This window comes from Tamandua tetradactyla, chromosome 20 (genome assembly GCF_023851605.1).
Source record: "Tamandua tetradactyla isolate mTamTet1 chromosome 20, mTamTet1.pri, whole genome shotgun sequence".
Classification (NCBI taxonomy): domain Eukaryota; kingdom Metazoa; phylum Chordata; class Mammalia; order Pilosa; family Myrmecophagidae; genus Tamandua; species Tamandua tetradactyla.
Genome location: NC_135346.1, coordinates 51340247 through 51411789, shown reverse-complemented (window position 1 = coordinate 51411789; position 71543 = coordinate 51340247). Strand labels below are relative to the sequence as shown.

Genomic DNA, 71543 nt, shown 5'->3' with positions numbered 1-71543 from the left:
CGTTTGCTTTTTTTCTAAGCGTAAGCATCATAATTTTGTAATGAAATAAAGTTTCTGAAATGGACACTGCACAAAGTCCTCAGCAAATGAAATGAGTGAATGAATGAAGTCTGGTGATCCTTCCCTTTGCAAGTCACTCTTTTGAGACAGGGGGTGTTTTCATGTTCCAGGTTCTCTACCAATATGCAAATACCTTTGAAGGGGGCCGATAAAGCCAGTGTGCTCACTGATCGCTAATCTGGAGCTTGCCAGCCTTAGGCCAGGATCAAAATAGGAGTGTGTGTGTGTGTGTGTGTGTGTGTGTGTGTGTGAGTGTGTGTGTTTACTTGGAAGGAGGAGGAAGGAAAAGTATCATTGGTCGGACAACTTTTCTCTGCCAGGCAACCTGTAGGGTGTCTTTGCCCACACTAGCTCATTGGCTGCTCAAACGAGCCTGCAGTGCAGTCCTCCGCTCATTCTACAGCCAAGGAAACTGAAGCTTCCAGGTTTTGTCAGCATCTTGCATAAGGTTGCAACACCCAAGACTGAGCCAGAGGCAAACGCAGGCAGTCTGACTCCAAGGCAAAGTGGAAAGATTCCAAAGAGGCCCTTTTTGCCAAAGTCCCCTGATATTCAGTCAAAAAGCCCTCCGCTTTCAAACAACACTTGCCATGACAGCAGAAATAAACAACAGCTAACATTCAGCAGGGCTCTGCTCCCTCCTCGCTGGGCCCTTTGCTAAGTATTTTACATGATTATCCCCATTATTTCCTCAAAAGGATCCAGTGATGGGAACTATTAGTATTCCCATTTTATTGATGAGGAAACTGAGCCTCAAAGAGGATATGTCCTTTGTGGAAGGACACAGACTCTGGTGGCAAAGAGGAGACATCTGCACCCCGGAGGTCTAACCCCTGCCTTTCGATCCCCAGGGAGGCTCACTGATCCATTGCAGCAGCCCTGGACCCGCAAGCCAGGGCTCTGACACCCAGTTCAGGATTCTTGACACTGCCCAGGCTGACATCAGTCCGCAGACATTGCTCAAAAGGAACAGATCCATGTAAAGGGAAGCTGCTCACCTTGACAGATCTTAGTGAGGCTTCCTGGAGAAACTTCGGCCTCCTCTGGGGAAGCTCACAGCATGTCTGCTTCAATGACCCCTCAGATTTCTGGCTGCCCCCTCCCCACAGGCCCAGCCCGTGCAGCCTGGGGCTTGCCGGGTATACCCCTAGGGGAGCTAGACAAGTTCCTCCAGGGGACAGTCCTGGAATTCTGCCCTTCCCTTCCCACCACAATGTGTTTATTTTTGTCATTTCTGCCAATTACCAAAACCATTACTTATTATTTTACTTTAAATTGTCTTACTCTTAAAACTGAAAGACATTTCTTTGTAAGAGCACATCTGTATCACTGCTTATAAAAGGAAAACCAGCACCACTTGCCATAAGTAGGTTACCGTAAAAAGAAGATAATAAAGGCAGAAACTTTATTGTACCTAGATTCTGCAGCTTGCAGAGGGGCTGAGCCTAAGCTGGCCTGCCTTCCACTTAAGATGAGAGATGAGCAGGAGTCAGAGCGGCAGTTAAGGCATAGGGGCAGCTGAGACTTTCTCCTTGTCACTCTCTGAAGGCCTGAGAGAGGGAGAGAGAACTGGCAACAAACTCTCTGGAAGCCTGGGAGCTGGCCATGAACGGTTCTAATTCAGCCACCAGCTGCTGTCGGGGAAGCACCGTCTTGGACACTTTCTTCCTCCCTGATGCCTGGGGGTTAAAAATGTGACTCTCACATCTGCTTTATGATCCTCTATGCCCATCCGTCTCTTGGGAAATGCTTTGGCCAAAGAGACATATCTTCAGACAGGCCAGGAGCCCTTGGGCTGCTCATGGGGCTGCTGAGAGCTTTCCAAGGAAGGACACACACTCAACTTTGAATGGTGGTGTGACCCCTGAGTGGGGAGTGGAATTAGGGAAGACAGACTATATGCTTTACATCATTTTTTTCTAATGAAAATATATTTACAGATTGCTTTGTAATAATAATGATAATAATAAATGATAAAAACCTTTCTGAGATAATCTGGCATTGCAGTGTGCACTCATGCCAAGGGCCAAGGTCTCCTGTTTGGGAATTTGGAAGACAATTGAGATAAGCAGGCAGGACCCTGACTGTATCCCCTCCATGTGGCTGGCGTGGCAATCCCTGCAGCAGCATGATTCCCGGGGCAGGAAGTGGTCTTGGGTTCCAGTCCTGCCGGAACTGGGAGATGGGGTTAGCTTGTCTTGAATTATGAATCAGGCTGGGAAGCTTGCGAACTGGATGATCTTCACCAAATTATTTGAGCCTTCTGAGCTTTCATGGGGAATCCTAACATATGCATGGTGCCTGGTTCCGCAGTAGTGATTTTTGGGTCTTGACAGTCAATTGGCCTGCAAGGTGGGCGCCAATCACTTTCCTTCCCTGGCCCCCAATTCCATCACTAGAAAATTGAGGTCATGGTTAGATCTGAAGTCCCCAACTGAAACCCACTGGTCAAACCCAACTTTCAGAGGCCCACACTGGGTTTTGTGATTAGTCGCCCACATTTAAAAATCAGGAGACCTCATGTAGAAATACAGTTTTTGTGTTTCTCCTGCAAAATCTACAGATCTGGCAACATTGGGCCCAAATGGCATTAATCACATAGAGACTGGCGGCATGTCATACGAAGGTGGATTAGAGAGCCGAGATTCAAACCCCTGCAGCCTGGCTCCAGAGCCTGTGTGTACGTGTATCCCCCATGCTGCCCTGACCAGGGAGCTAACTACGATGCTGGGGAGACAGAGATGGAGGCAAAGAGTGAAGCAGCTTCCTGCCTGCAGCTTCCCATAGCCGCTTCCTTCGCTGGGAAGGCGAGGGTTAACACTGCCCTGCTGGTGGCACCCTGGCCTGAGGCTGCCAGTATGCAGAGTGGGGGAGGTCCCTGGAAGTGGATGAAACAAATCCTCCCCCTCCAATGACAACTGATATTGACCCAGAGAGCATCCCCAGCCCGGGCTGAACTCCAGCTGGCCCTCAGTGGCTCCCCAAGGTGCAGGGGGAGCCCTGCATCTCACACTCATTTTCTGTTTTGACTTGGCAGAGGTGCACACCTGCCTCCCCAGCAGCTCCAGCTCTGCTGTTTACCCTGCAAACAGCCCAGTGCTCTGCTCCCTCATTTAGAGGCCAGGGGGCAGCTGCTATGGGGTCTGGGGCAGCCCAGGCCTGTTTGAACTGTCCTGAGACCTGCCGCCTGCACGCGCACCCGGAGTCCATTTACCTAGGAATTAATGGGCCCCCACGCCCTGCTGGGTGCAGACACGAGCCAGGGAGGCAGCCAGGGAAGGGGGTGGGGGTGCGGTGGGGGGGGGCTGCGGGGCTGTGACTGGCTCAGTTCCTCAACACTGTGCACTGACCTAGGACTTCACTGCAGTCTAACATGCATCCAGAAAAGTGTATAAATCGTAAGTGTTCAGCTCAATGAATTTTCACAAATGGAGCATACCTGAGTAATCAGCACCCAGATCAGGAAACAGAATGTCACAGCACCCAGGCCCTCTCTGACCACTAATTACCAACTGGATTTGCCTTATCTCTTCTAACCCTCACCCCACTCCAGTGAGACAGACGCCATAACCGTTCCCATTCCTCAATGAGGAAACGGGGCTCGGAGGGGCCGAGCCACACCACTTAGTGATGGGGCCAAGATCCGAACACAGGCCTTTGATCTCCAGCATCCCACACATTCATCACCATGCTGGGGAAAGGGGCAGGAATGGAGTGAGGGATGGATAAGGTCTTAAAACAAACACAGCTTAGCTTTCCAGGATCTTCCAGACCCAGGGAGGTAAGTAAAAATCTTCACACTGCCTCAGAAAGTGAAACTGTGTTATTTTTTGCCTGTCTTTCCCAGTCCATAAGGGTAGGGCTATGTCATCCTCATTTGCTGTGCACAACCCCACTGGGTCCTGGCACATGGACACTCAATAAATATCCATCAAGTGAAGGAAAGAAGAGAGGGAGGGAGGAGCGATGGGAGGGAGAGAAAGAAGGAAGAGGGGAGAAAGGAAGGGAAGGAGAAAGACAGAGTATTAACAAGCTTTCTCCTCAAATTCTGGGCTTTGCCTCCCTGGCCTGCCTCCTGCTCCGTGTACTGGGATCCTAGACCTGAACCCATGGTCAGACCAAAACCTCTGCACCAGATTCCCACTTCCAAAATGTTTTCTCTGATCAGCCCAGGCTTCCCTAGTGACATGGCAACTACTTAGCACTTGTGCCTGTAACTTTTATATCTGTGTTTGTACAAGTACAAATTTGTACTAGGCAGAAAGGAAGAATGCAGGAAAGATAAGAATTGTGGACCCCGGACTCAGTGTCAATTTCACTGAGGAAGTGTATGGGCCAGAGAGAACCAAATGCATCGAGGACCCCTCCAGAGGCCTTGCAGCCCAGCCCAGCTCACCTCCCACTGCTGCCCAGTACACACACACACATGCACACATGTGCACACACACATCTGTGCACACACACATAGTAAATAATCAGCAGGACCAGGATCAATATTCAAGACCAAGTCTGTTCCATTCCAGAGCATGTGACTTTAATGACAAGGGTAGAATCCAGTCTAGACCTTCTCCGGTGGCAGCACATTTCTACCTTCTGAAGGGCTCTTAAAACCAGAACTTCTAATTGATCCATAGTCCAAACCAATGAAGCAACGCTGATGAATTTTCATATTAGCTCCTCTTTCAGAGAAGGAAACTGAAGTACAGAAGAATTTAGTGACTTGCACAATATGGTGGCTCCAAATATTTTTTGTGTTCATGGACCACTTTGGAACACTGGAATTTAAGGGGCATCACCAGATGGATTCCAAAACGTACACCAAATTTTATAAAATTGAAATTGAGAGTTCATATCAAAGTTTTAGATGTATTTATTAAATACATGAATAGAGACATCTATTTTCAGCTCTGCATCCTCAGCATCTCCTCTAGGATTGCACACGCTGTGGCTCCTTGAGCCTACTTTGTTGAAGGAAGGAGTGAGCCCACTGAGTGACACCCAAGATCTCAGTGACTCACAAAATTCTGTCTAGAGGCCTGGGATGCAGGAATGTGGCATGGCCTCAGATCACAGCCTCCCCTGACTTCTCCAGGACTGCGATTTCCATGCAGGCCAGAGAAGGTGATTGGGAGACCCTGGGTAAACCTGGTCAAAATGCCTTTCTCAAGTTTAGAAAGGCTGGTGCTAGGATGCTTTTCACATCAAATAATTAAAAACGCTGACCAAAAGTGCCTTGAGCAGTGAGTTCGTTTATTACCCGACAATACAAGAACTTGGATATTCCAGGGTGGGTCTCCACAACCAGTATCCTCCTGTCTTTCTGAGCCTTTGAATATTGGTTTGGTCTGGGCTTGTCCCTTCCTGGTGGCAACACAGTAACCTCATCCTGCAGCATCATGGCACCCACATCAACGTCTGGCCAAAAAAGGATGTTTCCTTCCACTAATGTCTTTTCATCAGTGAGGAAAACCTTTCCTAGACTCTCTTTCCTGCAGAAATCTCTTCGGATCCTATTCTCCAGGAATGGATCACATGCCCTTGTGCAAGGGAGTTTGAGAAAGACAGGATCTAACGTTTTCAGCCTCTAGGATGGCAAAGTGGGCTCTGCCTGCAAGGAGGAAGGATGTGTGTAGTGGGGGGCAAATGACTGTTGATTGGATCATCAATGATACCTACCTACATACACCATTGGCAAAGAAGCATCTATTGCCCACATCTCCATTAAAGTTCTCCATCTGATTCCCATGTGGTTCATGGAATGATGTAGCCAAGAGAATCTCCTGCTGGGGTCAACCCCCCACTTTCCCATCATTCCGGCCTTCTCACTTCATCCAAGGCCACACCCCATGAGAGGAGGGGAGCTGTAAGCATGGAGATCCTTTTATTGCAAAGACTGGCTACCATGAGCACCCACCACATGCCACCTAATCTATGTTTTCAATCACCCTCATTTTACAGATGAGGAAATTGAGGCTCAAAGAGTGACTTGCCCAGTCACACAGATGGCGAGGGAAGAAACTGGGTTTCTTAACCCTGAGCTGCCTTCTTAGCAGCTGTGGTTAAATTGCCCTGTTGCAGGCACTGGGACTCCAATTCTAGGGCCTATTGCTGGAGCCCTGGTTTTTATTTTGCTGGCATCTCCCTGTCTGCAAGGCCAAGCAGGCAGTACCCTACTCTCCCCACCCCACCCCTGGCCTGGCCTCAGCTGACCCCTAATCTAGGCTCAGCTAGCTGGCTCCTTTGCTCCTCCCAATTACTTTCTTCATGTGTGTGTGTGCGTGTGTGTGTGTGTGTGTGTGTGTGTATCAGGGAAGGGACATGTACACTTGCCACATTCAGGAGTGCCTCTCTCCAGGCAGCTCCAACCCATAGCTGCTTCAAGTCTCCTGCTCTGCTCCCAGCAGGCCTCAGAGGGTGCATGGGCAATCAGACCTGATCTTGGAATCGCCGACGTGGAAAATCCAGGGGAACGAATCCTGCCAGCTCCAGGCAGGTGCAGCCGTCATTGTCCCCAGTCCTATGTTCTAGCCGGCTACCCCCCTTCCTCAGGCTTGGGCACAAGTGGGGGAGGGGAGGGTGCTGCAGGAGAGGGAGGCAGCAGGGTGCTGTGTGCATGCTCACACAGACATGCCTACACCAGCCCCAGCAACCACTCTGCAAGAACAAACTTGTTCTCCTTCCTGGAATGAAAATCTCATGGACAGAGGGAGGTTGCATCTGCCAATAAACACAGTTAAGCCACTAGGGCTGTTGGATTCCCACAGTTTCCAGGGTAAGCTCTTTGGGAAGTGGCTCTAATTAGCTTTCATAAGATAATACTGGCTTGGCGGGAAGCTGTCAAACAAATGGCAAGTACCCTACTGCATCTTGCCCACCTCACTCTCCACATTCCGTTTTCTGGATCTGAAATGTCCATAGAGGAACATTCGATAAGAATCCTACCCGAGAGCAGGAAGTTGTTCGCACAACAAACATTTTGGGAGCCCCTCCAGTGGGCTCAGGCTGTCCTCCCCAGCTTGGAGCATTGTGGCCATGGCACCTGTGTAAGCATCCAGCCATCTGTCCTTCCATCCACCTGTCCTACCAGCAAGCATTTTCTAAGGCTGCCATCTGTGTGCCATTCCCTGTACCAGACTCTGAGGATTGAGGACAAACAAAACAGGCACATGCCTGCCCGAGTAGAGCCTATGGGGGTAAAGAAGTCAGCCATTGTCACGACAGTGGGAGCTAAGTACCTTGTTAGTGGTCCTCAGCCACCGAAGACGATGAGCCACCCCAGAGTTTTGAGCTTGGCTGAGCTCAGCTGTCACCTCAACTCTTTCAGGCACAACACATGTTCATAGGAAACACCCCAGGCAGGGAGTGATCAGATTTGGGTTTTTAGGAAGATCACCTTGGACCTGAAAGGGTGAGATTGGAGTCAGAGACTAGCTAGGAGGTTGGTCCAGAGGTGAGAGGGTGGCAACCTAGGTCTGTTGAAGAGGGTATGGAAAAGAGGGAGAGAAGGAAATGGATACAGATGAATTTGGGCAATATTTAGGGGCTAGTGCTAATAGGTCTGGGTGAATGATGAGATGGTGGGCTTTAAGGAAGAAGAAGGCTCAAAGATGAAGCCTACATTTTAAAGTTAGGCAATTGGTTATGATCCTTCACTGAGTTAGAGAATATAGGTTTGGAGTTGGGTGGTTTGACTGGCATTATTCACTTTGAGATTGAGATGTCTGAGAGGCATTCAGCTAGGGCAAGCATTTAGAAATAAGGATCAGGAGAATGGTCTGAGATGACTATAAATGGGGGAACCATGACCCTCAAATCTAGTCTTATACTGTTCTCCACACTTGTCACTTCTCATCAGGTCACACAAGCCAGAAACTGGAGGTTGTCCATATCACTTCTCTCTTCTACCCCCACACCCATTCATCCCATCACCAGGACATGCCCATTCTACCTCTAAATATCTCTTGAGTCTCCCCATCCCATAATGCACAGGACAGCCCCCACTACAACAAAGAATGGCCAAACCCAAAATGTTTAAGTGTTGAGGTTGAGAATCCCACCTTAGAGAATCTGAATAGTGAAGTGGTGAATGTGGGGCCAGATGCTGGGATTCAAATCTCACCTCCAGTGGTAAGTGTTTAACTAAATCACCAAGTACTATATTTGTTTGAGCAGGTCACATAGCAGCTCTGTATCTCATTTCAAATGAGCAAATGCATATCAAGCATTTAGCATGGTGCCTTGCATAGAACATTTTGAAAAAGGTTAAGCAATCTCCAGACTTGTTCACCAGTGGGTTCAGATGGCCACATCCTGGGCATGTGAGGGAGCTGACGTTTCCCAGACACCTGCTCAGCCAGGCCTTTAGGTCAGTCGCTATGGTGGCAGGAGGGATAATGGGGCCCTGACTATATTCTAGGCATCAAAGTGTTTTCCATACATTAGCTCGTGTAACCTCACAAAACTCCTTCCAAGTAGGGATTTCACTCCCATTTTAGAGGCAGGAAAACAGGTTTGGGAAGGTTGAGTGAATGAGTTTGTGCTAGGCATACTCCACTGTGCTTTCCAAAGCTTCAGTCTAATTAGGGAGACAGGAAAATAAATCAACACTGTAAAATAACAACAGGAAGTGTGAACACCAAGTCTGCCTCATCTGATATGTGTACAACAAATAGTTGTTGAGTATCTACTATGGGCCAGGACCTGTCTTGGTCATCTGGATTCTTACCATTACATAGCTCACAGTCTAGTGGACAAGACAGATTACAGGGCAATGTAATCCTACAATGTGATGGTTAATTTCATGTGTCAACTTAGTTAGGTTACTGTATTGGTTTGTAAGCTGCCAGAATGCAATATACCAGAAATGGAATGACTTTTAAAAAGGGAATTTAATAAATTACAAGTTTACAGTTCTAAGGAAGTGAAAGTGTCCAAATTATGGCACTAATAAGAGATTAGCTTCACTAACGATTGGTCAGGAACACCTCTGTCACCTGGGAAGTCATGTGGCTGGCATCTGCTAGTCCCTTGCTCCTGTACACCATTACTTTTAGTCTCTGTTCCTGTGGGGATTCCTCACTTTGGTTCTTGAGGGCTGGCTTTCATCTCTTGGCTTCCCTTGGCTCTCTCCAGGTTCTGGCTAGCTTAACATCTCATGGCGACATCTGCTGGGCTCCAAACATCTCCAAACATTTGTTGTCTCTGTTCTCCAAGAGTTGGCATTGTGTGTCAGCTCTGCTCTCTCTAAAATGTTTCCTCTTTTAAAGGATTCCAATAAATTGATCAAGACCTACCTTAAATGGGCAGTCATATCTCCAACTAATTGAAAGTTCACAACCGCAATTCCGCAATTGGGTATATCACATCTCTGTGGAAATAAACTAATCAAAAGTTTCTGCCTTACAATATTGCATTAGGGTTAAAAGAAATGGCTGCCCCCATAAAATAGGATCAGGATTAAAACATGACTTTTCTGGGGTACATAATAGCTTCAAACCAGCACAGTCAATGTATCCAGTTGTTTGACCAAGCAAGCACTGGCCCAGTTGTTGCTGTGAGGGTATTTTGTAGCTAGATTTGCATCTATAGTCTGCTGATTGCATCTACAATGGATGGCATCTACAGTCAACAAAGGAGATTACCTTCAGCAATCAGGGGTTTCTCCTCATCCAATCTGTTAGAGACCTTAAAGCCAAAACTGAGGATTTCAGCAGTCAGAAGGAAGAACTTTTGTCTCTACTTTAGCTACTGGCTTCTCCTAGTATATTTAACTTCATCTTCATTGAGTTTTCTATTTCCTGGCTAACACAAACAGGTACCACCTGCTGAAGCCTGGCACCCAGTGGCTTTACACCTACTCTGTGTCTATTGGCCCCAGACATCCCTTTGAACTTTACTCCTCTGTGGGTGGTCAGCAATCATTCCTGGGTTTTTTCAACATTGGGGAGCAGAGACTTTGCATTGTGTTAAGATGGTGAAGTGTTGAGATTTGGCAGCCAGAAGCTCATTCCTATGAAGCACAGAGAAGAGTTGACAGAGCTGAGCAGTCCTAAGGCAGCACACTAGACCTCAGCTCCCTTAGAGCACTTCCAATCCATCCAGGGAGAATCTCCTTGCACTGACGGTATCTTCCACCAGGAAAATACAGGCACCACCTGTTCTCTGAGTGAGCCTGTACGCATACGTGTTTCAAAGAAAAAGGAATAGGGAACTTGAAAGAACAGTCTCACAAATGGTGCTCCCTGCAGGGCCCCAGGAAGGTTCATTCATCTTTCTTAGTTTCTTTTCCAAATATCTTTCAATGAAACCCAGGCAAATGGTTCCAGAAAACTCACATCTTGCAAAATATGGGCCAGTGGATCCCACTCTCCTGGTAATGAGTTATTGAAGGGTGCCAGTGTTTCAATGGATCCCCCCCAATTTTTACTATATTCTGCATGGTGAAAAACTAGCAAGTCTTGCACATTTATGTTCCACTGTTTTCCAGCTCCATTTATTTGAACAAATTTTCACTGAGCATCTATGAGACGCCAGGAACTGTACTGCATACTGAAGACGTACTGGGGAGCCAAGCAGATAGAGTTTCTCAAGAAGTACTCTAAATAGAAGCTATATTTAGAACTACTGTTATGGCTGAGAGTGGGGTCTCTCATCTCCAGCAGCAGATGATCTTTTTAGAGGAGCTACCAAATGGGTCACACAACCAAGATGTGGGAAGTGTTGAGATGAGAGAGAGTGCTATTAGGTAGGCCTCTACCTTCAGCTGTGGGTGTCCCAAAATGCCTTGCAGCCGTGGTGGCCTCTGATCAGACAAGATTTTCACAAGCACAGTTGGAGGAGAAGGTCCTTCAGGTGGAGGAAAATCTCTCCAGGCAGGGATCATGAAGATTAGTTAGAAAACATGCCATATTCCAGCCTCACAGTGAGTTCTACAAATCACAGATGAATAGGGTTTAAATAGGGCTGGAGCGGAGATCCTCCCAATCATTTCCTCATTCACTTGCTTGTTCATTCAGGAAATATTAAATGCGTATCTGGCACTGTACCTAGTGCTTTACATAGGCTATCTCATCTAAGCTGCAGTCAACTCCATGTGCAAGTACTGTTAGTGCCCACATTTTATAGAAATGGAAACTGAAGCCCAGAGAGTTGAAGGGCTTTGCTCAAGTTTGCACAGCCAATAAGTGTTACTGAGCAGACTTGCCTCCTTCTACTAAGTGACCTTGGAAGATAACTTCAGCGACCCTGGGATTGCTCATGTGCAGAATAACTGTGATGACCTCATCACATAGGGCTGCTGCAAGGCTTAAAGGAGATAATGTCCCCAAAGGTTCTGGTCCATAGCCACCTTTAGGACATTTCAATCCTCCTTCCTTTTCCTGGCTCCAAGGGGTCTGGGCCATGATTCCTTCCAGATGCAGGCAGGGCTTAGTGTCTTACCGTGAGTTAGCCACCTCATCCCTTTTGGGGACATCCAGGACAGTACAGGAACCTTGCTATCCAGGTCCCTGGCACGTGTCCTGGGGGTACCCACCCTGCACAACTGCAGGTGAGGAGAGTGGATTCTCTGCCAAGAATTTAAGGACTCAGAAGTCCTATTCCTCATATCTCTGTATCTGGACATTGCTGCCGGAAACTAGCAAGGCAATAATGTTTTAAATGTAAGGTAATAAAAATTTAGAGAAAAAAAAAATTGAACTCCTGCCTAAGTGTTAGCTCCTGAAAGGACCTGTTTGTCTTATGTGGAGCCAGATGGACTGGTTTAATGGAAATAGCTGGTACCAGTTAGAGACTTGACTCAGCCAGGGAGGGGTCCCCACTGCCCCCTAATTCCTGGGAGCTCAGTGTCCTAGTGTTGGGGTAGGGTACTCCCCAAAACACTCTCTGGGTCCCTATGGACTGGAAGCCTCGGAATTCCAACTTGCAGATCAGGACTCAGATGAAAGGGGTAAGAGAGGGGGTAGAGGTAAAATCACGATCTAGGTCCACATTTTTAGCATTGCCTCTTGCCAGGTATTGTGCTGGAAGCTTTCATAAATGCACTGCCTCAAATCTCTCTAATATCCCTATGAGGTAAGAGCAAGGACTGTCATGTCAGATAGGCCTAAGACTTACTGGCTTTGTGACAGGGCTAAGGCTAGGGTGCAGCAAGATAGGTTTCGAGGACATGGAATTTAAGGAAGAACTCGTTCTCAGGCTCCTCCCTGGCATATGCTGTCAAGGGGACACCTAAGAGCAAGGATCTCCTTAAATGTTGTGCCTGGGCACCTCACCCTAGTCTGATATTATTATCAGCCTATTTTAAAGATGAGAAAACTAAGGCTTAGAGAAATCAGAGGCTTAGAGTGAGGGCTTAGACTAAGTGAGGGTTGAGATGAGGCATTTGGATTTGAGGTCCAGTGATAAGATAAAGAGGTAGAAGTGTTGCAGGGTGAGGTGGTTTGGGCCAGGATTGGAGCTTTGTCCATCACTGCTGTCAGGTTCTGGATATGTCACAAAGATGAAGCCAACTTCTTTGAGGGATGTTAGAGACCATCTCTCCAAACTATGCTCCCCAGTATCCCCCCAAAAACACCCTGTTACACATACTGTCAAGGGTGACCTTTCTGAAGTCATCCTTGGTCTCTGTAGGAAAGAAGTGCATGATTTTAGGAATGTGATGCTTCTTGGAAGTAGCACCAATAGGAGCCCCAGACCATACTTTTGGGTGTGTGGATGGTAGGGGGTTGCATGGTGTGGGAATAGAATCCTGGTCTCCCACAAGGAAGGCGAGCATTCTACCACTGTACCACCTGTGCACCCTTATACTTTTTATAATTAGACTTGCTCAGAATGTATACCCATTGCTCCTTCTCCTTTCCATTCTCTTTGCACTTGCCTTATCTTCCTTATTAGGGCCTGCTTGAATGGCAGGACCATTGGGGTTCCCAAAGGTCTCCGCATTCTCCCTGCCTCCTGCTCAAGAGTCCAGGGCTGAACGTCCATGCCATAACCCACACCCTGGCAGCAGTCCTTCCTGCTGTGGGCATATCACACCATGGGACCAGCGCATGTTTCAGAAGCAGAAAAGAGGGGTTAGGGTCACATGCCAGGAGCCCCCCAAAAGGGTGCAGAATCTGTGTATGCTTTTGCCAGGGTCTTGATATATAGTTATTGGCATCTGGTCATTGTCTTCCCCATTAGCTTGTTAGATCTTTGAGGACAGAGGGTAGGGACTTGAATTATTCATCTCTGAATAATAGAAGAAAGGCAGGATGGAAGGCAGGGACAGAAGGTGAAGGAGTTATGGACATCACAGTTATTATTGGCCTGGCTAGGGCCACTTTCTCTATGGGTTAAATAGGCTGGGAGAATATGAAGGTGGAACTGCAGATTGTCAGGAGCAATCTGATAGGAGAGAATGATTGCAACACAGAGTGATGGAGCTGAAAGCCTGGACATTATCATTTGAGCTCCTGAATCCAGCCATGCCTGAAGGCCCTTCCCAGTTGTACAAATTGATAGCTTTTCTGTTTTTTTCCTTTCATTTATTTTTTCCTAATGTTAGTTTGTATGGAGCATCTGCCACATGTAACTAGGATTCCTGACTAATACAGCAGAGAAGAAGAAATGGAGAAGGGAGGAAAGGAGGAAGGGACGGAGAGGGAAAGAGGGAGGGAGGAAAGGCTCTTGTGTGCAGTGAGTAGCTCAGATACAATTCAGATCCTAAGCCCTCTGCAGCTTCTTTTGCTATGGATCTAGATTTAGAATCTAGCCTCCAGGTTCAGTGAGAGTCAAGGACCTTGGAGAGACTGGGCTGAAGATGGCCTGGGCCCACTGGGTGGGCAGAAGCCCTGGGGGAGGCAGAGAAAGAGGATGAATGGAAGCCTGAGTGGCAGCTCTGGATGTTTACAGTAAGCAGCAGAGGGGTGGCCAGCCTCCCCAGGCCCTCAGAGGGGAGGGGAGCAGTTGGTGGATAACTCCTCCCTGCCACCCCTCTGGGCTTGAGGGAGGGGTGCAGGTGGGAGGGAGTATCATAATCACACACACCCCCCCTCCCTTAACCTTGGCCACTTTGGACACTTGGGGTAGCCCCTTCTCTCCCAGCAGACCCTGTGTTTTGGAGATGTTGGTAGCATGGGAGCTGTGCTAAGCATTTTATATGTGTTCTTGTATGATATCCTCACCACAACCTTAACAGGTACACATGGCTACTGTTCCCATTTAGCAACTAAGCAAATTAAGACATGTTAAAGTGAAGTCACTGATTTTTGCATTTTATCCTGCCTTTCACTTTGGTTTTATGATCCTTTCCCTTCACTGCCAAGCCCTGGGTTTCCAGACTTGGGACGTCCAAAGGTGTTTGACTTCGGTGGTCAAGCTCATGCAGTGCCTACCCGATGCCTGCTGTCTGCTGCGATAAGAGCCCAATATGCTCCCTGGTCTGAGCCGCTCCCAGCCTGGTGCAACTATTTTGAACCTGACCTTGGCTGTCCTGGACCTTGAATGAGGTGACGTAGTCAGGAAGGTAACTTGGGCAAATCTGGGGACTTCTGAGTGTTGGGAGACCATTCTCCATGGGGTTCTCATCCTTCTACACATCTTGCAAGCCGGCTGCCTTGTTCCAGGTTATCTTCAAGGCTGTTTATAGAGCGAGTAGCCTTGGAAGACTGATGCAACGCCTTTCTTCAGAGCAAACAGCAACTTGGTTTACTAACCAGTATAATAAAGAGAATGTCTCCCTTTGGAACAAAGTTCAGATGGGCTTACTGTCCATTATCAAAGATTTAGTTCCCCTAAGTTGAGGCTTCTTTCTTATAAGCTACCCTACAAGAATCACCTGGCCTTCCTTGCTCACCTTTTGGGAACGGGGCAAGGGAAACTGACAAAAATAGGAAGCTCATTCTTCTTGTGAACTGTGAATAATAAAGTCCTTTCTCCAGGAATCTTGTATCTTCTGCTGGCACCCATGAAACTGGAGCAGAAAAACTTATTGACTTGGAAATTGGGCATAACCTTAGATCCTTCACAATTCTTAGCACTGGGGTCTTCCAGTTCATGGAATTGGACATGCAAGCCCCATTTCCTTAATGGTAGACCTGGTTCCTTCATTAAGAAAGCTGCAGAAGAGATCAGCATAGTGTAAAGTATAAATATTGAAATCAGGCAGTTTGAAGTCTGAATCCTGACCCAGGGCAGTTTTTTAACCTCACTGAGTCTCAGTCTCCTCATCCATAAAATGGGGCTAAAAATTACTCCTGCTTGGACTATTGTGAAGATTAAACGAGATGAAATAATATGATTAAATGAGTAAGGACTTTACAAATGCTAGTTTTTGTTATCGCTATTATTACGATCGGTTTTTATCTTCCAGTTTGTCATTCCTTGTAGGCGGGCCCTGGGGCTGGACAGAACTGGTGATGGTGGCTCTGGACAGTGTAGGGTTATCCAGACTAGCAGTGAAGCCTCCCCTGCTGGGGTCCCAGATGACAGTTCAAGAATATATTAAACCACCTCACCTGTCAGTTTTTCTTGAATTGACAACTTTATGTTGTTTTGTGTCCAAGAAAATGTCACAGAGCCAGATTGAATATTCCTAGTTGCCTGCTAGTTGTTTTCTGGGGTAAAAATGACATAGCATGAATGGAGGTTATAAATGTCACTCCCCCTACCCCCCAGGAGACCCAGTATTACAGAGCCCACATGGAGAGCTCACTTGGGGCTCTGGGCCATCTCAGTCTCAGGGCCCTGGATTCTGGCCCCACGAGAGGGCTGGGTGAGTTGTCAAATGCAAATAGCAGAAGATTCATCATAGAAGTTGAGGGCTGGGAAGCATGCTGTGGCTTAGGCATCTGTGAGGCATCAGATGAGGAGTCTAAGGCTAAAAGAGGTAGGGTGAGTTTTCCTAAGTCACATGGAAAGTTAGATGGCCAAGCCAAGAGCCCGCACTGCAGCAGGACCTGGTCAGGTGACATCCTGGTCAGGTGAGATTCTGTCAGCTGACATTCATGATGTAAACAGGCCTGGGGAACTTGGAGGGATAGAAGTCTACGTTTTTGCCTCCAGGGAGCAGCTGTTATCCAACCCCCCTGAAATGCAGATCTGATGTCTTGAGATCTTTCTGGTTTTTTTGGAGGAAACCAGAAATCTGTACAGTTACATGAAATCACTCAATATGTGAATGATGGCAGTTTGTTCAACATATTTAAGAGACTGTGTGTGCTGCCATGATCCCTTACTGTGCCTTTTTTTCTGAAAACTAGGAATGGTCTTTAAAATGAAAACTCTTGCACATTAAAACATGCCCAGTAAGTTTAGAGCCTCCAAACCAAAGCAGATTGTTGGCTTTTCTTCTCTCTCAAACTAATATTCAAAGACTTTGGTTGAAATAAATTGGGCAACCTTGGTTACACCCAAGCGACATTTTTTAATATTTAGGCTATAAACTAGGCTTTCATCTAGACATGGGATGCTTGGGGAAAAAAGAAAAAATCAAGTGAAAGCTAGCAGGCTTGTCCCTGCTCAGGGCTGGATTGAAGCTAGGCCAGAGAGGGTCACGTCCTGAGGACTTTCCACTGAAGGCAAAGCAAAAGGAGATAAATGGCAAGCAGTGGCAAGAACATTTCTGGAAAATGCTGGGTTAATTGAGTCTATAGGAACAAACTTACCATGGAAACTTGGAAGTTAAGAAGTAAAGCTGGGCATATGTCTTCCTCCCTCGTCCAGCCACAAATTCCAGGAAAACTGTAACCTCAATCCATCTTGGCTCTCAAGGGACCTGGGTTCAAATCCCAGCTCTACCGTTTGCTGGTTGTTGAGATCTATGATAGCATTTGAACCTCACTGAGCTTTGTGTCTGTCTTAAGTAAAACGGGAAATGTCACAGCTATGGCGAGGGCTATTGTGAGGAAAACATGAGAGTAACAGAATAGCTCTCAACTGCTGAGTGCTGACCGTGAATCAGGCATGAATAGTCTCCTTTGACCTCACTTCTTTAGCATTATCATCATCATCATCTTTGTCAGGGTGTATATGAGCCCCTGACTCATGGGAGGTGCTGAATCACGGATACCTGTGATAGGGTCACAGGTACTTTCTTACCTTCTTACCATTTTCACCTTCACTACAGGAAACATGCATTCTTCACAGTTCTAGGAGGAGACGGCTTCTCTGACTCCTATTATCAGGCCTTCCCTGAGCAAGCCTGTTCCAGAAGAATCTTCCTGTAAATATACCCAGTCTTGACCTTATGAGCTAACCCTTGGATGTATTAAGCAGTTTAAAATAAAAGTAGATTGCCTTCTTAACTAGATTTGAAGATTTTCCTTCTACATCTATGATCTCTCATACCATACTTGTCAAATAAACTTTGTAAAAAATTAGCTTATTGTGTTAATCTATTATAAAAGCAATTGAAGCCTGTTATACAAAGTTGGAAAATACAGGTAGGAGGAAAAGTGGTGAGCAATGCTATGTTGTACAAGTGCCATTGGGAACAAAACCCAAATCCACATCTGGAAACTGGAGGTTTGGAGGGGGCTGCTTTCCATGCCAAATTCCAGCAAGCTGTGACACATGTCTTTTTGGGCTTTCGACTGCATCCTGCTCGTCTCAGTATGCCCCGTGACTAGCACAGTGCCTGGCAGGTAAAGACTTGAGCGTGGTATTGCGAACATCCCCTGCCCAGCATATGTACAGAAATGTGTGCTTGGGGATGGGGGTAAGGGGTGGGGGTGGATTTCTGGTTGCCATCACGACCCACGTGTACCAATGACAGTTCATGGGGGAGAGCCAAGAGGGACAGAGTCCTGCACACCCCAAATGCTCAGAAACTCCCCATTGAGAAACACTGGGTTTAGTGAAGGGGGTGGAGGGAAGCAGGTTATAAAGCAATGCACTCACTAGCACACATGGATCCATGTGCATGTATCCTCGGGGCAAGCCTGGAAGAACATGGAACTCCAGCAGCTGATGGCAGCAACCTTCTGGGCAGTGGAATTAGGGGAGGTTTAGAATCATTTATTCTTTCCATTGTCCATTTGCATATCTGTATTTTAATTTTATCTGCAAAGAACTCATATGAAATCTAGGAGGTGAGATTTTTGTTTAAAAAAGGATTTCCTTTAAGGTGTTTTCCAGAGTAGATAATGTTTGTAAACACAGTTAAAAAGTTGACATATTGAAGGAAGAGAGGATCAAATGGAGTAATGGATCATCTACTAATGGAAATCCTTTATAGAGACAGCAAATTTGGAGTGGGTCACCTCACCTCCTCCTTGCACTGGACCTCAGAGGACCAGAAAGTCCATAAAGAGTTCTTTATTTTTCTCCCCTCCGGGACCCCACGGTGTCTCCAGCAGGTGGTTTGGTGGTGGGTGAAATGGAGAAGGCTGCTTATCACTCAGCCTGGAGCAGATAATCATCAAGGCTTTGACTAAACCACTCAAGGGCCTCAGCCCTACTTGTGTTTCCTGGTGTTTCTCCCCCGTTTCCCCAAGATTCCCTAGACAGCCATCTGATAAGAGGCCTTATAGCTGTTTAGTTTGCATGGTTCTGACAATTTTCATTCAAAACATATGCAAATTCCGAGGGCAGGTTTCTGGGGACAGAGGTTGCGGTGAAATACTTCTAAACTTTTAACCAAATGAATCTGTTAACCCCAAGAAGAAGAGCTTTAGATTTGGGACTCTATTTGCATCAAAAGGACAGGCAGGCAGACTCCTGTTCATTGCTAGCCCCAAATGGGGGCTTCGCTCCTCTTTGGAAAGGGGAAATTAGCAAATTTTCTCTGACGGTTCTTTCCCCAAAGAACTTCCCCAAAGTCACTCAGCCCCTTGGCTCCTAGGGAAGGGAAGGACCCCAGAGCCCTTCTCACTGGCCAGGTGGACTCCTGTGAGATGGAGCCTAGGGTGGAGCTCTGGGCATGGCTCAGGTTCCCAAGCCATGGGATAGTGGTCGGATCCAGCGCTTACCAGAAGCGGGCTTTTGGGTCCTCTCGGGCACCTGCCTGTTCTGTTTATACAGCGGCAGCCAGTTGTGGCATTAGTGCACAAAAGAAAAGGCTGCACAGATCCGGCTCGTGAGTTAATTAACACTCTGAGAGCTGGGCAGTGCATCTGAAGCGTAAACTGATACCCTTCCAAGGGAAGGGGCTAATCTCCAGGGAGGCAGGGGGCAATTTAGAGGAGGCTTTTCCTACTTCCTTGCCTGACCTGGTGGGCTCAGGCTAATGTCTCCCAAATCTGAGACAGAGCATCTTGGCCGTGCTACCTGTGTGGTCAGACAGCCCTACTTATGGCTAAATGCTCTGGTTTCACTGTCCTGAAATTCTTCATAATTTTTAAGCACGGGGTCCCTTGCACGACTTAGCTGATCCTACATCTGTGTTTCAGCAAGAGAATGAGAGCAGGAAGCTGTCGCCCTGGGGATGACCTGGGGTAGCTGCAGCTTCCCACTTTGCCATTCAAGGCCCTTTCCAATCTAGTTTCCTGATTATCTTTCCAATGATCCCCACATTGCACGTTCTTTCTTTCAGCCAAAGACACACCTCCCAGCCTTTGCACTTCTTGCTCCCCATGCCCGGTAAACCCTTTCTTCTCCTCTTTTCCCCGCGAACTCCTACTCATCCTTCAACACCTTAGAGGTGACTGTATTTCCTCTGACGCTTACTTTGAAATCCTGTGGCCAGAATTGGTATTTCCATCCTCAGTGCCCTTATCATTTTCTTGTGGCTCTTGATAAGTCAGGTGATAAATCACCATGTGAGGATGCATTCATTTCCTAGGAGTGTGCTTTAAAATATTTAGCATCTGGAATGGCAGAGGTCCCAATCTATCAGGAGCAGGTCCTTGGAGTCCCCTCTGCAGGACCTCTCACTTGCTGGATCATGGTATCAGGGACCTTGGAGACCCAGGGCAGCGTGTTTCTTCCTTTTAAAAGCAGGTCTGTGCATCCTGGTGCATCCTGGCTGGCCAGCATTCCTGAGAGTCCCCCACTTGCCCATGAGCTGACTTCCAGCAGCAGCTGGGTCTAATTTATCTCTGGGTCCTAGTGCTAAGGACAGGGCGTGGCCCAGAGTCAGAGCTCAGGAAAGGAGGATGGAAGGGTGTGGGGAGAAGCAGGGCGCTCTGTAGTGACCTGAGTTCTTGCAACTTTCTCAAGGGACAGGAGCTTACACAGCCTGTTCTGAAACCTGGAGACCTCATCACTCCAGCTTTCCCCAAAGGACCTTCCACCACTAATGAGTCCAGTGAACCGTATGTCCTGCAGTGCCTGTGAGAAAACAGAAGGAAGTGGAGGCAATCCCAGGCCACACACATCCACACAAGGCACAGAAAAACACTTATACACAAACATACGCACAGATATGCACAATGCATGTGCACATCTAAACACACATGCCACAGTTGCACCCAAACACACCCCATATTCCCAATACACCTCCCCCCTCCCTAACGCCCATGGTGACCCCGAGAAGCCAGAGTATGACCAAGGTGGCTCTATAGAATGGTCAGAGGGTGGGGACCCGGGTGCTGGGAAGGCACAAGCAGAGGGATGCCAGAGGGCACAAAGGAAAAGTGAAGTGGCTGCTCTGGCTAGGTGGGCCTGGGAGAAGGAGGGTTCAGAGGTTGGGCAAGGGAGTGAGGGGCTGGCTAAGAGGGAGGGGCCCACACGTGGGGACGACCTTCCAGGTACCAGGAACACACTAGGTCCTTAGTGTTACCATCTCTCCTAATTTTCAGACCTACCCTGTGAGTTGGGCTTTGATGATCTCATCACACAGATCTGATGATCTCATCGCACAGATCAGGCTCTGGTGATGCAGCCACTTGTCCGGGACACCCCCCACCCAGGAATTAGGCCTCACTTGGAGCTCTGTATGTGCTAGATTCCAAATCCCAAGTTCATTCCACCCAGCCACCTATTTGGGCAAGAAGGTGTGTAAGTTATCCTTTATTCCCTCTCTGCTCTGTGCTTATTCCTCTCCCCTTCCTCAAAGATGCACCTGGAGTGAAGACCTCCCTCCCATTGAACTCTAGTTGGGAAAAAATGGGTAAGATATGTGGGATTTAGGCTAGGTGGGGATTTCTCAACCTTGGCACTGTTGACAAGTTGGGCTGGGCCATCCTTTGTTGAGGGGGCTGCTCTGTGCCTCATAGGATGTTTAGCAGCATCCTTGGCCCCTCCTGGTTAGACGCCAGTAGCATCCCCCTCCCCTAGTTGTAACAGCCAAAAAATATCACCAAAAGTTGCCAAACATCCTCCGGAGGTGAAGTGGGGGTGGGTGCCAAATCACCCCTAGTTGAGAACCACTAGGTTTGGACAGATGGCCAGCTTTGAGGCTCTGGAGGGAATTTCATAGGTCTCTTGGCCCCTCTACAAAGATTTTAGCAGTCCGGTGGACAGCTGTCCCTCTGGTCCAGGTACTGACAGTCAGGCTGGAAGGCAGGGGGATGGACAACATGACCTCCAGAGGGCCTTCCGGGTCCCGTGGACCTGGCAGGGGGTCGGCCTCCCCCTCCCCCATGGCTAACTAGGCTCCCATAGGCACACTTTGTCCTGCCAGCTCCCTTCCGCCCACACCCCCAGGACGGCAGACCCAATAGCCAATTATGAAAATTGAAAAATCCAGGTCTTGGCCTCAAATGAGTGTTTTCCTTTGGTGCTTCCATTCTCCTGTAATAAGTGCCTGGCCACTAAGGAATCTCAGGAATGTGGCCTTGATAATGAAAATCAGCGTCCGGCTCGGAGGGGCCCACTCTATGAGAGGCCTGGGCAGCCCCTCCCCTGCTGGGGAGCACTTGCTGAAATTGGCTGTCCCCACTTGCCCCGGGCCTGCTTCCATATCCCCATTTCCAGCTGCCTGGCTGCAGCACCCACCTTCTGAAGGAAGCAAGACTTCATATGAATGTTTGGCTTCATATCAGGAGAAAGAGAATAAGACAAAACATACCTCCAACCCCACATTTCTGGAGTGTTTATGCTCTCATTAAATCGTCTCAACAATGATACTATTATTATCCCCATCTTACGGGGGAAGAAGGAGAGGCACAGAGAGGTTGTCACTTGCCCAAGTGCCTATGGCTGGCAGGTAGAGGAGCTGGGATTTGAACCCAGGAAACTGTGTCATCAAAACTGTGGCTTCACTGTTACAGGACCCAGTTGTCTGGAGCTCCTGGAATGAAACCTGTGTATAGAGTCCTGGACTTTGAGAGTGCCCTGGCGTGGCTGGGCTGGAGAGAAGCTCTGCAGGAGGTTGTGGGCTCCTGGCCCATCTCCCTCTCCCTGGCTGTGGGGATTTTACTGTACCCTGAAAACAAAGGTGGGGAAGGGGCTGATGGAGAAGGAGGCTTCATAGCTGGGTTGGCGAAGGATACCCACCTTTCTCTGGGTACCTCCTGAGAACCTGGTTCATTTATGTTTTACCCCAAAGATTGTGTGCCCCCAATTCAGGAAGCCAATCCCTGCTATTTCCCAGGAATCAGCGTAGTGAGACATTTTAAGGCACAGGCTCACCTCCTGTGGGACCAGGGCCATTCTGCTATACAATAATATGTGCTCCTGGGCAAGTTCCTAAATATCAGTTTTCCTCATCTGTGAAGTGGAAAGAAAAGAATCTCATACCGCATAGAGCTGTGAGATTGCATATGGCAGTGGACACCAGGGGCTCAGTCCACGGCTGGCACATGGGCTCTCTAAGATGCTTGGCTTCTACTGTGGTGGGGGGGTGGGGGTCATCTAAGTCCTTAGAAGTGAGGAGCCCTGGTGTCACCCAAGGAAAGTCACTCTCATGTCACCTGGGGAAGGTCACCCAACCACACTGGGACTCAGGTCACCCACCTGTAAACTAGAGCAAAGGGCCGTTCATGGAATGCATTGGTGAGTGCCAGGCAGCAGATGACATGTGCAAAGGCTCAGAGGTGGGAGATGGCATTGGCTTGTTCTGAATTCCACGTAGTCTGGGATGCTTAGACAGGGACCTGGGCCAGAGGAGAGTCAAGAGAGATGAGACTGCAAAGTGAACGGGCTTCAGCTTGAAAGCTTCTGAAGGCCAGGGGCTTTGGAGGGGAAAGATGTCCCAACCCCAACCAGAACGGCTGGTGATTGTGCCCTTTTTTCCCCAGCACCCCAGGAGCCCAAAGTTGCATCCTCAGAGGAGTGAAGGTCAGGGAGGGAAGGAAACAGCTTGGCTGGGCTGGGGAAGGAAGAAAATTCCAGGACAAGGCCCGCAGGGCAGGTACCTCCTCTCCCTCTCCTCCCGCCCTGTGCCTGGCACCCTCCCCGCACATACACACCATTATGTATTACTCACAGTGGGCTGATTGTGGACACCGAGGACCTGGGGCAGGGGCTGAGCTGGAGCAAAATACTACTAATAATAACCACTATTTATCAAGGGCATCTTGTGTGCCAGGTACCTGGCTAAGGGCTTCCCAGGCATTATCTCATTTAATCCTTACCAGGGCCCCATGAGGAAGGGATTATGCTCCTTGTTTCATGAGAAAATTAAAGTTCAGAGGGGCTGAGTGCTTTGCTCAAGGTCACACAGCTTTCAGGATTTTGCCACAGGCAATCAGTCCCAAGGGCTTTACAGGCACACTCGGCAGCAGTTCCAGAGGCCTGTTTCTCTTAAACGGGTGACAGAGGTAGGGTGGGGACCTCGTAACCCTCCTTGCCAAGCTGCCCTCAGAATTTATTCCATAGCATTTTAAGTCAAATGAAGTCAACATTTAGTGAATGACTTTAATAAGCTGTGCTTTTCCATATTAGTTATTTTAAGATGTACCATTGATTTAATAACTTGCAGAGTAGAAAAATGAAATAATGCATATCGATGGATGTGCCCTGAATTCTGTCACTCTGTATCATGGGAATATGAGAACTTCAGAATGGTGGAAGCACTGGGCCAGGTTCTAGGTTAAACATGGCAATGCCGATACGGACAGCACAACTCACAGGCATATTCATGCCTCTGTCTATTCTTTCAAGTGTCCAACACATTTTGCATGCATATTGTATTGAAGTACAATTTTACATGAAGCAACAGGCACATATACTCAGTGAATTTTCCCGTGTATACGTACCCATAACCATCATTCCTCCAAGGATAATTTGTTAAGGACTAATATTTTTTCAAATGTTGGGAACAAAATTGTGAACCTCATTGACAAGTCCTTCCTGACTGTGTTACCATCAGAAAACAAGGCTTTTAATAGCCAGGCCCGCCTGATCCCACATCGAACAGAGAAACAAGTCTGTCTTGGTGAGAAAGTGAGTTTTGTTACAGGCGCACATGTAAGGAATCGGAGGAAAAGTTTTCCAAGACCAATTCAGAGAGAGGAGGGTGATTTGGGCATTTATAAGCCCAGACAGACAAAGAAATGACCAGGATCCAGAAGAAAGCAAAAGAGAGAAAAAGAAAGAAAAAAAAAAAATAGAAGCGGAAAAGCTGTTTGGTCAGCATATCCTTTTATCTTGTAGACACTTCTTTTTGTGGACTATTTAGGTTTTTGAATTTTTCCTTCAAAAGGAGATGGGTGCTGATATTAACCCATGGTGTCTTATTCCTGCAAGCAGAGCAAGGGAGGGCTTTATTACAGTAACAGAAAAGGAACAGAGTAAATTTTTGAGATTAAATCAACAGCAAGCTATTTCCACAAGGGCTTTTAGGCTTAAAATAACTCAAGTTTGCTTGAGTGGAATGATCATAATAAACATTTTTATAGCTACTGAAGACTATACTAAGCATTTTCCAGCTAAAGGATTATATTGAGTATTTTTCCTAACTATCTAGCCGTCAAATGGAGAGGTAAGTCCAGTGGGCAGAAAGACAATCACTAAATAAACTGACAATGAAGTCCATTCAATTATTGCAATTACCTTGGTGTTCTGAGAAAAACCAAGCAGTGTGTGAAGATAAAAAAGAAAGAAGAGGCATATCCATTTAAAATAGGGTGCTTAGGGAGAATCTTTTTCATGCAGTTAGCTGGAACTTGAAGACATGAAGTTGTCCTCAGGGAAAAACATTACAAGCAAGGGAAACAGAAAGTGCAAAGTTCCTGAGGTGGCAAAGGACCTAGCTTTGTAGAAGACCACCGTGAGTATGGAGTAACAGCAAGACGTGACTGGAGAGGAGGGTGTTCTAGTTTGAAAGCTGCCAGAATGCAATATACAAGAAACAGAATGACTTTTAAAAAGGGGATTTATTGAGTTGCAAGTTTACAGTTCTAAGGCTGTGAGAATATCCAAATTAAGGCAAGGCTATGAAAATATCCAAATCAAGGCACCAACAAGAGGTTACCTTCACTCAAGAAAGGCCGATGAAGTATGGGGGTTCTGTCTCAGCTGGAAGGACACATGGCGTTGTCTGCTAACTTTCTCTCCTGGCTTCTTATTTCATGAAGCTCCCCTGGGGGCATTTTCTTTCTTCATCTCCAAAGGTCTCTGGCTGCATGGGCTCTAAAAACTTTTTCCAAAATGGTTCCCTGTTCAAGGGCTCAGTGTGCAGCCCCACCTTGAATGGGTGGAGACACATCTCTGTAGAAACAATAAAAAAGGTCCCACTCAGCAATATTGAATGAAGATTAAAGGACATGGCTTTTCTGGAGTACACAGTGGATTCAAACTAGCACAGTGGGCATTGGCCAAGTCATGCCAGGTCTCACCAAACAACTGAATGTGACAGGGAATTTGGATTTGCTTCTGATGCAGATACATACCATCTAGTGGCATTGGTATTGTGGCAGAGAGTCAGAGAAGGCTTTTTGAGGTGGTAGGTTCTTGCCCAAGCGAGCAAGGCAGGAAACGGCATTCTGGACAAAATCCTGTGTCCAAGGACACAAAGATATGAGGCCAGAGGCCCTGCTCAAGGGTTTGCAACAAGCCCTGGCTGGGGAAACAATGGGTGAAGGGAGTGCAGAGAGGAGTTGTGTGGATTATGAGCAATGGAGCAGGGGAGGCAACCAAGGACCATTCCTTGGTGGTTGCATTAGTTTCTGTAGCTCCTACAACAAATTACCATAAACTGGAAGGCTTAAAACTTCAGATGCTTATTCTCTCACAGTTCTGGAGGCTAGAAATCTGAAATCAATGTCAGTAGAGCCCTACTCCCCCTGGAAGCTCTAAAGGATAAGGCTTCCCTGGCTCTTCCAGTTTCCAATGGCTCCAGGTGCTCCTTGGCTTGAGGTAGCATCATTCCATTTGCTTCCTCTGTTTTCACTTGTTCTTCTCTCTTGGGTCTCTGTGTGGGTCCCTGCCTTTTCATAAATGGACAGCAGTCATTGGATTTGGAACCCACCCTAACCCAGTGTGATCTCATCTTAACTTATCTGCAAAGACCCCTTTTCCAAATAAACACATTCACAGCTTCCAAGTGGGCATGAATTCTGTTGAGACATTATTCAACCCACAGACGTGGTCACCAGGGGAGTTTGGATTTTTGTCCTGAAAACAATGCTTTAGAAAACTACTCTGGGGCAGCACATAAAGCAAATTGGAGATATCACAAATGTGGAATGGGATTTGACCCAGAGGTGCCAGGATGGGGGTGGGGGTCTCTCTGAAACCCACACGAGGTGAGTCTCCCATGAGCATCTGCAGTGCCATGTACAGAGGACCCAGAGCATTCAATAACCTGTCCGTCCCTGCTGTCTTAATCAAAGAAAGGGGCTGAATTTCCTACTCAAGTTCACAGTGCCTGACCATAGCAGGGGCTCAGGAGTAACTGATTTCTACCTTACATGGTCCTCTTAACCTCCTCCAACTATTGACTCCCTGATTCTGCAGCAGCCCCCCCGCCCCCCACTGGACCCACTCAGCACTCCATCTGCCCACCCCAGCCCCAGCTGTGCAGCATCACGTTCGCAGGCTGAAGGGCTTAGGTAGACTTGGGATCGAATCCTGGCTCTGATGCTTACTTGCTTGGTGACTTAGTCCAGGCTGTTAACCTCTCTGAAGCCCTGTTTCCCCATTCCTTAAATGGGGATGGTGCTGGTATCTAACTTCTGGGGTTGTGGAGAAGATTTGATAAGCTCCAGACCTGTAGCAAGTCCTTAATAGGAAAGAAAAATGTCAGGGGATGCTGCAGTTTTTCAGCCTCCCACTGGCCCAGTTTTCAGCCTCCCACTGCAGTCCAGAGCAGAACAGATCTGGCCAGAAAGGAAGAAGCGCAGGCTGTGGTCTAACCCTCCCACCTTCATCTGGTGTTGCAGTTTGGTATTTTTTCAAAGCTGGTATTAACCTGCAAATCAATCCAAGAAGAAAGTATAGGCTCCTTCGATAGTTCTGGTATAAGCTGAGGTCTTACCTCCAATGACTGCCCGTGCCTCACTAAAAGAAATATCCCCAACCCCCATGTCCCCTTACTCTCTCACATGCAGGGTGAAACTTAAAACTCGAAAACATCCAATACAGCTTCAGTGTGGAGAGGATTGCTTATCAAATTGAGTGAAGTGTTTAATTTGAAAATATAAAATTATATAATAAGGATGGAAAGATCTAGATAGCTCCAGAAACCAGGGCTCTATAGCATGTTATTTATTTATTTTTTTATTAATTAAAAAAAATTAACAAACAAAACATGTAGAAATCATTCCATTCTGCATATATAATCAGTAATTCTTAATATCATCACATAGTTGCATATTCATCATTTCTTAGTACATTCGCATCGATTTAGAAAAAGAAATAAAAAGACAATGGAAAAAGAAATAAAATGATAATAGAGAAAAAAAAAAACTGTACGTACCATACCCCTTACCCCTTGCTTTCATTTACCACTATTTCAAACTGACTTTATTTTAACATTTGTTCCCCCTATTATTTATTTTTATTCCATATGTTCTACTCTTCTGTTGATAGAGTAGCTAAAAGGAGCATCAGACATAAGGTTTTCACATTCACAGAGTCTCATTGTGAAAGCTATATCATTGTTCAATCATCATCAAGAAACATGGCTACTGGAACACAGCACTACACTTTCAGGCAATTCCCTCCAGCCTCTCCACTACATCTTGAACAACAAGGTGATATCTACTTAATGCATAAGAAAAACCTCCAGGATAACCTGTCGACTCTGTTTGGAATCTCTCAGCCATTGACACTTTGCCTCATTTTACTCTTCCCCATTTTGGTCGAGAAGGTTCTCTCATTCTCTTGATGTTAATTCTCAGCTCATTCTAGGGTTTTTCTCAGTCCTTTGATGCTGAGTCTCAGCTCATTCCAGGGTCTTTGTCCCACGTTGCCAGGAAGGTCCACACCCCTGGGAGTCATGTCCCACGCAGAGAAGGGGAGGGTGGTGAGACTGCTCATCATATTGGCTGGAGGGAGAGGCCACATCTGAGCAACAAAAGAGGCTCTCTTGGGGGTGACTCTTCGGCCTAAATTTTAAGTAGACTTGACCTCTCTTTTGTGGGGTTAAGTTTCATGTGAACACACCCCAAGACTGGGGGCTTAGCCTATAGCTTTGGTTGTCCACACTGCTTGTGAGAATATCAAGAATTCAACTTGGGGAAATTGAATTTCTCCCCACTCTCACCATTCCCCGAAGGGGGCTTGCAAGTACTTTTCCAGTCACTGATCAAATCATTCTGGGATTCATCGGGGGATCACTCTGGACAAACCAACAAAATCTCATATAGCATGTTATTTTTGAAAGAAGGCTTCTGAACTACTTTTTTTAGAAGAATAGTAAGATTGTAGGGGCTGGCCACTACTTCATGGCTATTCTACCTGCCAGACAAGGTCTTGCAGCTTCACTGGCCTGAGGGGTACAATCTAAGGTGCCAGGATTACTTTCAGGGTTGAGCTGCTACCATTAGGAAACCAGTAGTGGAGGAGAAGGTAGATCCCCCATGAACTTCTCTGGGAAAGCTGTTGAGTAAGTGTGGAATAATCGACTGGTGTTAAAAATCTTGAGGCTGCTGGACCAACAGTCAAACCAAAAATATGCACAGTTTTAGTTAAGGAGATGTTTGAGAGTTCCACTTAGTTTGGGAAGAGGCTGTCTTCAAACCCTAGTCTTGCCACTTATTTGGGGACTATCGGTTGGGATTAAATTCATGTGCAAGTTAATAAAGACCCCCAAATTGTGGTGATTCAAAGACAGATATGAAGTCTGAAGTTCAGCAGTCCATGAGTAATATGGCATTCCTTGGTGTCCTGGACCCAGAATCTGCCATGAAAGGGTACCGTTCCCAAGGTCACCTCATAGGCCAAGACAGCTGCTGAAGCTCCATCCACTATGCTCACATTCCAGCCAGCAAGAAAGAAAAAGGAAGAAGAAAGGGCAGACCTTCCTCCCCTCACCCCACACCCTGCATTCCTTTTAAGGGCACTTTATGGAGTTGCACATGCCATCACAGCCTAAATCCCCTTGGCCAAACTGAATCACACAGCCACATCTGGATGTAAGTGGGGCTGGAAAAGGGTGGCCTTATGTCTGGATAAAAATGAGAGATCATGAATTGAGGAGTATCCAGCAGCCTCTGCCACTATTGGGAAAAATCAGTCCCCTCTGAGCCTTGTTTTCTTCACCTGTAAAATGGGGTTAACAATAGCATTCATGGAGTTGTTATAAGAATTAACTGAGATTCTATGAAATACCAAATGCATTGCCCAGAATATGGCAAGTGCTCAATATCTTCCAAGACTTGTTCATGTTCTTGCAACCCATGACTCACCTTTGATTATCTGCAATAAACTGAGAAATTGCCCTTTCAAAATCCATCTCAGGCTGCATGAAGTCCACCCTTGGACTAATTTAATGTCATGTCCCCTTAATGGCAACACCTGTTTTGGAAATTGGACAGAAGGGAAACTCACAGGGGATTCAGCTGCAGGAATGATCTTTATCCCTGTTTTACAGCTCAGGAAACTCAGGCTGGCAAAGGTGAAAGGACATTGGCAAGTTCATCTAGTTAAAGAAAGAGCTCGGGTTTGAACCGGGTCTTCTTCCCGAGTCTGCATTCCTAACTCTGTGCTCTATCGCTACTCTTCTCTGATCACCATGGGCAAGCATGTGTGCTGGTGGGAGACTCCAAAGGAAAAGGCTTTTCTCGGGAGGCTTGCCTTATGTCACGGGGACATTTTATAGCCATCACTGTGCTCTGGCGGCTGTTTCCCGACACCCCTGCTTGTGGATGAGCTCGGGGGCTCCATCTGACATCCCCAGGAATGCCTGCAGCCTTGAGGCCAAGGCAGGAGGCAGGCTTCCCAGTGGGATGGGGATGCCTTCTGGAATCCAGCACAGTGCTGGAGGGCAGGTGTTGCACGGCCCCAGCCCGAGCTCTGTGTGTGGGTCAGGCTCACACTATTCCCAGCCAAGCTGCTCGGGGTGACATCACAGTGTTTTACTTTTTCACAATCGCTACCAGTAGGTGCCTGCCTAGTGCTGCGGCTGGGGTTCCGGGTTGGCTGAGACTCCCAGAAAGAACCACAATTGCTCGGGGGCCTTCCACCTACAGGAGCCAAGGAAGCCGAGCCAAGGGGTTCTGCCAAGACTGGCACCAGTTCTGCCCACTGGGGAGAGATCGGAGTAAACAGGGCGCCTTCAGCTCTGGGCACTCCTGCCCCATGAGAGCTCAGACTGAATCCAGAGGGCCCAGGCCGAGGCCCTCCTTGTGGTCCTGTCCTAGAAAGTTCTGGGGTGGACTGGGGGGATGGAGAAGGAGAGGTCTGTTTCTCACGTTCTTTGCTTGGTCTCTTGATCCCACAAAATCTGCTGAGTTCTCAGCCCAGCTGAAGAATAGGGTGCCAGGAGTGGAAAAGACAGGGGAGTCCCAGGAAATTGTGGAAACTGAGGCTGAAGTGTCAACCAGGACCCCATCTTTGAAGGTTCCCTTAGAGGGTTTGGATTTCTATCCAAGAATACCAGGAACTAAAGGTAGCTTTTAAACAGAAATGGGACACAGTCCAATTAGTGTTCTAGAAAAATCTCTGCAGCAGTGTGGAAGGTGGATTGGGCAGGAAAACCCAATTTGACATAATCTATATGACATATGAGCACCCAGAAGCCTCCGGGGGGTCTCAAGTGGCTCATGCCCCTGCGCGATGGGCCAGTTTCTGCCCAAAGCAGGCCTCAGTCTGGACTTGTCTTTTTCCTCTGGGTGCAGAGTCCCCCTTGCCCACCCCCACCCCGGCACTCATCAACATGTTTGTCTGGGTTGAGTTGCACACACCTTGAGGGCAGAGGTTCTGTCTTGTACCGGGGTCCACTGTCTTAACAGTGCCTGGTGGATAGGAGTTGCTTAATAAATGATGGAAGCTTTAATGAATTCCCAACTGGAACCCATTCCCGTGGCTCATGTACCACCCCCCCACTGCCCTCCTCCCAGCCTGGACCCCTGCAGGAGGCAGAATGCTTACAGGCCATGGGGTTTGGTAGGAGGTGGGTCTGGGATTGAATTTTGCCTCTCTGATATTTACTTGTCACTGCTTTACATACAGATTTTGACTGATTGCTTCATTCATTCTTTCTCCTTTTTCCTCTTTGCTGACCTCTTCATCAAATTTTCCTGGGGTGCCAACATAAGCCATTCTCAGGTGCTGGATTCACACAGCAAAGGGATCCCTGTTTAGGGCTTTTTTAGGGTGGGGGATTCACCTTGATAATGTCAAAACCATATGGTGAGGGTCATAATAAGAGAGTTATTTAAGCACGGTGTTTTCAAAGAGTGTAGGGAGGGACACACAACCTAGTTGGGTCGAGGGGCCTCTGGCTTCCTGCTGGAGGTGACAGCTGAGCTGAGCCTGAATGATGCTGGAGTCAAACAGGCAGAGAGTGAGGACTGGAGGGAGACAGCGGCCCGGGGAAGGGGTCTGTCTGGCACTGCCAGGGCAGCTCTCCAGCCCAGCATGCTGCAGGGGAGAGATTTCCCAATAGAGCAAATCTCTGGCACTCCTGCTGGGAATTAGGTATTTTTCTTTCATAGCTTCTCAGCATCCAGGCCACCTGCTCATCTGGTTCTTGTCATAAAAAATTCACCTTGTGCCAGGCTGAAATGAGGCCTCTCTCCCCTTCTCCTCTTGCCCCTCCCCTCACCCCAGCTTGGCACACACATCTCCTTCAGGGAACCTGAGCCAAGGAGGGTGGGGCTAGAGAATGGGGTTTGGTGGAGGGTGGGCAGGGAGGATGGACACTGCAGACAGCCATAGGACAAGGTCCTCAGTGACCTGGCCACTGGAGAATGGCAGCTCTCCTCATCCACAGAAATCCACTCCTGCTCATGCAGGCTTAGGTGTTCTGCTTTGCTATTCCCCTCTGTAAAATGGGGCTAGATAACCACATTTCAAGGAAATGCAATTTAACACCTATTTATTGAGCCCCCTCTGCATGCCTGGTTTCTGGGGCATACGGAGGTAAACAACGCACACATAGCCTCAGGTCCCCACTGAGTTTTCAGTTAAGCTTCTCCCAGCTCATCAATTTGTCTTCTCAGGGCTCTCTGGGAAGGAGTGCTGTGATAGATTACTGATGTCTGCATGGGCAAGGCAAAAGTGGCAAGGCACAAGCTAAGTATCAACAATCAGCTAACTTTGACTTAGATCAGTCAGGTCTTCCGAGGAGAAGATCTCTGGTTGAGGACGCCCCCTGGGTAGGCAGATACCAGATCATCTTATCACCAAGTAGTGCAGCATGAGCTAGTACACAAAATGACCATGATTATACATTTTTCTTGGCTGAGTGAGGAGGCTTGGGGAGCACTGTCAGCATCAGTAGCTTGCTTGTCATTGGCTGAACAAAATAATTTGAAGCTGGGAAACATCTGGGAAGGTAAAGTGAAGGCAGTGACTGGTCCTCCTTTCCACTTCCCTGCTTCTGTCTCTAGGTAGGACCACAGTGAATCAGAAGAGGTAAGACCTGACACTGGTGGGAAGTCAGCCCAGACCGGGATTCTCCTTCTGTCGGAGTTGCCCATTCTGACATCTAACAGCCCTTCCTGTCGGGATCTCCCCATTACCCTTGAGCCCTTTGCACCATTTAACCCTTGTTCTTCCTGCCCCATCCATAGCAAAATATCAGCCACATTCTCTCCTCTGCATGACCAGTATGTGGTCCTCAAATCCAGGCTCTTTTCCTCTTTCTTTTTTATTTTCCTTATTCTTTCTTACTATGAGATCTTAGATAAACTCGTATCACTGATCCTCGGTTTCCTCATCTGCAAAATGGGAAGAAAACAATAATAACTAGTTCGAGGGGTTGCTTTGAAGGTTCAATAGATCACAGGTGTAAATATGTCCATATTTACAGCTTAAAAATGCAAAAATGTTTGCTTTAAAAAACAAAAACCTTGAGACAAACCAACAAACAAAAAAATCAGTTGTCCCACTGAATTCCTTCCCTTTAACTCTTCCTTACGGATTTTTTTCTTCATGGATTTGTAGTAATCACCATTTATTGAACATTGACTGTATGCCAAGCACCATGTCTAGCAATTTACATGGCATCTCATTCAGCCTTCACAACAGACCACTGAAGTAGGCACATTGCTATCCCCATTTAACAGATGAAGAAACTGAGGCACAGAGAGTGGCTTGCCCACAGGAATGTGGTAAGTGGAAGGTCTGTCTCTTAACCACCATATGACTTGGGTCTCCACACTGAGGACTCCCTTCTGGGTGCTCTTTACTGTGCTCCATCTGGAAAGTAGAGCCCAAGACCCCTGTGAATCCGCTTAGAACACAGACTCTTAGAGGGAAGGGAATGAGCTCCTTTAGTCTTTACATCTCAAGCACTACACACAGAATCTTTCATGGAGTGATGCCACTAGTTGTCTAGGGGAAAAAATGAATAAATGAGTGAATGATGGAGGGATTTTAGACTGTCTTGTATTTTAATGTGTGGAAACAATTTTATATTAGATGGAGACCTGAGTTATTGTCCATCTTCTGCCCTTAATTTCTGTGTGACACTGTGATGTCAGTTGTTCCTTTTAGAAAATGGGAACAATTAATGTGTTTTCTGCCTTGCCATGGAGACTGGGCCAAAGGATCGATTAAAACACTTTCAGCTTAAATACAGCTAGATGATGCTGATCTTGTTCAATTCTATAGTCTAACAGTGCCCATCACATAGCAGGTGTTCCATGGTTATTTGTTGAATGAATGAAGGATATTGCTTTCCTCAGTTCTTTACGGTTATTAAAAGCCACAAAACCAACTTTACATTGGCAGGTCCATGAGTGGGCTAAATTGTCCTGGTTTGGAGTGCCCTCGTCTGTAGAGACCAGCTGAAAACCATCCTGGTGATAATGGCTGATTCTTCAATTAGGGTTGTGTTTACACATTCACGTACTGCAGCCTAGAAAGGGTTAAACCTTGGGCAGCACCGGCTGGGTGTTCTCCAACCCTGCCTAGTCCCATTACCTTGCCTGCAGCTGAGATTAGGCCATTAGTTTACTCATAAACAGGTGGCACACTCCACCTGGGAAACTAAAGATAAGGACCATTTTAAAGCGGCAGCACTAAATGCTCTCCAGGCTCAGGTCTCACACACCACCTAGATCTCCTGTCTGAGGTCATACTTTTTAGGTAGCTCTGCTCTATCCTTTGGAAACTCCTATGTTTGCATCAAGGCTTCGGGGGCCAGGGATGACCGCCCAGATAAATTAATTCCATAATCAGCTTTCTAGAATCAAGGGAGGTTTGGGCCAGGGAGGCACTGATCAGCTTCTTTCAATACCCCTAACAGTTTCTATCAAATCCACCCCTAACAGACAGTCTGGAGAACACTCATCCAGAACTAAAGCTGGTATCTTTCAAAGTTCCAGAAACTTCTACAAATTCTTATTTCTATTCTCTTTTGATCACAACTCTTTGGCCTTCCTCCCAGACCTTATTTCCTCACCAGTGAGATATTAGGGTAACTATGCAACATCTGAGATTTCCCTTGGCAATCCTGATTATAAACTGCCTTACTTGTTGCATTAGATGAGGGATTGGCCAGCTAAGGCTGGCAGGCCAAATCTGGTCCACCACATGTTTTCATATGGCCCAAGAATCCCAAGCACTAAGAATCTCTCTTCACATTGTTAAATGATTGGAAAAAACCAAAGAAGAGGAATATTTTGTGACAAGTGAAAATTACATGAATGTCAAATTGCAGTGTGCCCAATAAAGTTTTCTTGGAACACAGACATATTCATTTACATTTTGTCTACAGCTACTTTCCTTTTATAATGGCAGAGTTCAGTGGTTGTGACAAAGATCTTACACGGTGCTTTCATGGATTAGCTCTTCTGCTCAGTGCACTAGAAATCACAATGTCAAGGGCCACAAGTAAAACCTGTCTCTGTGTGTAAGAGACATTTCCAACAGGAAGTAAGTAAAATCTCAGTACAGAACAGCATTAACAGATGCAATCACAATTGATATTGTTGATAGAGAACACTGACTTTGAACTCCAATTAAACAGAATGCTATTTCTCCAAGACAGAATTCCATCTTATACCATTAGTGGCCTGTATTTTGAAATTTTGGATTCAATTATTATTATTATACTTTTAGTTCCATCAATGAGAAATCTAGAAATATTTTTCTCTCATTATATGTGTCTGATACCCTCGGTTTTGTCTCTTGACCTACAATGCCTACACTATTTACTATCTGGACCTTTAGAAAAAAAGTTTGCTGACCCCTGCCCTAGACCATTGACATGTGCGAAAAAAATCATGATTTTATTCTCCCAACACCCTGTCCTAGTTTGTTTTACATCCAGAGGGAATTTACAGATTACAGTCAAATGTTGGTTTCCATGCTTTCACCAATCTCAGAGGCCATTGAAAATGAATCAGAAGACCCAAAAGTGAACCAAAATTTATCCCTGGTCCTGGCATCCTGGACTGCTCCCTTCTCCCCTTCTTGCATATCCAGTACTCCTTCCTTAAGACGTTCCCTTCCCAAGGTATCCTCTCTGACTCATCAAGAGGTCATGGATTTTCTCCTCTTCTTGACAACCCTCCATAGGAGAAATCTAATTAATCTTGATTGCTTCATGGATTGACTGATACTAAACCAATGGAAATTTAATTTTCATTTATTCTAATATTATGCGAGCATCCTGCCAGGGACTAGATCAGTGGAGAGTAAATGAAGCCTCCTATTTGGTATAAATCCCAACCAGCAAGCCAGGATGCTCTAGGAACACTGGACTTGGAGTTGGGAATCTTGAATCTAAATTGAGCTTCACCACTTCCTATCTGTGTGATCTTATATAAGTTGCTTCCTCTCTCACAGTCTGCATTTTCTCACCTGCAAAAGAAAGCACTCAGGTGCAGTTACCTCTAGGATAGCTCTAAAATTTATTTTAAACTGGTTAAGCTGGCAATGAGGTACATCGGGAGGGCTAGCATTGAGTGGTGCCAACGGCCTCTTCCCTACCAAACAGCAAAACCCAGTCGCTTGGATTTTCCCATCCCCAGTCTCAGGATAAAAGGTCTCTTTAAGCCTTTCAGCCACCATCCTGGGCCCTCCCCACCCCCCCCCCCCACCCCACCTCAACCACATTCCCCCAGGGAATTCTGGAGCAGGCTTCAGCTCCCACAGCCCCGGGCTCAGCCAAGCCCAATTTCTTCATCCAGGATCAATTATTATTTTTTTTCTTCTTACCTTAAAGAATAATAATGAATCACACTGTCAACGCCACAGTCCTTTCTATTATTCCCTCTCTCTGCCCTTGGATTTCCTCTTTGGTTGTGTAATTTGGCCTTTACAATATCCTTTCCAGGCTAACAAAAATGAAGCACTTGAATGGAGGCATTAGAAGGAGGTTTGGTCTCCTAAGCCAGGAATTTGATTAGTTCTTGACTCCTACTTCTCCCTCACCCCCACATGGTTTCAGTGACCAAATCCCGCTTCCTTTTTTTCTTAAGAGTGTCTCAAGTCCATTCCCTCCTTCTCAGCCCCACAGTGACTACCTGAGTTGATGATAAGCATCATCTCTCCTTACATCTCCTGGGACTCCAGTCTGTTCCCTTCAACCCACTCACCATACAGCAATCCCAGGGGTCTTTCTCAATGTAAGTCTGGTCACCTGCCTCTTCCTCTTCTTTAAATCCTTCCTTGGCTCCCATTGCCCAAAGGATAGAGTCTAAGTTTCCTTACATATTGATGAGTTACAGCTGAATCTGACATGGTCTGTTGGTGCAGAGTAATTTTGAAAACTGAGCTGGGGGCCTTTAGTCAGGACGCATGCTCAGCCTGGCCCTGAAAGAATCTGAGTTTGTGCTCCTACTCGGTGCTTTACTCTACTCCATTACATATCTTTGCATGACTGGCATCCCAAACCCCTTTTCTTATGGGAGGAGTTCTGGGTGAGACTTGATGAGAGGTAGGGTCTAAACGCTACCTCTCTGTGTCCAGGCAGGGTAGTGGTGCTGGACATCAGCTTGGTCAGTTGGATGACCCCGTTTGGGCTTGAGTTTTGAGGAGTGACTCAGACTGGAATCCTTACACCTGCTCTTCCTTGACCCTCACTGTTTTCTTGAACCTGGTTCTCTGCCTTATATTTCAGTTTAGGGCCTTCCCTTGTGTCCTTTTTCCATTTAAAGTTTCCCAGTGTGAGTTTCTATTGCTGCAAAAAAGATGACCAACTGCTACCCTGAGTCAACCCCAGCATTTTCCTCTTTGTCCCTTGAGCTCAAGGCTACAACCATATTCTTTTGCATCTCTATAGGTTTGTACCTGCTGTTTGTGGTGGGAGAATAGCCAGTCCTATCTCAAGAATTCTCTGTTTTGAAATTATCTTGGGTGGGGATTTCTGTCATTTGCAACCCAAACAGTCCTGACTAATGCAGTTATTAAATAATAACAATTCTATTAAATTTGAAAATATTTACTGAGCATCTACTATGGGCCAGTCTCAAGCCTGAGCCTTTTGGCCTGAGTCACATGCCTACTCCTAGAGCTGTTTCCCAAAGGAAAATTCAGGGTGCTATTACCAGAAGGGGGCGAGGAATAGAAGATGAAGAGACAAACATGGCAGTCTCATAGACATTGATTATCATTATTTTTTAATTTAATCTCCAAACGATGGATATCAGTTTTCATTAAGGGATAAGAGACCCTGGAGAGTAGCAGGCAGGAGACAAGCTGTGGACCAGGTTTAGGAGTATGCCTTCTCCATTGGGGGTTAAAGCTAAAATCCTCAATGCTGGGAAGAGAGAACATGTTTGGTTATTTGCTTGGAAGTTCTACCACCAGTGACATTCTGCTCAAACCTACTTGGAAGACCCTAGGCACATTCACATTTTTCAATATTGTGAGGGTGAGAGGGAAACTGGGGTAATTCCCAGTTCCTTATCTGCCTCCCCACATACCTTTTATTCACATATAGATTTAGGTTGTTCCCAAGACTAAAATTCAGTTAAAGATCTTGCCCTGTCATTGTCTTATCAAGTTCTTTCCATGTCTCTGTGCCTCAGTTTCCTCACTTAAAAATAGGAGAGGGTTTGAACTGCATGATTGACTTTGAAGGATTGCTGTGATGATCAAACATGAGATTCCGATTTTGAAGAAATCAAAAATGCAGAGTGTAGTGGGAACATCAGCCAGAGTGGTTTCAAAAGGCAAATTCTCAGGTGTCTATCATGCTAACCCATTTGGATGGTAGCAGATTGTAGAATGAATCCAATCCCTTTTCATGGTCCATTAAGCCCTGCTTGACCTGCCTGTGGCTATAACTCCAGCACTGCAATGTGTCCCTTTCCCTTTCACTGGTTTCCTGTCTGATCCTCAAATGTGTCAAGACCTTCCCCTGGGCTGGGCCTCCATACTGGCTAGTCCCTCTGCTTGGTTCAAAGCTCTTAACCACTCTCTTCTCATCACTCAGGCTCAGCATAAAGCTTGCTTCTCACAGAAGTCTTCCCTGACCCCTGATCCAAGTCAGCACCCGTGGTGGACATCCTCATGGCACCTGGGCCTTCTTAGCTCAAATATCAATTGCACTTAATTAACCAATTATTTATGTAATTAATTGATACATGTCTGTTTCCCCTGTAAAATATAAGCTCTTTGATGGCAGGGGCTATGGGTGACTTACTGTGAGACGTTGAGTCTCACAGTCCAATAGAAAGTTTTCAATAAATATTTGTTGGAAAAAAATTGAATAAATGCATTCATTAAAAGTGTTAATTTAGTGCCCTCTCCATATTAGGTGTCAGGGTAGACAATGAGTGTTCCAGTTTGGTAGTTGCCATAATGCAATATAACAGAAACAGAATGGCTTTTAAAAAAGGGGAATTTAATAAGTTACAAGTTTATAATTCTAAGGCCACAAAAATGTTCCAATTAAAGCAGGTCTATAGAAATGTCCAATCTAAGGCATCCAGGGAAAGATACCTTGATTCAAGAAGGCCGATGAAGTTCAGGGTTTCTCTCTCAGCTGGAAGGGCACAGGGTGAACACAGCATATGGGGACATTTGTTAGCTTTCTCTCCTGGCTTCCTGTTTCATGAAGCTCCCCGGGAGGCATTTTCCTTCTTCATCTCCAAAGGTCACTGGCTGGTGGACTCTCTGCTTCTCATGGTCATATCATTCTTCTCTGCTCTCTCTGAATCTTCTTCTTTCTCCAAAATGTTTCCTCTTTTTATAGGATTTGAGTAAAGTAATCAAGACCCACCTAGAATTAATCCAATTTAACAAACATTCTTGATTGAGTCACATCTCCAAGGAGATGATCTAATTAAAGTTTCAAACATACAGTACCAAATAGGGATTAAAAGAAACAGCTGCCTTTACAAAATGGAATTAGGATTAAAACATGGCTTTTCTAGGGTACATACATCCTTTCAAACCAGCACATTCCACCCTCAGGACCCTAAAAAAGACATGTTTTTCCCATATACAAAATACATTATTTCTATCACAATATCAAAAATCCTTAAACCATTTCAGTAGCAATACAAACGAAATACAAAGTTATAAACAGTACAAATGCCTATCAAAGTTAATTATGGGCATGGTCTTTTCTAAGGCAAAATTATCCTCTGGCTCTGGACCTGTAAAAACTCAAGAGAAGTTATTAGCTGCCAACCTACAAAGGAGGAACAGTCATAGGATATATATATATATACACATTTTCATCGGGAGGAAGGAACACAGGGGTCACTGGACCCATACAGTTTTGAAAACCTGCAGAGCAAAGTCCATTAGATTTCAAAGTCTGAGAGTCATTTATCTTTGGGGTTTTAGAAAGAAGCCTGCCTCTCTCTGAACGCAACCTTGGGGGACACTGGGGAGACCACCTTTTTCTCGGCTCCACCCTCTCCCAGGCTTTCTGCCATCTTCGGGGCACACAATCAACCCCTCCATGTGGTGGCAGCCAGGTTCTCCCCAAACCCCAAGGAATGTGCTTCACCTCTCCAAGGCCTGAGGCCGCATGACCCTTCCACTGCAACCAGGTGGAAGGCCCATCTTCTGCCTTTGTGGTAAATTTACCCTCTCCACGGGCTTGTGTGGGTCTCTCCTGGGCCGCTCTCCTGGCCCAGACCTCAGCCTCCATGGCTTTGCCTCTGAAGTTATTTTTCCTCCAATGTGGCTCTTCTCTGAGCCCCCTAGAACAGACTGGCAGTGGCTCTGTTCATACAGATCCCACAGCACTCTCACTGGCTTTCTATGCAGTAGCCTTGAATCATGCCCATCAGACATAAAGAGTTTCCACAAATCCTTCCTGGATAACTCCATGTCCGATTCTGGCTTTCTCTGAAATGGCTGACTGGTTCCACGCTTGGCCAAGTCCTCATGTGGGGCACTATTCTCCCTTCCTGGAAGCCCAGAATTTTCCAGAATATCAATTTCTAGTTTCTTTGTACCCAAAAGTTCAGTTCTTAGCTTATCTCTTTCCTGTCACATTTCACTACAAGCTGTGAGGAGAAACCAGGCTTCACCTTTGACATTCAATTTGGAGAGCTCTTCTGCTAAATATCCAAGTTCATAGCTTTTAAATCAGCCTTCCAGCCAAAGCACTCATCATTTTGCCAGATTATCTGCCATTTTAAAACAAGGCTCATCGAGCGGGGAGAAATTCAACTTCCCCAAGTCGAATTCTTGATATTCTCACAAGCAGTGTGGACAACCAAAGCTACAGGCTGAGCCCCTAGTCTTGGGGTTTGTTCATATGAAACTTAACCCCACAAAGGATAGGTCAAGTCTACTTAAAATTTAGGCCTAAGAGTCACCCCCAAGAGAGCCTCTTTTGTTGCTCAGATGTGGCCTCTCCCTCCAGCCAACATGACGAGCAGTCTCACCACCCCTCCCCCTCTCTGCGTAGGACATGACTCCCAGGGGTTTGGACCTTCCTGGCAACATGGGACAGAGATCCTGGAATGAGCTGAGACTCAGCATCAAGGGACTGAGGAAAACCCTCCTCCTTGAGGATGATTGAATAATGATACAGCTTTCACAATGTGACTCTGTGAATGTGAAAACCTTGTGTCTGATGCTCCCTTTACCATATCAACAAAAGAGTAGAACATATGGAATAAAAATAAATAATAGGGGGAACAAATGTTAAAATAAATTTAGTTTGAAATGCTAGCGGTAAATGAAAGTGAGGGGTAAGGGGTATGGTATGTATAACTTTTTTTTCTCTATTATCGTTTTATTTCTTTTTCTGTTGTCTTTTTATTTCTTTTTCTAAATCGATGCAAGTGTTCTAAGAAATGATGAATATGCAACTATGTGATGATATTAAGAATTACTGATTATATATGTAGAATGGAGTATCTTATTGTTTTGTTTGTTGTTAATTAATAAAAAAAGATAAGAAAAAAAAACAAGGCCCATCTTTCTTCCAGTCTATAATAACATGTACCTAATTTCTGTCTCAGGCTTTATCAGAAGTGTCTTTAGAGTCCACATTTCTACCAACAGTCTCTTCAAAGCATTCTGAGCCTTCTCTATCAAGCTTCTCACAACTCTTCCAGAATCTTCCCCTTATCCATTTAAAAAGCTGTTCCAACCTGTTTGGTATTTGCAAACCGCAGCAGCACCCCGCTCTCCGGTACCAAAATCTGTTCTAGTTTGTTAGCTGCTGGAATACAATATACCAGAAATGGAATGGCTTTTAAAATAGGGAATTTAATAAGTTGCTAGTTTATAGTTTTAAGGCTGAGAAAGTGTCCTAATTAAAGCAAGTCTATAAAATGTCCAATGTAAGGCATCCAGGGAAAGATACTTTGGTTCAAGAAGGCTGATGAAGTTCAAGACTTCTCTCTCAAGTGAGAAGGCACATGGCGAACACAGTCAGAGTTTCTCTCTCATTTGGAAGGGCACATGGTGAACACGGCATCATCTGCTAGCTTTCTCTCCTGGCTTCCTGTTTCATGAAGCTCCCTGGGAGGCACTTTCCTTCTTCATCTCCAAAGGTCGCTGGCTGGTGGACTCTGCTTCTCATGGCTGCGTTGTTCTGCTCTCTCGGAATCTTCTGCTTTCTCCAAAACGTTTCCTCTTTTATAGGATTCAAGTAAACTAATCAAGACCCACCTGGAATGGGTGGAGACACATCTCCACCTAATCCGGTTTAACAACCACTCTTGATTGAGTCACATCTCCAGGGAAATAATCTAATTTATTATTAAATAGATGGGAAAGCAGGGGAAGCAGAGACTCCAATCTCAGGCCAAATAGCTACTTATATAGTCAAATCTGCCATTTACCCCACTCCAGCCTTTGTTTTCTAGTATTGTTCTTAGTTTAAAGAAGGGGATATTTATGTGTTTCCACTCATTTCCCATTGACCAGCATAACTGAAAACAGGGTTTGTGATTGGCTGCTGCCTTTGGGGCCACCAGAACCTTCCTCCAATCACAGCACAGCCACTTTAAATTCTAAGCCCCATGGAAACTTTTGGTAGCAGCATCTGGGTTTGGCCATGACGGAGAATCACCGGGCCTCAGTAGTCAAGTGCCATCTGTCCTCTGCAGCTGGACTCGCAGCACAAAGCTTTTGGCAGCTGAGGGTCAGCGTTGCTCTCCAGCTGCATCCACAGAACTGTTGGCATCTGGAGAAGGGAGGTCGTGAGGGGTGGGAGAAGTCTTCTTAAAAGGAACCCAGGGGTCTATCACGTATCTCTCCAGGGGTTTATCACGGGTCCCTGGAGAGATGGTCTTGGGAGAATCTCCCAAAGGCAGGGGCACTTGACTTTCTTCGGGGACTCTAAGTCCTGAATATCTGACTGGGGTCCTCACCAATCCACACTCGTAGAAGCTTTCCAACTTGCAGAATGGCAGGGACTCTGCCAGCTGGAGGTGGGTTGGAGGGTGGACTTCTGGGTGGAAGCAGCTGCATGATAAGGGCTTAGAGGTGGGAAGGTTTCTGGCCTACTCTGTGACATGGTAGTAAACAAAGAAAGAAAGAAAAAATATGAGATGAAAGAGACAAACAAATCCCTGTTACCAGGAAGTCTAAAGTCTAGTTGGGGAGAAAGAAAATAAATAAGCAAATCAATGAACTGGTTCTGTGCGAAGGGTTTTCAGAAACCCGAGGTGAAATGGAGAGCCCATTATATAGAGGAGGGACTGTTGCTCAGAGAGAGAAGTAACGTATCCAAGGTCACTTAGCCAGTGAGCGGTAGAGCTGGAATTTGTCCACTTTGGCGCTCAGGGAACATTGTTTCCTTCCTTGTCTGGCACATCCTGCAGCCGCAGATTCAGGTAGGATGAGTCAGAGCTTTTGTTTTTTGGGACAGAGCTGGAATTTTGCATAAGCAGGATTTACAGAAACTAGACCAGGTGGCATCGCCATTCTTCTGGAAACCAGACTATCGCCATCTGTATTTTGGCAAAAACAACCAGCTGGAAGCATTGCGGGTTGTCCTGTAATTGACAGATATTGTTCACGGGTCACTGTGGGCTGCTCCTGGGGGCGAGTGGTGAGCCTTTCAATTACCCTTCAGAGAGACCTGAACTTATTCTCTCCCCACCCCACAAATTCTCCTCCCCAGCCTGATCCCTAGCAGTTGTAATGTCATCCAAAGGCCTGTGAGGTCCTTCCGATTTCTGCTCCTTCCTACCACTCTGACCTTTCGGCTCGTTCTCAAACCTGCCAAGTTCATTTCCTCTTCAGGACTTTGCACTCTGCTGTTTGCACTGCACTGCTGGAACGTCCTACTAGCAGATTTTTCCCTGGCTGGCTCCTTTCCAGCCCCCAAGTCTCTGCTCAAACATCATCTTTTCCAACAGTTTTCTCAAACCTCCCTGAGCCGCTACCTTGCTTCCATTTACTTTATAGCAAAGGTCGCTACCTGGGATGTTATTAAATGCTACTATAATTGTAATCAGTTATGTCTTATTGGCTTTTCCCAATAGAACGTAAGCTCCACAAGGGCAGGGACTTTGCTCATTGCAGTGTCTTCTGTAATTAGATCAGATCTAATTAGATTTGGTGCAGAGTAGGTGCTAAAGGGAATCTTGTTAAATGAATCAAATTCATAGAGCTAGAAGGATCTGCTGAGATTAGCTACCCCTTCCTTCCTGTTTTCTAAGGAGAAACTTGCCGTTCTTACAAGACTTGAGAGGGCACCATTTGCGCTGTATTCCATGTGAGTGGCGCCCCCTGGAGCACACACAGCTTCGTAGAAGACAATATGTATGGTATGTCCTCACAGTTTCCTCATCTACAAAATGGGGGTGATGACCGAACCTCCTTCTTAAGGCTGTCGTAAGGATTTAATAAGCTAATACATGCAAAGTGCTTAGCAACGTGACTTACACACAGTAAGTCATCAAATATAAAAGTAACCACTGCCTGTATCTGTGCCAGGTAAAAAATGTAAGTCAGATGCTGAGACACACATGCAGAAGACACAGGGGGTGTAAATTACACAATAAACAGGGACCAATGCTAACATCTAAGCAGTGGGTCACAGCTCAGAGACCTTCAGGCCTGGGCGGGTCACTTAAATGAGTAAAGCAGGCAGGGTGGCCTCTGAAGAGGGCCCTCTCTAAAGTGGGTAGCTGCTGCTCAGCCTCTACCAGGGTTTGCTACAAAGATCTCAGCTCAGCATCTCCTGGGAAACTCAGTTCTAATTGTCTGAGAAGCCTAAGTCTTGATATTAGTCTGAAATCTCACAGTTTTTAAATATTAGCAACTAATTCATTGACTGCGCTAGAGCTTGTCTTGGCCAGGGCTCTAGCCAGCTTTGTTACTTCCTGGTGTGAATTTAGAAAGTCTTTTTTTATTCTAATCAGCTTAACTAAGGGCTATATTACCCAAACAAAATGCACTTATTTTAAACGTACAGATCTATGAGTTTTGACGAATGTATACGCCCACGTAGCCACCATAATAATCAACATTTACAACATTTCCATTACCCCTGAGAGTCCCCGAGGGTCCCTTCCCGGTCAGTCCTCACCTCCAATCCCTCGTTAGCACTCGACACTGCTGATCTGCTTTCTGTCACTATAGCTTAATTTTGCCTATTTCGGAATTTCATATAAAGAGAATAATATAGTCTGTACTCTTTTGGGGTTTTTTTAGGTTTTTTTTTGGTCTGGCTTTTTGCTCTCAACATAATGTCTTAAAATTCTTTTAAATTTACTGAGACTAGTTTCGTGGCCCAGCATATGGTAAATGTCCCATATGCCCTTGAAAATAATATGTATTCGTCATCATTGGGTGCAGTGTTCTATAAATACCGATCAGGTCAAGGCAGTTGCTAGTATTATTCACATTCTCTCTGTCTTTACCAATTCTTTATGACTATTTGTTCTATCAGTTGCTGAGAGTGTTATAATTACCAACTGTGACTGGAGAATTGTCCATTTTTCCCTTCCATTCTGCCAAGTTTTTGCCTCCTGTGTTTAAAGCTCATTTTGAAATGCCCTTCCTTTGTGCTGGTAATACTCCTGGTCTTAAGGTTTATCCTATCCTATATTAATATGATATTAACATAGTCATTCCTGTTTTCTTATGCTTACTGTTTACTTTCTTACTGTTTGAATTGTGCTTTCCTATCCATTCTGAAAGCTCTGCCATTTAATTGTAGGGTTTAGTGCATTAACAATTAATGCAATTATTGATATGGTTGTATCTGGATAGTCCAAATCATACTATCACAAAATTATAATACTATTTTATTATTAGTATAATATATGTATTATGCAATATATGTTATAGCATTAGTCTTACTAATATTAGCACATTATGCAATATTATTAACTATATGATGAAACTATACTAATACTAGTAGTATATTATTAGTACAATATAATATAGTAGAATACTATGCAATATTACTGTACTAATAAAAGTATATTATATAATACTAGTAGAACACCAGATAATGCTATTTTATTATTTCTTTTCTGTCTGATATGTCTGATTTTTGGATTGCTTTTGCAGTTTCTCTATCCCTCTGTCTCTGCCTTTTTGGATTATTTTAATATTTATTAAGGGTTCCAAGTTATCTATTGGCTTTTTAACAGGTAAATTTCAAGTTTATCTAAGTTGGCTTTTTAGTTATACTTCTTTGCATGACTTTTTTTGTGGGTTGCCCTAGGGATTAAAATACACATCTGTCATGGTCAGGTTCATGTGGCAACTTGGCCAAGTGGTGGTACCTGTTTGTCTGGTTGGGCAAGTGCTGGCCTGTCTGTTGTGATGAGGACATTTCATAGAATTAAATCATGATCACATCAGCTGCATCCACAGCTGATTCCATTTGTAATCAGCCAAAGGGGAGTGTCTTCTGCAATGAGCAATGCTTAATCTAATCACTGGAAGCCTTTTAAGGAGGATTCAGAAGGGATAGGCTCTTCCTGCTTCAGCTGGCGAGTCTCTCCTGTGGAGTTCGTCCAGACCTTCCATCAGAATTGTCGGCTTCACAGCCTGCCCTGCAGATTTTGGACTCTGCATTCCCGTGGTTACATGAGACACTTTTATAAATTTTATATCTGCGAGTGTTCCCTGTTGGTTCCGTTACTCTAGAGAACCCTAACTAATAGAACATCTTTAACTTTTCAGCTAATTGAAAGTTAAGAGTGTACCCTTCATAAACTATGAAGAGGAACCCTTGAAGTTATATAGATCCATTTGCCTTCCCTTCCCCTCATCCCAGTCCTTTATGCTATAGCATAACAAAATCTACAATAAAATGCTGTAATTTTTGTTTCAAACAGTCCTATATATTTTAAAGGAGTTGAGAACAAAAATTAGACTTTCATGTTCACTCAGATTTTTACCATTTTGATGCTCCTCATTCCATCTATTATCATTTCTCCTCAGCCTGAACAACTTCCTTTGGTACAGACATGCTGGTGATAAATTCTCTTAGTTCTCTTTTTATCTGAAAACATCTTTATTTTACATTAACTTTTGACAAATATTTCTTTTCTTTCAGTACTTTAGAGATATTCTTCCATTTTCTGGCTTCTTCCATCATTTGTGCTGAGAAGTCAGTAGTAATTCATATGTAGTGTGTCATTTTCCTTTGGTTTTCTCTTTATCTTTGATGTTCAGCAGTTTGTGATGTTCCTTAGGATTTTCTTCACATTTATTGTGCTCATTCTTTAATCTGTAAATTGATGTCTTTTATCAAATTGGGGAAAACTTTGATCATTATTTCTTCAAATATGTATATTTTGACTCATTCCCTCTCTTTTCTGCTTTTTGGACTACAATTACACATATTTTAGACCTTTTGATATATTCCCACAAGTCCATGTGATTCTATTCATCTTTTCTTCTCTTTTTTCTTTAGACTGGCTATTTTTACTTGAGTTAGTCTCAAATTGAATAGCTCTTTCTCTGTCATTTCCAACAGACTACTAAGCCAGTGAATGTGTTTTTATTTAGGATATATATTTTTAGTTCTAGAATCTCTAAGAACAGTGGAGGCAGCAGGGTTTGGTTGGAGCAGTTTCTTTCCAAAATACACCATCTTTTTTTGTCCACCAAGTCCTCTCTTTCCTAGAAGTCTAGCTGCTGGGGGCAAGACAGGGAAGAGCTACATGTAAGAGTCATCCTTACATTCCAAAGATCTTGTGCTCACATGACAACTCTTCTTTTCAGCAGTTTCTCTTCCACATTGCCAATAGTGAGACATGTTAGCATCTACATGACCATTGATATGCCCTCAATGAGGCTGTAATATCAGAGCCAGCTCACAGAACTGCGTCTGCCCCCTCAGACCTTTTCTGTCATTATTGTAAGACCCAACCTCTCTGTTCTCTCATCTGTGAATAATGTAAGGCCCAACCTCTCTGTTCTTGCATCAGTGAAATGGATAACACCTGATGACATTTACTTATCAGAGTTCTTTTGAGGTTCAATATTTAAGCACAGATGTAAGACAAACAGTCATAGCTAAAGGGAGCTCTGGGTCCATTCTGTCCTGCCCTTTCATTTCCCAGATGAGTAAACCAAGGTCCATCAGGGCCCAGACCATGTGAAATAAGGGTAGGACCAGCACTTGAACTCAGAGCTTCTGCCTCCCAGTCTAGTGCTTTCTCCAGGACAACACCATGAGACTATTTGTCACTGTCGAAAATGAGGTGTGACTCATGCACTCAGAAACAGGAGAAAACACGTTAACAATGTCCCAAATCACCCTGTATTTGAACAGTGCCGCCTTCCTGTGGGTTCACAGCCCAAGAAGTGAAAGATATATCACTGAATAGTCTCTTCTAGCAGAGACCTCAGGGTTAGCTGTGCCCCTTCAACCCCGTTTGCTGCAGGTGTCTGATAGTTGGACCCTTGCTCTGACTTGCCCCAGACCCAAGAGAGCATCTGTGTCTCTGTCACCTTCGCCACTGTCTGATCAAACCTAGAAGAAAGTCTCTCCCCCCCCCCATCATTCCAACAAAGCTCCCTATGTATGGGACTGCTCATCTTGTATTTGTGGTGATATTTGTTTTCTACCATATTTTCCTTCAAAATAAATGGAGCATTCTACACACACAGCCACCTTTGCTCCTTTCTCCCCAGAGGTGAGGCAAATTCAGAAAACTGCCAGCATAGGGTACAGTCTTATGGGGAACATGGTTGGGGAAACTGGCCAGATAGAGGACCCTCACTCAAGCATGTTTGGATGATAGGTAATCAATAATCTGCTCTGAGCTCCCACTAGGCAAAGCCTAGTATGAAAAATAGTACTACTTATTGTCTCTATTCCTATTATATTTGTTGCTGGAATGATTTTGTGCTTCTGAGACAGGCAGGCTTGGGCATAGATCTTGCCTCCTTACCTTTAAATGGGACCAACAGCACCTACTGCATGGGAATTCTGTGATGAGTAAATGTAGCTGTTAGATGCTCAAATTTTAACAGATGCTACTATAAAGCCTTACTTACATATTACACTTAAAGGTTCATAAAATGCTTTCACATCCATCATTCAAACAAGTCCCATAATAGCTGTGTGAAAAAAGGCCTTGCAATCATTCTCATATTATAGAAGGGGAAACTGAGGTTGCAGGGTGAGGCAATGCATGGAAGAAGGCACAATTTTAAGTGGCAAGGGTGGGACTTGAAGCCATGGCTGTGTATGAAGAGGACAATTCCTTTGGGCAGTTATGAGCTGTTTTTTCCTGTCTCTCCATCTCAGGGAACAGAAGCAATGGCTTTCCCACTCTGTCTGCTAGAGCTTTATCTCCAAGGTTTACCTGAAAGCCCGTAGTCCATGAGGAAATTTAGACTGAAGGCAGGCATGGGCCAATGGGGTTGAAAGATCTTGACTCATTTATTTCCTCAGGTATTATGAGGATCACCCTGGATGCCTGAGAGCCAGAGTTGAGGAGGGGCTGAGGAGACATGGGTCTCTGTGAAGGGCACACTGGAAGGGCTGGTCCATGCTGGGGACAGCATAGGTCCTTTGCTGCCCAGGGACCATGTGTTCAAGGGCAGTCAGTCCATCCTAGCAAAGATGCAGAAGGTCAGCAGGCATGGCTAGGGTGAGGAATGGCCCCATGTCACTGCCCCTGCTGCCCCTCATCTGTGGTCTCTCTTAGGTGGAAAAGAGCACAAGCATTCAGGGCATGGCCCATTGTGTTTATCCATTTCCATTGCTGCTGGGCCATTAAGGAGTGAGAGCTGCAAGGGGAGTGAGATGTGGACACTCAGAGAGACAGATTCTACTAATCATGTCCTGCATGGCAGACATGTTTAAATATATCCTCTCAGGTAACTCTCATGGGAATTTTGAAAGTTGTATAAGTTTTCTATTGCTGCTGTAACCAATTACCACAATATAGTGGCTTAAAACAATGCACATTTATTCTCTTACAGCTGTAGAGATTAGTAGTCTGAAATCAGTTGCTCTGTACTAAAGTCAAGGTGTGGCAGGGTTGGTGCCTTCTGAAAGTTCTAAGGGAGAATTTGTTTCCTTGTCTTTTCTGGCTTCTAGGGACTGTCTATATTCCTCGGCTTGTGGCCCCTTTCTCAATGTCCAAAGACATCATTCCAATCTCTGCTTTCATCACCACATTGCCTTCCCTTCCTGTGTTCCTCTTATAAAGATCCTTGAGATTGTATCAAGCCTACTGGGATAATCCAGGATAGTCTCCCCATCTCAAGGTTCATTATTTAATCCCATCTGATTAAATAATGCCATTGAAGGTAACATATTCACTGGTTGCAGGATTTGGATGAGGACAATCTTGGATGCAATTATTCATCCTACCCCCAAAGCTGTGGCTATGGCTAATTTGCTTCTAAGAGTGGACTCTGTTTACCCAGCTCTATTGTTTACTAACCTGTGGCTTTGGGCAAGTTAAACACTCTGCTGGTAACCCAAGAGTTTGTTCTGTAGGTCAAATGAGGTTGATAAGCACCTCATAGATTACCTGGCATATATTAGGCATTCAATAAGTGTGAATACCCTTACTCTACTTCTGTGGATGTGCCTCTAACTTGACAATAAGCTGCAGGGAGACAGAGTACTCCTGTCCCCCACAACCCCATGCCTTCTAGGTCTAGGGGCCATAGGATGGTCATCACCAGGCCTCCAATGCCAAAAGACTCTCCAACAGGAGACTCATCCATGTCAAGGACCATAATGGGACATCTGGTGCCAGAAGGGAGGGGGCCCCTTGTAACAAAGCAGAGCCTCAGTCCCAAGACAGGCCCACATGTTATCTAAGAAAGCACTAACATTGTTAAGTCTTGAGGGGATGGCCAGATTCTAAGCCACAGAAACAGCCTGTTGAGCAAGGTTTATGGTGATGCATATTTGAGTATGAGAGTGTGACTTAATGAAAGCTACTACTTACTGAGTTTTTTCCTGTGCCAGGTGCCTTACATCACATATATCTCACTTATTCCCATTTTACAGATGAGGGCATTGTGGAGGGGAGGTCACATAGTGGTAGATGAGGTAGCTGAGTCTTGAACACAGTCTGCTTGACTCCTAAGACTTTGTGCTTTGTACCCATGAGGGTTTCCAGTTGTCAGTCCCAGAGAGCAGAACTCCCAGAGTGTTCTCTGGCCTGAACTGTGGCGTTAGCCTCACTAGCTACATGTGAGAAAAGACCAATGGGAGCTGGGTCTCCAGCGGGTTTCCTGAGGGACCTGGCAGCCTCCATCTTTCTTCCTCTAAGACCTGGCCGAGGGCTGAGCCTTGGCTTCTTATTCTTCCTCTCTGGATGAGGCCCCATCTCTGACATGAGATTGGAGGTGGGGTGTAGGAGGGGGCAGCTTGGGGGAGGGGAGAGGGGAGAGGGAGGTGGGGGGCAGGAGAGATTTCATTTCTTTTAAAAATTACTTTTATTAGCTTCATAGCTTTATTTTTATGGTAACAAATATTGATTATCTTAAAAAATTAGAAAGTACGGATGACAGAAAGAGGAAGAAGGAGGAGGAAGGGGAGGAAAGGGAGAGGAAGAAAAAGAAGTAGGAGATGGAAGAGAAGGGGGAGGGAAATAAGGGATGGGAAAGGAAGGAATGGGGAGGTAAAAGGAAATACCTTCATTTCTATCCATTCAGAATCAATCATTATTGATATGCTTAAATACCCTTCCAAGTCTTCCCCTTGCTTCTTCCCTTCCTTCCCTCCTTCTTCTTTCTGTTTCCCTTTTCTTTGAATTTTACACTGTTCATCTTCCCCTCCCTCTTCTTTATGTGCCTTTTGTCTCACACATTGAAAAACCCTTAGTATATCTTTTCATAAATGGGATATTTGCCACCTTGCTTTACAACCTGCTCCTCACCCTTCTTCCCTTTCGGTATATGGTTGACATTTATTTGTGTTGATCTTATAGAATCTATTTCTTCCTTTTCAGAGCTGCATAGTATTCATCATAGTTAATGCCAGTGTATTCACTAGATTTCTGTCACTGAGCGTTCAAGTTATTTTGTCATTTCACTATGATAAACTATTCACCTATGTAAACATCTCTGTGATGGACATTCTTGAACATGTATCTTTGCACACTCAGCTTTTAAAATAAACTCCTCAGTCAAAAGAGATGCACATTAGATATTTTCATACATACTACCAAAATTGCCTCCAATTAAAGTCAATCCCCACCATTCTCTCTCAGGCAGGGTATGAGACTTGTTTTTTGGTATGTTGTGTGGCCGAGCTCACATTTCATTCTTTTTCCATGTGAGTATAGCATTACTGCTGCCCCATTTCTTGAATTTTTGTTTGTTTTTGCTTTTGTTTGTTCGTTTGTTTTGGGAAGTGTGTGGGCTGGGACTCGAAGCCGGGTCTCCTGCATGGCAGGTGAGAATTCTACCACTGTATTATCCTTGCGCCCCCTATTTCCTCTTACTTTTGACAGCTCTGGGCACTCCTAATCTGTAGGTGAAAAGGATTTATCACTGTCCTTCTTTTGCAATGCTTTGAGTTTTAGTGAGCTTGTGCATCTTTTCCTATGCTTACTATGTATTTGCATTTCTTCTTTAATGAAAATAGATTTTCCCATTTTCTCCTGGGAAAATTTTTATCTTTTTAATTTGTGAGAGCTTTTCCTATATGAAGGTTACTAAACTTTCCACCACCACCTCCTCACTCCACCCTCCCACCGGAAAGTTAAAACTTCTCTAAAACTAGCTTAATAATTTTCTTAAAAAGATGCCTCCTAGGGTATCGAGGTGGTCCAGGGGTAGAATGCTTGCCTTCCATGTAGGAGACGTGGGTTCAATTCCAGGTCTGTGTACCACCCCCTCCCCCCAAAAGAGAAAATTCTTCTAAATTTATTTTTCTCTCTTCAAAATTATTTTCACCATTTTAAGATATTTGTATGTCCATATAAATTTTGTAGCAACTCATCAAATTCTACAAAAAAAAGGCTTTTGAGATTTTAATTGTGATTCAATTAAATATTCAGTTTGGAGACAATTAATATATTAACACCATTGAGCTTTGTGACCTGTGAACACAGTACATATCTTCATATTCATTCACGTGTTTTTATTTTCTTCTCTACAATATTTGTGCTTTGCAGTGTACAGATAATGCATGTATTTTGTTAAATTTATCACTAAATATTTCCTATTTTTAAAATGCATTTTAATTTCTACTTTTTTCTTATGTTTAACTTTTTATTTTTTCTATTATATTAGAAATACAATTTTTCTGTTTAAATCTCTCCTCCTGAAAGTTTGCTAAATTCATGTACTACATCTTCCTATATTTTTAATTAGACTATCATGTTTTCTGAAATGAGGATGGTATAGCACTTCCTTTCCAATGTACATAAGTTTTATTTATTTTTCTTGCCTTATTTCATAGCAAGAACATGAGGACAATGTAGCAATAGATGATTTGAGAGCAGATGTAATCACTGTGTTTCTCTCTTACAGGGGATGTTTCATCTTTTCCCATTGAATTTGATAACAGCTGTAGAGTTTTCATAGACCCCCTTTACCATGTTGACAGACTTTCTATTTCAATTGTGCTAAGAATTTTTATCATGAATAGGGGTCAAGTTTTGTCAAATATCTTTTTTTGCATGTAGTAAGAGAATCATGTTATCTTGTGTTTTTAGTCTAATACAGTGAATTACCTGACTTGATGTTTGAATGTTGAATTTCTAGGATTAACCTAACTTAGTCATGATATATTATCCTTTAAACCATTGCTGGATTCCGTTTGCTAAAAATTTGTTAAAGATTTTCACATTTATTTTCAAGATACATCTTGGTCTATTGATTTCCTTCTGTATAATGTATTTGCTTGGTTTTGGTATCATGGTAATTCTGGTCTCATAGAATGAAATGGGAAGGGTTTCATCATCTTCAGTTTTCTGGAAGACTAAACATTTGGAGGAATTCATCTGAAGCTGTGTAAGTCTGGAGAATTTGTGTAGGAAGGTACTTAGCTACTAACTTAACTTTCTTGAGTAGATGTAGGGTTTTTCAGGTTAACTATTTTTTCTTTTTTATGTTTGTGTTTTTTTTCAAATGAAAAAAGTTTATTGAAGAAAAAGAAAGTATATGCTCAAGGGGTGAATGCAGGTGTGCACAAGGAAGAGACATGCCTACCTGTTTCTTCTTGAGCAAGCTTTGGTAGTAAATATTTTCAGGGTATTTGTCCTATTCACTTAAGTTGTCAAGCTTATTGATGAAGTTATTTATTAGATCCCCTTATTATACTTTAAATGTCTGCCAGACCTTAGTGATGACCTCGTCTTTCTACTACAGATAATCTGTGTCTTTTCTCTTTTCTTCTAGGTCAGTCTGGCTAAAGGCTTATGAGTTATACTCATTTGATCAGAGAATTAGTTCTTAGTACAAGTTTAATTTTTCTGTTTTTATTTCATTGATTTCTGCTTCAATCTTTATTAATTTCCTTCCTTCTGTTACTTTGGGTTTAGTCTGCTTTTCTACTTATGCTTTTTAAAGGTAGAAGTTAATATGCTGCAAATTTCCCTTTAGGTATTGCTTTAACTGCATCCCACAAAGTTTAATATGATGTGATTTTATTTTATTCAGTTTAAACTACTTTCTGATACCTCTGCGATTTTTTCCTTTGGCATGAATTATTTAGAAATTTGTTTAATTCCTAAATATTTCAGAATTTTCCCAGATGTGCTTCTATTACTGATTTTAGTTCAATACTTTTATGACCAGAAATAATACTTTGAATATTTTCAAACCTGTTAAATTTGTTAAGACTTGTTTTATGGCTCAGGATGTAGTCTCTATTGGAATATACCCCATATGGACAGGAAAAGAATTGTATTCTGCTGTTATTTGGTAGAGTTTTATAAATACCATTCAGGTACTGTTGATTGATAGTGTTGTTCAAGTATTTGTATATTGACTGATTTTGTGACTACTTGTTCTATCAATTATTAATTGAGGAGGAAATCTTTAAATATAATTGTGGATTTGTCTATTTATTCTTTCAGTTGCATCAGTTTTTGCTCCACATATTTTGAAGCTCTGTTATTAGTATACTCTGAGAACCTTACAGAAATGTATTTCAATTTCCCTTCTCCTAGCTTTATGCTATAATACCATACATTTTATGCCTACACATGTTATAAGCCCTATTTTACATTGTTACCATTTTCCCTCTAAACTATCAGTTATTTTTGAATGAGATTAAAAATGAGTAAAATTTGCTTTCCCATTTATCTACATATTTAACCTTTCTGAGATTCTTCATTCCTTTGTGTAGCTCCAGATTTCTGTTATCATTTTCCTTCTGATTGAAGAACTTCCTTTAGTATTTGTTTTAATACAGATCTCTTGGCAACAAATATTTCCCGATACTGTTTATATGAAGAGACTTTGTTTCACTTTCATTTATAAAATATATCTTCATTTGGTAACAAATTCTAGGTTGACAGGTTTTTTGTTGTTGTTTTGTTTTATTTTGTTTCAGTACTTGATACCGCTCCATTAACTTCTGGCTTGTATAGTTTTAAATAAAAAGCTTTCTTTTATTCCTATCCTTGTCTCTCTGTATATTATGAGTCCCCTTCTCCCTGCCTAACCATTTTTAAGACTTTTCTCTCTATCACTGGTTGTTGTTAATTGAGTTATGATGGGTCTTACTGTGTTTTAGGGTTTTTTTTTTTTTTTGAAATTTAGTCTGCTTTTGGTTCACCCAAGCTTCTTGGATTTGTGGGCCATCATAACATTTTTGGCCATTATTTTTTCACATTTTTTTTCCAAGAAAAAAGGGCTATTAATTTTTTAGCTTGTCTGCTGTACATGTTTCTCTTCATTTGTATGTTCTTTCTTACCCTGTTCACGATGCTTATGGTGGCTTTGCTATACACAGACATCTGATTTGTATGTGGTTGATTTTGTAGATTCTTCTTTTATAGTCTTTGTTTCAGCCTCATGCAAAGAAAGGACTATGATTTCACCCTAATGCAGGAATGGGACACCAGCCTTTCCCTCCCACTGATGTGACACTCAGTCTTGTCAGTCCCCTGCTGAAAACCACTGCAAGGCTCCTCAAAGCCTCTGGGAGAAGGAGCGAGCTTTTAGTTGGGAAAGTCGCATGCTCAGCCCCTGTTTGATATTCTGCTCCCCTCTCATGCCCATCTCTGTTGTCTTGAACCCCCTGCATGGCCGTGTCTCCTCTCCAGGTTTTGCACATAAAGTGCATTCTGCCTACCAAACTCATTCCTTTCTCCTTTTTCAAGGAGGAATCCTACTGTTCCTTAAAAACCTCACTCAGATGTCACTGACTCCAGCGAGCCTTGGGTGGTGGCTTAGAGCTATGGACCCAGAAAAATACATGTTCTTAAACTTAATCCATTCCCATGGCTTTGAACCCATTGTAAGTGGGACCTTTTGATGAGGCTACTTCAGTTAAGGTGTGGCCCAACTGAATTAGGATGAGTCTTAATCTTATCACCAGAGTCCTTTGTAAGCAGAATGAAACTTAGACACAGAGGGGGAAGCCATGGGCAGAAGTGGGAGACAGTGGAACCCAGAGAGACCAGGGGAGGCCACCTTGTGCATCGCCATGTGATGTCACCTGGATGACGTCTTGGTTTTGGACTTCCAGCCTCAATACCGTGAGCCAGTTCGGCTTCTTGTTTAAGCCAAGCTTTCGTATAGTATTTATTTTAGCAGTTGGGGAACTAGAACACCTTTCCTGAGCCTCTCACCTAGACTAGGTGCCTCCTTTGTGTCCCTGCAGTCCCGTGTTCTGGCGCATCCAAGCACATGCCACCTGAACTCTGCGAGGGTGTTTTCTTGTCTGCTCTAGAGCAGACAAGAAATATACTCAAAACTGCATGTTATCCATTGTGTTTCCAACTCCTAACCCAGTGCTTGACACATAAGAGATGCTCAATAGACATTTGACGAATGAATGAATGAATGAATATGTGACCTACCTGGTGCCAATATCTTCCAGCCAAAGACCACAAGGCATACAGCTGTGGTTGAATGAGTTGGGTTTATTTCTTGTCGCAGCAAAGAGGATGTATGTGCCCAAAGGGAACTCTGGAGCGTCTCAGTTAGAGAGTGTTAGGAAGCACTTATTAAAGGACTTGGGCTGGAGTTAAGGTCTTTGGGGAAGGTTATAAGAGAGAGAGAGATTGCTCTGTATCAGATGCTGTCAGGAAATGGGGGTAGTTTTATCACTGGGCATCCCAATACATTGTATCTGGAAGGAGGGTGAACTAACTAGACTGAGGCTAAAGTGACAATGGGTAAAGAAACAGGAGCCCCCCCCCCCCATTATCCAAGATGGGGGGATGCTCAGGCATTTCCGTGGTTTGGACAATGCTCAGACATAATCACAGCATGGTCTTGGTTGGTCACTGTCCTAGAATGGTCCTGTTTGAAGTTGCTGCTCATGTTTTGCAGGAGAAGCCAAGGCTCAGCTGGGAGGGCCAGGCTAGCCGCAGATGGCAGGAGCTGCTTTTCTCCTCCTCATCAGCTGCTCATCGCCCTTTCCTCCATCACTTCTTAGGACCTCTGCCTCCCCCCACCCCTCTTCATCTCTGAAGTGAGCTGCTATTTGGATCAAATTCCCAATAAACCTTTTTTTTTTTCAACTGTGAAGACTGAGAAACTATAGACTGAAAGAAAGAGTATAAAAGAAGGATCTACAAAATCGACTACATACCAATCAGATGTCTGTGTACGGCAACATCACCATGAGCAGCATGAGCAGGGCAAGAAAGAACATGCAAAAGAAGAGAAGCACGTACAGTAGACATGTCAAAAATTAATAACTTTTCTTTCTTGAAAAAAGATATGATGAAATAATGGCCAAAAAATGTTATAATGACCCACAAATCCACACTTGATGAACCAACACACGGGTAATGTGTCGAAATGCAAAAAACCCTGGACACACAGGGAATCAGCATTTGTATGTGTGTGTGTGTGTGTGTGTGTGTGTGTGTCTTATGTATGAAAGGCAGTGTGACCCTGGATCCATCCTTTGTGCTTTGTGGGATTCAGTTTCCTCATCTGTGAAGTGAGCTGTTTGGACCAGATTTCTAAAAACCATTTTGTTTTTTTTTTTACAACTGGGAAGGTTGAAAAACTTATGTTCTGACAGAAGATGCAAGTCTTTAAATGCTGTTAAAATTACTTAGTTTTAGGCAACTATGGACAGTTGTGGGAGGTAAACGTGTGAGAGTATGCATGTCTGTGTGTGCCTGTGGTGTGTGATTTTCTGGTACCTCCAAGCCCCACCATGTCAGCAGCCCCTGTGTTATCCACTCGTAGGGCCATCTCTCAGTTTGGGGGTCTGGGAGCATAAGCATCTGGGGAGGAGAGACAATGGTGGGTCTTTGATTTCTGGAACGTACCACATGTTTACTGTCAATGATGGAGCTCTCTAGAGGGTTTAGAAAAGGCAGGTTGGGACGGTAAGAAGGAGGGGAGACCTCATTCTCCTCCTGTAATCTTTACATTACCTAGGTATTCTGCAATTGGGGAAAGGGCCTTCGTTCCTCAAGATAATAATCTTTTTTTCAAAGAGAAACCCAAAACTAACAAGTAAAAGATGTCGATTTGCATCCAATTGCTAATATAAGAGATATTTCATCTGGACAAGCCAGTCTGTGACCACATATGACCACACGACACGTGATATTCATAAAAATTCTGAAATACGGTACATTCTTTATCTTTATTTAATAGATGATGGATATGAAGCTCAATGAAGTAATGTTACTTGCCCAAGGGCCAAATGAGGATTTGAATCTAATTCTGTCTAGGTCTTATTCTTTCTTTATTTTTCTTACTTTTTTTTCCCCACCAAACACAAGAAGTTCATAATAATAAGAACAAACCCTCTCTATTTTTGCTATGTTGGGTGATACCTCCTACTCTTTCCCATTTTCAACATAAATTTACCTAGACAAGTCAGTGTAATAGACAGTACTTTTAAGCTTTTTGATTTTTTCATCTTTTATCATCTTTCTTCTAACAGAAGCAGGCCCAGATTTAAACCCAATCATTACTAGATAACAAGACACTTGACCATGCCAGGGAAGGGCTGGGAGTGATTTAGGGTGAACCCTGATCAAGGTTAGTCTTGAATGCCTCAGAGAGAATTAAGGAGAGCTGGACAAGCCTTTAGGAACAGGGAGCTGTGAGTGTGGCTGTCTTAGGAATCTCCCCTGGGGATGAATTTATTTAAAAATTAGTGTCCAGTAGTGGGTTTCATTCATTCATTCATTCACTCGCTCACTCATTCATCCATTCAACATTCACCAAGCACATTCATTGTACCAGACTCTATGCCAAGGAGGCCATCAAGACCTGGTTCCTGGCCTCTCAGAGCTCATAGGGTATAGGAAGCCACACAAGTAGAGAGACAGCCACCACTGGTGGGTAAGTGTCACGGTCAGGTTCATGTGTCAACTTGGCCAGGTGGTGGTACCTGTTTGTCTGGTTGAGCAAGTGCTGGACTGTCTGTTGCTCTGAGGGCATTTCATGGAATTAAATCATGATCATGTTGGCTGCATCCACAGCTGATTCCCTTTGTAATCAGACAAGGGGAGTGTCTTCTGCAATGAGTGACATTTAATCTAATCAGTGGAAGACAGCTTCTCTTCTCTTTCTGCTTCGGCCAGCAAGCCTCTCCTGAGGAGTTCATCCAGACCCTCCATTGGAATCGTTGGCTTCATAGCCTGCCCTGAGGATTTTAGACTCTACATTCCCATGGTTACATGAGACACTTGTAAAAATTTTATATTTACGAATATTTCCCATTGATTCTGTTCCTCTAGAGAACCCTAACTAATACAGTAAGGGCCCAAGGCTATAGGAACACACAGGTTGGGCGGTCAGGAATGGCTTGCTGGAGCATGTGACTCCTTAGATGGGAACTGAAGGTAGGGGTGGGAAAAGGAGGGGATTTGGGAGGAGGAAAAGATATTCTGGAAGTGAGAACAGCTCCTGGAAGGGCCCAGCGATGAGAAATTCAAATATTTGCACTAATATTTTAGGGACAGGGGATTTGCCGGTAAGTACTTACTGACATTTATTCCACTGCTGTGCTAAAGTCTGCTCGTGCTGGTTCATGAATTATTAAGTTTTCAGGAATTTTGTGAATCCAATCTTAAACACAGTCATTATTAAAAATTAAATTATATAAATGCAGTTAGGTAAATTATATAAAAAAACAAAGGGAAAAAATAAGTACTCAAAACTCATCATTTCCCAATTGTTTTACTGTGTTACAGTTTCACATATGCTCTTGAAGTGATTTACCCCTATTGGGGCTGTATGGTAGAACTACTATTTAATAATATGTATGTATCTTCCCAATCCTGTAGTGAGTTACATCACATGAATGCCTTGAAATCAACCAAATAGGGAGTGTTCGCACCATGGGAATGGCAGATGCTATACATCAGGGCTATTTTTCCCCCCTGGAGAGCTGGATGTTAAACATTGATCAGCACAGCCACTGAGCTTAATACACAGACAGGAAATTCAGAAATTACAAGGAAAAGGTCAATACATTTTCCTAAAGTGATCACATCTGTGTGACCAGTACCAGGACAGAAAAAGCAGAACATTATCAGCATCCCCAAAGGGCCTTCTCATACTCCCTTCTGGTCACCAGTCCTTCCCACTCTCCACCCTCCTCTCTGTCCCTTCCCCTTGCCAAGCACAGAATCATCTAGCCTGAGTTCCCACGAGACTCAGGAGCTCTAGAGAGGGCTTCTGCCAGCCCCTCATTGCCATAGCCCCCACTTCCTCCCTATGGTGACAATATTTAGACATTAATTTTCTCACTATTCTGTTTTAAATGAGCTGTTTTGGTTTGCTAAAGCTGCCAGAATGCAATATACCAGAAATGAGTTGGCTTTTACAGTAGGGATTTATTAACTTACAAAGTTATTTTGAAAATGTCCCAATCCGCCGGATGATACCTGGACTCTGAAGACAGACTGCTGGCATCTGGGACACCTCTGTCACATGGGAAGGCACATGGCCGGTGTCTGCTGGTCCTTCTCTTCTGGGTTTCATTGCTTCCAACTTCTGGCTTTTAGTGGTCTCCTTTCTTGACTTCTGTGGGTCTTCTCTTAGCCCCTCTGGGACTTTTCTCTAAACTTCTCTGGGTGTTTCTCTCTTAGTGTCTCTGGGGCTTTGTTCTGTGTGTGTGTGTCTTAATTTCATCTCTTAGCTTCTGAATGTATTTTATCCTCTTATAAAGGACTCCAGAAAGAGGATTAAGATGAACCATGCAAATTAATGTGGTCCTGACACTAGAGAAGCCTGGACCACTGAAGGGCTCTAAGGAGAGAGGCATGGCCAGCTTTGCTCCTTAGGAAGCTGTTGTCTGCATGGGGAGGGACCGACTGGGGACAGGGACACCAGCATGAAGGCTGACATTGGTCATGAAGTCTGAGACGTTTGTGGCCTGAGCCAGGGTAGCACCTTTCTGAAGATCATTATCCCATGTGTTATTGTTCCAGAGTCTGTGGAAAGAGAACTATTTGCACAGTTAAGTGAAGAGAGGGCAATTCTGCTCCACAAAGATACCATGTCTTATTCCCAGGTCAGGCATTCTCTCCTAGCACAGACCCTGGAGCCAGGAGGTCCGCCTCTCATATTTACTAGCTGTGTGAACATGGAAAAGTTACTTAACTTTTCTGAATACTGGATTCCTCCATACCAGATCTAAATAATGATAGCTCCAGCCTCAAAGGATGCTCTGAGCATTGACTTGTCTATGGTAAGTACTTATTCATAGTTAACACTCAGTAAATGTTAAACACCGCTGTTGCCTCAGGTGCCTGACCTGGAAGAAACCGAGAGGGGTTTCCTGCAGAGCTGCACCACTTCTATGACAAACCTGGTGTTTTTTCTGGGTGGGCTGGGGCGGTCTTCTGAGACCCAAGGTCAGCCTCCTTGGCAAGAGAGGACCATATGTTCAAGGTGTTCTTTGGGGACCCACAGAGAATTGGAAGAAAGCAAATGATATCTGCAATATTGCAATAATTCTGTCCCATTGAACCCCAAAGGAGGATCGAGTTGAGAAGGTTGGAGCCAAAGGTCAGTTTCCTGGTGTTTTTACAGCAACCCCTGAAGAGAAAATCAACAGGCATTTTGCAGAGAAAGCAGCGCAGGCTTCTCTCCTCCCGAAGGGAAGCAGAGTCCAGGGGTCAAAATGTGTGTGTAGGGCAGGGAGCTGCACTTGTCTTCCACAGGGTCGAGGTTCGGACCTCTGCTGACATACTTGCAGGGGTGGCTCCTCCTGACTTGGGTGCGACATCCCTGCATCTGTCCCAGCAAGAAAAGTTTTAATGCCATCAGAACTCATCATTCCCATTTTCACGGGAGTATGAGCGCCTGAGATTTAGCGTCTATAGACCAGGGCTCCCATCTCTGCTCCCTCACTTATTTGCTGTGAGATCCTGATATGTTTCATAAATCTTGCTGGTGTCTGTTTTTTCCTGGCCAAAAGGACAGAATAACAGCACTTACCTTACAGGGCTCTCGTGAAGATTAAATGAACCTTCTTGAATGCCTAGCGCAGAACTGAGGCTCAATCAGTGTCAGTTCTTCCACCCCAGCCCTCTGTCCTTCAGCTTTCCTACCTTTCCAGTCCTATGTCCTGACCCTCATTCCAATAAAATCTGCTGCCCCTCATTCCAATAAAATCCCCCCAGACTTGGTGTTAGCATTTCAGGAAATCTGAATGTTCACTTTCTTAGTCTCATATTCTAGGTAGAAAGCAGGTCTCACATGGATTCCCTTTTCTTTTAAAGCATCCCTAATTGTGGGTGCCTAGGGGCCATGCAGGGCTAAAGGAACCATTCCCCAGCCATGGCCTTAAGAGCTCAGCTTAGTCAGGGGCTGCCCGGGGACCAATCAGCTGGGCAGAGACATTGCTAGGTACAATGTGGCCTGCATCTTTTTTTTTTTTTTTAGTATTTTTATTGAGCAAGCCATGGTGGCTCAGCAGGCAAAGTTCTCACCTGCCATGCCAGAGACCTGGGTTCGATTCCCAGGTGCATGTCCATGCAAAAAAAAATTTTTTTTTCATTGACATATTTTCACACACATACAGTCCATACATGGCATAAAATTAATGGTTCATAATATTGTCACATAGTTGAGTATTCATCACCGTGATCATTTTTAGAACATTTGCATCATTCCAGAAAAAGAAATTAAAAAAAAAAGGAAAAAAACGCACACATCCCATACCCCTTACCCATCCCTCTCATTGACCACTAGTATTTCAATCTACCCAATAAATTTTACCCCTTATCCCTTCTATTAATTTATTTTTTATACATGTTTTTTATTTATCTGTGCATACCTTGAGTGAAAAGAGCATCAGACACAAGGTCTTCACAATCACAGAGTTACATTATGAAAGTTGTATCTTTATACAATCGTCTTCAAGAATCAAGGCTACTGGAACACAGCTCAAGGATTTCAGGTTCTTTCCTCTAGCCACTCCAAAACACTGTATACTAAAAAGGGATCTCTATATAATGCATAAGAATAACCTCCAAGATAACCTCTGGACTCTGAAATCTCTCAGCCACTGACCCTTTATTTTGTCTCATTTCTCTCTTCCCCCTTCTGTCAAGAAGGCTTTCTCAGTCCCTTGATGCCGGGTCCTGGCACAGCACAGGATTTCTATCTCACGTTGCCAGGGAGATTGACACCTCTGGGAGTCATGTCCCAAGTAGGGTGGAGGGCAGTGAGTTCACCTGCCAAGTTGGCTTAGAGAGAGAGAGTGGCCTGTCTATTGGGCTCTTGTTATTGGAGGAAGTGGTTTGCTAGCGAGTGAGGGCTGGACTAGAACTCTGCTCACTTGTGCATGACGATGAGAGAATGACAAAAACAATCATCTAAGGTTCCATTTCCCACCAGATGATGACTGCCTATTTTGCATATATTGTTTCCTGATTTTTTCCCTTGTATTTTTATCCATTAAAATGAATGGAAGTATGACATACATATTCTGCTTTGAGGCACATTTTCATAGTGAGGTTTCAGGGTGAGAGTGTAAACCATTGATGTGAGCCTCTTCACTTTGGTTCACATCTATCATCCTTTGGTTCCAGTGTCCCCTCTTCCATGCAGACTTCTTGGTCTCTCCAACACATGGGAAGCCCTCTTTTCAGACCATTTCTTTATCTTGGGGACACATCTAATATAAAGCTGAAGGTTAATAAATGCTGGTTTTCATCCATAGCAGTTGACACAAGATTGAACCCTCGGCAGATAACCTATCCTTCCTCCTTCCCTCCCTCTCTCCAGCTCACATATTCTCAGAGGAAGAGAACCAAAATAGGAGTGAGGAGCGGCCAGCAAAGCCTGGACAGGCCAGACTCCCTCTGACCTGGGTTCCACCAGCCCCACCCTTCCAGTGAGCTCCTGGCTCTGCTACCAGGAACTTCTCTCACATCCCAGATGAGTACTGGCAGGGTCTTTACACAGCCAGAGCCCTGGAGGCATTCCCTTTACTGCCTGTACCCATTAAATTCTGGGCTGAAGGAGAATGGAGACATGAATTTTGTGGACGTTAATTCTAGTAGCCCTGTCCCCCCTTTGGGTTAGGCTGGTCTCTCTTTGGGCTGGTTTCCCTGCCCAGCAACTGTTCCCCTCCCTCTTGACACCCACTGCAAACCTGCCTTGGGAAAAGAATGGGCGGTGAAGTGCAGTGACGATTTTCAATGGACGGTATGGGATTTCAGGGTCTGTTTGGGCAAACTTGGTGGCAGCAGGGTCTAATGTGACAAGAAATTCTGGCCCGGGCTCCAGGAACCTGCATTTAACACTGCCTCTGACCCCATCTCACTGGTGACATGGGAGGCATCCCTTCGCCTCTAGCCTCCAGTTTTCTCTGTAGGCAGCCAGGGGTGGGCCTGTGCGGTGTCCTGACACTGTCCATTTCCTTTACTTCTCTCAGCCGCTACCACGGCCACCTCTACTGCCAGGGGTGTCTCTAGTTGACTAGGGAGAGGGATTCCCCAAGGAAGAATTTGAGGGGTTTCTAAGGAGGCCCCTCACTTTTCCTCCTTTTGATTTCTACAATTTTCTTCTCTTGTGTTCAGACTTGGCTCCCCAGGACTGGATACAGTGGATGCGAGTTTTAACTGAGACATCATCAGTTGATCTGGGTTTGAATCCTGACTGTGTATCCTTGATCGAGTTATAGAATCTTCCAGGAGTCAGTGTTTTCACCTGCCAAATGGAGATAAGAGTATTATTGCATTGAGTTATTTTGAGGCTTAAATGCAACAAAGTCTGTCAAGTCCTAATAGTGCATGGCATGGAGTAAACCTGCAATGAATGCTAACTATTACTAGCTAACTATTACTATTAATTATTATTACTATTATTAGTATTATTCACTTCCCCTTTGTCACTCCAGGGAGAGAGAGAGCTCCCCAGAGTCCACACAGGGAGCTTGGCATAGCCCGGGCAAGTGTCCAGTGCTCCCAGGTTAAGCCCTCTTTACGCACACCTATGGAGGGGACTCCCAGCTTTCTAGAATTTTCTACCTCAGCTGGGGATGGGTTGTCTGACACCCTTTGTGCCAGGACCTGCAGTGAATCAGTGTACCCTCTCGGGGGCTGTCACGCAGGTCCTGCCTGCAGAGGGCTTGTCCCAGGGTCTGCCCACAGACTCGGCGAATGGAGGCGCAGAGGGCTGGGGTCGCTGCTGTCAGGATAGCCAGACCTATGCCATGGCACGGTGAGGGGTAGGGTGGCAGGCCTGAGCACTGGCTGGCTGTGAATTCTAGGCAAAGAGTTCATCCTCTCTGACCCTCTGTTTTCTCTTTTGGACAATAGGACTAATACAACCTCCCCCACTGGGCTGTCAGGAGGATTAAGCATCCTAGCACTGTTATGAGGATGGCAGGAGCTGGGAAGACTGGAATATGCAAGGACATATTTTGTGTTGGATCTAGATATGCCCACCCCATGCCCACGGGCTCCCCTCTCGGGGCCCTCTGTCAGTCTCTACACCAGTGTGGGAAAGTGTCTTAGGACCCACATTCTTTCTCTGCCACTGTCCAAAAGCCTTTCAGCTCCAGGCTGCACTTGGCCCCACTTTGGATCAACCAGGAGGCCAGAGACGGAAAACTCACAAGGAAGGACTACACACTCTGCACAAAGTTTTTTTTTTTTTTTAATTAAAAAGAAAATAAGAAAACAACAATCCTCCCTTCCCCCTAAAAACAAACAAACAAACAAAACACTTCCCTGTGATGAAACATCGTGTACCAAAAAACAAGACACAGAAGTCCCAGGGGCTGCTGTTTGCTAGGTCCCTGCGCGGAACCCCTGCGAGGGCAGGCAGGCTGCGGGCCCTGCCCTTGAAGCCACTGTTTTCTCAGACAAACAGTTCACCTCTCCCTGGCTATAAAAAAAAAGGCAGCGCTTATTCAGGTTTGTTTCTCTTGGAAGACTCAGCCCTGCGAGCTTCACTGGTCCATGGTGCGCACACAGGAAGCTGGGCTTTCAAACATTTTACAGGCGGGTAGTGCTGGGGGGGAGGGGCGGGGGAGTCTGTGGGGTGCACACCCCTGCTTTTCCTGACCCCGGCTCTGCTCAGGGTCCTTGGGGGCAGCGACAGGAGTGTGCAGAGAAGTCGGGAGAGGCAGGACAAGGACCAGGGCAGGTGTACCCGGGCAGCTGCTGCATCTTGATGGACAACTACAAGGCAGCGTTGAGACTCTGATAAGCTTTGCCATCATCAGTTTCCCACACTGACCTTTCTTTGCTTCCTGACCAATTTCCCCATCCCTGCCTCCTGCTGATTTGACTTCTGCTCTGCCATTTCCTAGTTTGTAGAATAACCCCGGCAGAGCTGCTTCACCTCCTGGAGCCTCAGTTTCCTCATCCGGTCAGTGGGGAGGCTCACGTTGACCTCAGTGTCCGGAAAGAGCCCCGCACTTCCCCTGGCATTTATAAGGACTCAGCGGACGGCCACCACGATGACTTTTATGCAGTCCTCGGTGCTTTCCCGCGCAGGTCGCTGCGTCTGTGTGTGTGTGTGTGTGGACATAGGTGGGATAAACAGAAGGTGTGGACAGAGTTCTAGAGCAAAGGCGGAGCTCCCGCCAGCCCCTGGTGGGAGGTCTGGGCAGCAGCGGCGCGGCCCCAGCCCGCAGCCCGGCCGGCGCAGGGGAGCTCCGGGGCTTTTCTCTCGGGCACGTGCAGCTGCCTCGGGGCCTGTCCGCACGCTAGACCTCGGTGCCCTCCCTGGGGTACAGGACGCTGTTGGCGTTGATGCTGCTGTAGAAGTGGGGGCCGAACTGGTTGAGGACGGAGCCCCCGTAGCCCAGCACAGCGGGGGGCACCGGGGGGCCCCACTCGCCGCCGCCCCCGTGGCCGCTGAGGCTGCCGAGCGGGGGGTAGGCGTTGAAGCCCGGCAAGTTCTGCCCCAGCTTGTCGGCGGGCTCGGGGCTCAGTCCCGGCGCTGCCCCCGAGCGGCCCCCGGGGCTCGGCCCGCCCGCGAAGGCCGTCACGGTGGAGAGGAAGCCATTGAGGCAGGGGGAGGCCGAGGGCGCAGGGGAGGGCCGCCTCTCGGGGGAGCTGGCGGTGCCCGGCGAGGTCCCGTCCGCGCCGTCCGGGGCGCCCGCGGCCTTGGGGCTGCCCCCCAGGAGACTGCTCTCGGTTTTCTCCGAGGCCGAGTCGCCGGGGCCGGACGAAACCTCCGATTTTCTCTTCCTCTTCCTGCGGAAATTGCCGTTGTCAAACATCTTCTCACAGTTGGGGTCGAGGGTCCAGTAATTCCCCTTGCCTGGTGGACAGAAGAGGGAGAAGGCTGAGTTGAGAGACCGAGAAAGTGCTTTTTGTAGTCCGAAGCTAAAAACTAAGGTAATAAGCGCAGAAAGAGAGAGAACAAAGGGGAGGGACCGGGAAAAGGAAAAGTTCTGCAAACTGCCAGCCCCCTACCGTGGTATTTATTTAAGCATCCCCTGTGACTAGGCACTCTGGAATCACAAAGAGAGAGACACTGTCCCTGCAGCCCAGGAGGCTATTGTGTGGGTCTCTAAGAAGGTCGAAGTTCTGGGGGGATGTGGGAGTGGGGGCAGGGGGTGTTTCCATGGCTGTAGCTAAAGAAAAAGCTCAGCTTGGAGGGAAAAAACTCAAGATGCCTTGAGAGTCCAGGGCAGAGAGTCTGAAGATGGACTTGAGTCCTTGCTTTCCTCCTAACTGATTGAAGGACTTAGGGCGACCCTCAGTTTACTAGTCTGGAAAGTGGGCATGTTGTAGCTGTCACTTCTTACTCAGGCTCACTGTGAGAAAGGGCAGGCACTAGCTGGGTAAAGGGCTTTGTGGCTGCCGGGTGCCACCCCTCTCCTGGACACCGTCTCTCAGCCTGAGGGTGGGAGAGGTCTTTGGATCCCATGTTTGCTCTCTTCCGGGCTTGCCGACCACCCAAGGGGTAGATCGGGGAATCCTCTGAGTCTTGCCCTGGCTTCCCGGGGAGGAACAAGAACGGACTTTCATTCTGGGGAATGAATACATGAGGATTTGATATAGTTTTCTCTGTACATCTCTGCATTTTAGAAATCCATCATTAAAAAGAAAAAGGTTGCAATCTGGTGCTACAGAAATCTCTGTGCGGAGTCAGGCTCTGTCACTGTCACTTCTCTGTCACCTTAGGCAGCAGTTTCCCCTCTGCATCTGACCCTCCTTATCTGCAAAATGGGTTTAATAAGGGCTACCCTGGCACATGTCCTGGGATTAAAGGGGATTATGTAAATATGGCAGGTGACCCAGTTCCTGCCCTTCAGTGGTTGTTCAGCAAATGTCAGACCCCCTTTGGGCAGGTCTGTGACATGAGCAGGCACAAGGCTTTTTGTCTAGTTCAATCACTCGTTCGCCTGTGCTGGGACTGCAGATGAATCATAATCAATCACTGTGCTTGTTAGTAATGCCCGCATCTCACATGCATTATTATCTCATTACCTCACACAAACCTGCGCAGTGGACACTGCTACCACCCCTCATTTTCAAAGGAGGAAACTGAGGCCCGAGGCCACTGACCCAGCAGACCAGTGGCCCAGCAGGGAGCAGAACCAGGTCTCCACTGCTGAGCTCCAGGTGCTGTCTCCTGGCAGCTGCCCATCTTGGGGGCACGGCCATCCTCAGAACTTTCTAGGAGGAGATTTGGGGAGAGGGTCCAGGGACAGGGTCCACCGGGTTGGTTGAAGCTGTGGGCCCTGTCCCCTCTGCAGGGGGTCCGGGCAGCCCCCACCCCGCCCTTGCCGCCCCCTCACCTGGGTCATCCTCGTCGCGGGGCACCTTCTTGAAGCAGTCGTTGAGGGACAGGTTGTGGCGGATGGAGTTCTGCCAGCCCGCCTTGCTCTTGTTGTAGAAGGGGAAGTTGTCAGCCACGTACTGGTAGATCTGGCTGAGGGTGAGGCGCTTGTCGGGGGCGCCGTGGATGGCCATGGCGATGAGAGCTGAGTAGGAGTAGGGGGGCCGCACCAGCTTCATCAGCTCCTCCTGCGAGGGAATGGGCAGCCAGCTCAGGTCGCTGCCCCCCAGCCCGGACACGCCGGGCAGCAGCTGCCTCTGCATGCCATAGGCCTGGGGCAGGAAGGGGCTGGCGTTGGGGCCGGGCAGGTAGGGCGGCGGGGTTATGCTGGGCCCGTTGAGCCAGAGGTAGGGGTTGGGGGTGGCGCCGTACTCGCCGCCCCCCTCGAAGGAGGGGGGCCGCTGAGGGCTGGGCACGCTCTGCGGGTGGAAGAAGTTCTCGTAGTAAAGGTTCATCTCGGGGGGCTCCTGGCCGATGCTGGGGAACTGGGGGCTGCAGCGAGGCGGGGAGGGCACGGGGAGGTCGAAGGAGCTCATGCTGGGGCTGGCTGGGCAGGGCTGGAGCTGCCTGCCTGGCACCTGCACTCCGGGAGCTGGCCCCGACAGGTGCCTGGCAGGCCCCGGCCTCCCGCTTATACCTCCGCGGGCTTGGCCTGGGCGGCCCCACCCAGGGGCGGCCACCTGCCTGAGCTCAGCAGAGGGCCCGCCTCCCGCATCCACCAGCCAGGCGTGTGCCAGCCGGGACGACAGGTCCCCACCAACGACATGCTCACACGGGCTCGCTGCGGCTGACAGTCAGATTACGAGAGCATCACTCTTCCCTCTTTCCTTTTCTCTCTTCTCACTTTCCTTCCTTCTCTGTCCTTATCATCTTCGTGGGTTTTCTTTCCCTTTTCTCCTCCTTCCTTCTGTCTCTTTGTGACTCACTTTTTTCTCTTTCCCCTTTTCCTTCTTTTCACATTGTTCTCTTTCTCACTTTCCTTCTCCCCATCCCTCTCATCCTCTCTGCATCTCCTCCTCTCTGCTTCTTTCATTCTTTCTTCACACTTTTTCTCCCTTCTTTTTGCTCTCATTTCCTTTCTTGCACTGTGTCTCTCCTTTCTCCTTCTGACTGTGTTTCTTTTTCTCGGCAGCATCTTCCCGTCCATCGCTCACTTTCTCTGTGTCTCTCTCCCCACCCTGTCTGTCTCCGTCTTCTCTCCCAGCCCCACCCCTAGCTTTCTGATCAGCTGCTCCCCGCCCAGGCGCTTTCTCAGAAGCCCAATACCGAGGTCCTCTGAAACGAAGAGTCATCCGCTGGGCACTAACTACTGAGCTGAGCATGGCATTCATTCAGCGGTGCTCATGGTTCCCGCGTCGCTCCCCACACAGCCCTAGAGGAGAGCAGAGAGACAGCGGGGGAAGGTCCCCTGGGAGGTGCCCTCCACCAGAGTGGCGTTTCCAGGAGAGGACGCAGCACTGGAATGTCAGAAGGGAGCAGAGAAGAACCTGGCCTCTGGCTGGCTTTCAAAGGGGGAGCCAGTTACAGGCTCCTCACCCCCCATGCAGACTCACGTGCGCATACATACATACATGCACACACATACATGCACACATGCACAGATACGTGTGTGCACATGAGCTCACACAGCCATATGGACGGATGCACATATGCACACTTAACAGTCACATACGTGCTCAGGTACACGCACAAACCACACACCTACACACATGTATGCATACTGCAGAGGGGCAGGGAAAGCTGTGAACAAGGTTTGGTGATTCACCCAGATGAGCAGCAGGGCTCTTAAAATTTAACAATGAAAAAAAGGGAATGGGACGGAGAATTTGGGGCACTGAGGGAGCCAGGCAAAGAAGAGAGTCTTTCAGAAGCAGGGT

The 71543-nt window shown here is 45.7% G+C and overlaps 1 protein-coding gene and 2 long non-coding RNA genes across 3 annotated transcripts; 1 reads left to right on the top strand and 2 right to left on the bottom strand.

The window, feature by feature from the left end:
* Positions 1-14121: 14121 nt before the first annotated feature.
* On the bottom strand, positions 14122-17737 carry LOC143664601 (uncharacterized). The gene is made up of 3 exons (XR_013166541.1): positions 16707-17737; positions 15558-15656; positions 14122-15158 (listed from the first exon to the last, which is right to left on the bottom strand). It is a non-coding gene; the product is annotated as an uncharacterized LOC143664601 (long non-coding RNA).
* A 110-nt stretch (positions 17738-17847) lies between these two features.
* On the top strand, positions 17848-58159 carry LOC143664600 (uncharacterized). The gene is made up of 4 exons (XR_013166540.1): positions 17848-18131; positions 22194-22360; positions 23163-23275; positions 57757-58159. It is a non-coding gene; the product is annotated as an uncharacterized LOC143664600 (long non-coding RNA).
* A 9420-nt stretch (positions 58160-67579) lies between these two features.
* Positions 67580-70252, bottom strand: FOXI1 (forkhead box I1). The gene is made up of 2 exons (XM_077138099.1): positions 69626-70252; positions 67580-68139 (listed from the first exon to the last, which is right to left on the bottom strand). The coding sequence occupies exons 1-2, from the start codon at positions 70200-70202 to the stop codon at positions 67580-67582; spliced, it is 1137 nt and encodes a 378-aa protein (XP_076994214.1). The 5' UTR covers positions 70203-70252.
* Between the last annotated feature and the right edge of the window lie 1291 nt (positions 70253-71543).

Excerpts from the sequence above, each read along its gene's own strand:
- FOXI1 (XM_077138099.1), bottom strand. The coding sequence starts at position 70,202 with ATGAGCTCCTTCGACCTCCCCGTGCCCTCCCCGCCTCGCTGCAGCCCC. Across the intron at positions 68,140-69,625 it reads CCGCGACGAGGATGACCCAG|GCAAGGGGAATTACTGGACC; the intron begins GTGAGGGGGCGG and ends TCTGTCCACCAG.